General features: G+C 38.0%; 1 long non-coding RNA gene across 1 annotated transcript; it reads left to right on the forward strand.

Annotated features, from left to right (window-relative positions):
- The first annotated feature begins 48,912 nt into the window (after window positions 1-48,912).
- On the forward strand, window positions 48,913-52,838 carry LOC114256056 (uncharacterized). Its single transcript, XR_014334703.1, has 4 exons — window positions 48,913-49,118; window positions 51,466-51,503; window positions 51,600-51,667; window positions 52,667-52,838. It is a non-coding gene; the product is annotated as an uncharacterized LOC114256056 (long non-coding RNA).
- Window positions 52,839-72,089: the final 19,251 nt, after the last annotated feature.

Below are 72,089 nucleotides of genomic sequence, written 5' to 3' on the forward strand. Positions count from 1 at the left end.
TATAGGGAGACCGATAAAATATCAGTAGAACAGTTGTGGTGGAGATATGAAAATACATTAGAGATGTATATTGGACCAATTGGAGTAGTAGGTATTGAGTTAGAAATCGATTACCCTCACTATCTAATTGCGCCTCTACCTTTGTGGAAAAAAAGAGGGAAAGCTTTTCCTAGTGATAACCTTCGAACTAGTACCCCTTGCCCTAAGAACATTATGAATTTCAAAGTTATAGGTTTTGGTAATGATATGGCGCAAGGTACCGGTGCGAATAAAAGAATGTCAGGTGTGGAGGCATAACACAGGTGTTCCAATATATAGGGACAAGCTGGTATGGGAATTCTATGGGATTTAATAGAGTAGTTGGGAATTTGAGTTCTATATGCAGATGTATTTCTCTGACTTGTTCAACTTGTAATAGATAGATTAGGGACTAACTACGTGTAACCTTTAACTTTTAGATGTGAGTAATGTACCAACGCATATATGAATAAATAAAATTGATGTTTTGTGAATTATGTGTGTAATGATAAGAAATTATTGGATACAAATAGAAATTGTGAATTGTTTTCATTTGAAACTTTTATTCCATAGTTATGGCTAATGATGGGAATGGTATCGGATCATCAGCAAGCGAAGTTAATCCAATAGAAAAAGTTTTTTCTAGTTTCTTGCAAGCTCTACAAACTAACGTAACTAATGGAATATCAGAACTCCGAGAAAGACCAATCACAGTTAAGCAATTCCAAGATTTAAAACCTTCCACATTCATAGGTGATTCAAACCCATTAATAGCAAACGCTTGCGTCAGGAAAATGGAGAAGATTTTTCACACTACCTTGTACAGAAGATGTCATTTGCCACCTTCACTCTTAAAGAAGATGCACAGGAATGATGGCTTCCTACCATGGAGAAGGAAAAGATTGTGACTTGGGCGAGATTTCTAGAAGTCTTCTATGAAAAGTCATTTTCAAACTCACTACGAGAGAAAAGGTATTAGAGCTTATAAACTTGAAGCAAGAGAGGATGTCGATAGTAGAGTACGAAAGTAAGTTCACATGATTAGCTCAATTTGCGACGTACATTGTTCGAAAACCTAGGAAGCTTAAGGGAGGTTTAGCAGATAAGATCAAAGGCAAGATTGAAGTTCTAAAATTACCTACATATGCAGAAGTGGTGGACCGAGCGTACCTAGCTGAGAAAGGAACTAAGACCTCACATTCTCGGTGGGTAGGTCAAAAGAAATGATTTTTGAGAGAACCAGGAGGAGGATCTAGCTCTGCACCACTAAAGAAAATGAATGCAGGGCCCATTAGTTCGATCAGTTCGGCCAACCAGAATTCTACTATCTCTAGAGATAGCACCATTCCTAATTGTCCAACCTATGGGAAAGCTCGTCGGGGATACTACTATCGAGCAATGGAAGCATACTATAGATGTGGTCAAATTGATCATTTGGTGAAAGATTGTCTACAATTTACTAATCCTGAATCGGTTCAGAAACCAGGAATGCCTATAGGAGTCAAGAAACAACAAAAACGTCAATGAAGAGCTTTTGCTTTGGTGCTTGGAAGCTCCAGTGTTACCGAAAAAGTGGTGTCAAGCACACTTTGTATATGTGGTCATTCAACTCATATTCTCATAGATTTTGGATCAACACATTCTTTAGAGACTCCTCTGCTTCTGTTTTGTATTTTTACTTTATTTATAGTGCATTCTCATTTCTCCTCCCATGGACGTAGGCATTGGCCGAACCACGTAAATATTTGTGTCTTGTTTGTGTGTGTGATTGTTTGTTGATAATTTTATGGTTATGTTTAATCTGAACAAGTGGTATCAGAGTTAAGGTGAGCGAGTTTCAAAAAAACAGAGTGTTTTTCTTCAAAATTGAAATTTCGAGTTGCTCGAAATCACGCTTTGAGTACACCAGAAGGACTGTCTTGATGATAGCATTCCTGACCCAGAAAAATCAATCCAAGAAGATTATCCATGCGACCTCATGCGTGTTGCCGAAGACTTATAGGAGGATCGCCAGAAAGTTCAGTCCGTCAAAGAAGTAGAAGTTGAAGACGACCTTTTTGTTTTCATGTAATAAATATTTATTTGTGAAAATATAGTACACAAGTCTTATGTTGGCAGAGTGGTAAAGCCCAGGTGTTGGAAGTCAAGAGTTCAAAACTCTTTGGTAACAAAATCTTCTCTATTTTTTTTTTTCCTTCAGAAAATCCACTAGAGCTGAACCGAAATTGAGTTGCCTAAGCTGCTGATGTCAACCGATCTGGAGTAATTATCTGGTGTTTCGCAGGTGCTCCAGATTCCGCCGATCTGAACTGTTAAACTATTTTGGCTAGATCTAAGCCATTTGAAGACTGTTTTTGACGATCCAGTAGTTCTTTCCAACTATTTGGAATATTCCGGACATATCTGTATAGTCAAATTTTGCAAATCAGATTTTAAAATTTTCAGTTTTTATTTTGGCAATTTGAAGTGCTTTTCGGCTAATTTGACCAATCTGGACTCAACAACGAAGTTTGATTTTTTAGACAAAGATCATTTTCTATAGAGACAATTATTGATGGAGGAATCAACATCAACTTTAGGATCCATGATCAAGCTTAATGCTCCTAACTATGCAATTTGGAAGCTTAGAATGGAGGATGTCTTGCACTGTCGAGATTTGTTTGACTCCATTGAGCTTAATGGAGTTAAACCAGCTGCGGAGAAGCATGGAGATTGGAAGCGAAAGAACCGAAAGACCATTGGTTAGATCAGACAATGGATCGATCATAGCGTCTTCTACCATGTCGCCTAAGAGACTGATGCCTATGGTCTTTAGACAAAATTAGAAGGCATGTACCAATCAAAGACTGCTCGAAATAAAGCCCTCCTAATGAGAAGGCTTGTAAATTTGAAGCTGAAAGATTGCATCTCTGTTACAGAACACACTAGTGAGTTCCAAAATTTGGTGAACCAACTAGAAATTGTCAAATGGAGCTGGATGAGGAGATGCAGGCCCTATCATTGCTCAGCTCCTTGCTAGATAGTTGGGAGACGTTGCTGGTGTCCCTCAGCAACTCTGCACCTGAAGAAAAGCTGACCATGAACATGGTCACGGATGCTTTATTTAGTAAAGAGGAAAGAAAGAAAGACATGGGTGGAGATCAATCCCATGCAATCGTCATAGAAAATAAAGGTAGATGCAGAGACAAGGGAAGAAGCAAAAGTAGAAGATGCAGTAGAGGAAGATCTCAAGACAGAGGGAAGTCCAGAGAAGACACAAGCCGGCCAAGGTTCAAGTGTTACCATTGTGGCCAGAAGGGTGACATAAAGAAATATTGCTATGCCTTGAATGGAGAACAAAAACAAGGCAATAGATAACCAAATACCGAAGATGGGAACACTGCAGTTACTATCTTAGAGGATGTTGCATTATTCTCTGTTGGAGAAGAAGAATGCCTCCATATGTCAAAAAAAGACACCGAGTGGGTGGTAGATACAACAACTTTTTACCACGCCGCACCCTAGAAAGAGTTCTTCAGTATGTACCAAGTTGAAGATTTTGGTACAATGAAGATAGGTAACTCCATTTTTTTGAAGATTGTGGGAATTAGTGATATTCACATCCAAACCAAAGTTGGGTGCACGATGGTGTTGAAAGATGTCAGGCATATTCTCGATTTATGCCTGAATTTTATTTTAGAGATAGCCTTAGATCGACAAGGCCATGAGAAATACTTCGGCGAAGGCATGTGGAAATTGAAGAAGGGATTTCTGGTGATAGCTGGAGGACAAGCAATTGGTACATTGTACAAGACTCATGTGAATATGATTGCAGATAGCCTCAACGCAACAGAAGATGAAACATCACCAATTTGTGGCACAAAAAGCTAAGTCACATAAGTGAGAAAGGGTTGTAGATTCTAAAAAAGAAGTCTCTTATTTCCTTTGCCAAAGATGAAAAATTGAATCCTTGTGACAACTGCTTATTTGGGAAGCATCATAGAGTCGTTTTCCATTCATCATCCAGAAGACAATCAGAGTTGTTGAGCAGAGTATACTATGATGTATGTGGTCCCATAGAAGTGGAATCTTTGGGTGGCAGAAAATACTTCCTAACGTTTATTGATGATGCATCATGGAAGGTATGGATTTATGTCCTACAGACCAAAGCTTAGGTGTTCCATCATTTACAGACATTCTATGCTATGGTGGAAAGGGAGACCGAAAAGAAGCTGAAGTGTCTCTGAACAAACAATGGAGGCGAGTACACATCAAAGGAGTTTGAAGCCTATTGTGCTACTCACGGCATCCGGCATGAGAAGACTGTTCCTGGAACTTCACAACACAATGCTGTAGCTGTGAGAATGAACCGGACCATTGTGAAGAAGGTCAGATGTATGCTCAAAATGGCAAAGCTACCAAAGTCATTTTGGGGAGAAGCTGTTCGTGTTACTTGCTATTGGATCAACAGATCACCACCAAATCCATTGAATTTTGAGATTCCAAAAAATGTATGGTCTGGAAGGGAGATTTCTTACTCTCACTTGAGAGTGTTCGGGCGCAAAGCATTTGCACATGTATCCAAGGAGCACATGTAGAAGCTGGATGATAAAGTTGCTCCATGCATTTTTATTGGCTATAGAGATAAAGAATTTGGACACAAATAGTGGGATTCGAAAAACAAGAAGGTCATTCGAAGTCGAGATGTGGTGTTTCAAGAAGGCCAGACCTTGGAAGACTTTAGGCAACCAGTCAAACCCAAAGTTGATGATGTTTCAGAAATTGTTCTGAATCAGGTACTATCACAGCATACCACTGATGAAGAAAAGCTATGACCCCTTCTGCTAATGATGTAGAGTTGTATGATGGATATCCAAAAGAAGAATATCCAGAATAAAAGGGTGTTGAGCAGGGGGAGCCACAATCCCCTCCGCCAGAGACTGTTGGTCCACAGTTATAAAGATCAACAAGAGAGCCTAAGCCATTGTCAAAATACCCTGCTTTTCAGTTTATTTTGCTTGCTGATGAGGGAGAGCTAGAAAGTTTTCAAGAAGATCATAATCATAAGGAGAAGACTAGCTGGCAGCAAGCTATGCAAGAAGAGATGAAGTCCTTGTAGAAAAATCAGACTTATGATTTGGTAAAACTTCACCAAGGTTGAAAAGCACTGAAGAACAAATGGGTATTCAAGTTGAAGAAAGATGGCAGCGGAAAGCTAGTCAAGTATAAGGCTCGATTGGTTGTCAAAGGTTTTGGGTAGAAGAAAGGTATTGATTTTCACGAAATCGTCTCGCCAATTGCGAAAATGACATCCATTCAAGTAGTTTTGGGACTAGCGGCCAGTTTGAATTTGGAACTTGAACAAATGGAGGTGAAGACGACATTTCCCCTTGATAATTTGGAGGAAGAAATTTACATGGTGCAACCAGAAGGTTTTGAAGTAAAAGGGAAAGAGAACTTAGTCGGTAGATTGAAGAAGAGTCTCTACGGCCTCAAACAAGCATTGAGATAGTGGTACAAGAAGTTTGACTCATTCATGGTAGGTCAAGAGTACAAGAGAACTGTTGCAGACCAGTGTGTATATGTTAGGAAATTTCCTAGTGGAAACTTCATCATACTCTTGTTCTATGTTGATAACATGCTGATTGTTGGACAAGATGCCACAGTAACTAGATCACTAAAGAAGGAGCTATCACAGTCCTTTGACATGAAGAACCTAGGCCCTGCACAATAAATTTTGGGCATTAAAATTACGTGTGACAAGAAAGCCAAGAAGTTATGGTTGTCACAAGAGAAGTATGTTGAACGAGTGATTAAGAAGTTCAACATGAAATATGCCAAGCTAGTTAGTACTCCACTGGCTAATCATTTCAAGATGAGCAAGAGTTCTTATCCCTCTTCTACAAAATAAAGAGAAGAGATGGAGGCAATTCTCTACTCATCCGCCGTACGGAGTTTGATGTAGGCAATTGTGTCCACCTGACCAAATATTGCTCATGTTGTTGGAGTTGTGACAGATTTCTTTCTAATCCAGGGAAAGAGCATTGGGAAGCAGTCCAGTGGATTTTGAGGTACCTTAAGGGTACATCTAAAATGTGTTTGTGCCTTGGAGGAGCAAAACCAGTCTTGGAAGGCTACACCGATTCAGATATGGCAAGCGATCTTGATGGTAGGAAATCTACATCAGGATTTATGTTCACTTTCACAGTAGGTGCTGTGTCTTGGTTGTCCAAGCTGGAGAAGTGTGTTGCTTTATCAACAACTGAGGCAAAGTATATTGCCACAATGAAAACTGGAAAAGAGATGTTGTAGTTGAAGCGGTTTCTCCAAGAACTTGGACTAGAGCAGGAAAAGTTCACGGTACATTGTGATAACCAGAGTGCCATTGACCTAAGCAAGAATTCTATATATCATTCTCATACGAAGCACATTGATGTTCGGTATCATTGGATAGGCAATGTGATGGAGAAGTAGTTATTGAAACTGATCAAGATCCATACGGATAAGAATCCAGCCATCATGCTTACAAAGGTAGTCTCGAGAGACAAACTCAAAGTATACAGAGACATTGTTGGGATGGATTTCCAGTAAGGATCTTACTTCCCATAGGTGTGGAGGGGGAGAATTGTTTGTATCCACACCATGTGAACTTGGCTATGGAAGTCAAGAATGGAGACTACAAACTTGGATTATCCTCTTATAGGGTGGTTGTGTTAATAGCTTACCATTTATTTTGGTGGTTGGTTGTTGGCAAGCAAGTGTAGATTTTTTGACTCTCCCATTTTTATATAAATGGGGAGGGTTGTGAGCTAAGTTGATATATCAAATTGTGAAGAAAAGAGAGAGTTGTGAGAAGTGTATGAGAGTTGTGAGTTGAGTAGAGAAAGTGAGAGTCCCCTCCTCTTCAGTTTTGTATTTTTACTCTATTTATAGTGCATTCTCATTTCTCCTCCCGTGGATGTAGGCATTGGGCCAAACCACGTAAATATTTGTGTCTCATTTGTGTGTGCGATTTTTTGTTGATCATTTTATGGTAGTATTTAATCCCAACAACAAGATTAGGTGAAACTAACTTTTTGTTTTTTTCATTATGATGTTGCATTGAAGAACTAATTTTATATCTTTTATTTTGTTTTTGCTGGGTCTTTGTAATTATTTATTCATTTTTTGGTTTGAAAAATACAGGTGAGTAGATTGGTACTTCATGAATGTGTTCTACCTAAGATCCTAAATCTGACTAGTTCTGGTACTACAGAATACTATCTAGAGTGGGTGTTGTCTTGTCGAGTTCTTTGCGTCGTGAAGGCTGATGCTTAGTCCTATCAACCAGGATAAAACAATCTTCTTGCTGAGGTCTAGGTACGAGAATTGTGGAATGATCAAAGGGGCACTTTTTGGCAAGAAAGCTTGTTTAGCTACAAGGATCTAGATTTGAAAGCCTATTCGGGTGCAAGGTTTTTGCTCAAGGAAGGAATGAAACCTCACGAGCTTGTTTTGCTTTTCCTACCTCTTATACATGTGTGTAGGGGGTTTGATGTAAGCTATGATTAGAAAAGTGATTAGAGAGGCAAAACTATGTCAATGGTCCAACAATGATAGAATGGCTGGAGAATGAGTCAACAAAACTCTGGGAAAGTTGTAGAATGAGCAACTAAGTAAAGGCGGAGCAAGTGGCTCAAGAAGAAGAGAATGGCAATGCACAAAATGGGCAGCATCTCTCCAAGTTTCCTAAAAATCCTCTTTTTTTGGACCTTAGGAAATAGGTCCTATTTCTAGGCTTTTCCTTGGTCCCAAAGGATATCAAGTGACCAAATAAAGTAAGGACATATGTCCTTAAGAATCACATGGAATATTCTGCCTTGGGCCACCAGGCTGAAGGTGCCACGTGTCTCTCTACACGTATTGTGTACTATTTGTTTGGCACAGATGCCTCAGCAAGTGCACTTGCGGCGGGAGTGCTTGCCGTTGCAACTTGCCTCCTCAGCTTGAACCTCAACAGGTGCACTTGCGGCCATAATGTTTGCCGCTGCACTTGCCTTCTCAGTTCAGTTTAGTCAAAACATGCATTCTCATGATTTCATAGCCTGTTATTAGCCATGTTTTTGCGTGTCACCTCAGTGAAGCCTCCACCCTTAGCCACCTAACCACAAACTCCTCAGCTTCCTAAGGCGAAGGCCACAACCAAGCCTACTATCAGCCATGTTGTGCCTTAGTACCAAGGCCAAGGGGGTTTCTTTGGTATTGCCTATGCAACCAAGGCAGGTCCATGACCTAGGTAAATGGAAAGGAAGTCCCTTGCGCTCGGGTTACCTTGCTCCCATCTTCGTGGGGTTATCGCGGTATACTAGTATCTCTAGGCCTGCTATCAACTCCAACCAATAAGCCTTGGGCCTACTATCAACGCCAAGCTAGTGAGCTTTGGGGCCTACTATCAATGCCGAACTAAAAATGACTTTAGGGGACCTGCTATCAGCTCTAGTCTAGTAATGCCTTGGGGCCTGTTATCAACGCCAAGCACTAGCCTCTAGTTGTGGAGGGAAGGCTTCTCCCAAAGGCTACTATCACCTTGGCGAGGTGTTCCCTCCATAAGTTAGTTACGACGGCTGTAGTTGCTACGGTGTCTATTTCCCGTGGTAAGTTCAAATGGCGGCGCAGACAATACTAAAGATGGCAGCGCCGACAAAGTACCTCCACAACTTGGTCGTTGCAAGTGTTGCCCTTGTAACTTAGTTGCTCTGATTTTCTCTTTACCTCAGGCAACTTCAAGTGGTGGCATCAGCAATACTAGGAATGGCGGCGCTGAGGCAAAGTGCCTCAAAAGCTTCTCTCAAAGGTTGCTATCCCCTTGGCAGGTGTTCCCTCTGCAAGTTAGTTGCGACGACTATAGTTGTTGCAGTGGCTATTTCCTGTAGCAAGTTCAAATGGCGGCGTAGACAATACTAGAGATGGCAGTGCCGACAAAGTACCTCTGCAACTTAGTTGCTGCAAGTGTTGCCTCTGTAACTTGGTCGTTGCAAGTGTTGTCTCTGTAACTTAGTTGCTCTGGTTTCCTTTTTACCTCAGCAATTTCGAGTGGCGGCATCGGTAATACTAAAAATGGCGGCGCTGAGACAAAGTGCCTGAGCAACTTGATCACTGCAAGTGTTGCCTCCGCAACTTGACTTAGCCATTTTTCTTCATGGAGTTTATTTGGACCTTTGGCGGGTCAGATCTGCTCCGGCCCATTATTGACCAACTTCCCTTGGGCTTTAGCCTATGCTCCTTTAATAATTCTTAGTCACCTAACAGGGATGACCTCCACACTTAGGAACATACTCAATTTTGACTTTAATTTCTAACCCTCTACATTTTCCCCTTGTGCGCGTGGAGAACATGTGATTTTCTGCGCATTCATAATGTTTGGCTTCAAGTGAACCTCACCAGTAATGTTTCTTCACTTAGTACTCCTTTAACTTTAGTTGCATAAGTGTGTTTTTCTTTATCTAGGGTCTGTTCATCTCAGAGAGGGACAAAGTCTTTGCTATTACTCCCTTAGGTTCAGGTGGCCCATCTAGTATTGTGGGGCTTTCTTCAGACTTCGATGATGGTGATGATGTACCCATTGGCTTGCTACTTCATCGGTCCAAAACTCAAAGTACAATGACTTCTAGCACCAAAAGGGTAATAATAGTGGTTGTAAGGAGCTTCCCTGATGTAGATGTAGAGGTAGTAGAAGGTGGTAGTGGAGACTTCATCTTTAAGACCCCTAGAGTTTATTATAGGGTGAACATATCTCTTAGGCTGGAATCGCTCAATTTGGAGGTTACTTATGGGGTTCTTCTCCTGTCCAATCTCCACTAGTTCCACATGCTGACGTTGTTGGAACCCAGATTGCTGCGAAAGTTGAAAACCATCATGGCTGAGTTTAGTATTGCCAATCTAGGCTTGGCTCGCTTGGTGGAGTTAGCTATGAACTTAGAGCTATTGTTGCTATCGTTGAAACTTCTGATCCGATTGCCTCTGCAACTTCTGAACAAGTTGTTGACTTGTACCTTACTAACATCCCTGAGTTATCCTTTTAACTTGTGTCTTAAGACCTTTTGGTTGGTTTGAATGTGGATGATCTTGCATGGCACTAGAAGGAGCTTGGTGATAGGCTTCTTTATTTCAAAAGTGGGCAATGTCTCTGCCATTCTTTCTTAAAGCTCAAGTGGCCCATCGATAATTGTTGGGCTTCTTCAAATTGCAAGGATTATGATGACCTTATTACCTCACTGATCCCTCGGCCAAAGACTTGCAGGCTAATACTTTTAGACATTGAGGATGAACTAGTTGGCTAGGTCCAAGTCATGGAGGGAGACCGTGGCAACTTCCCCGTTAAAGGTGATGGTAATGAGGAGCGCCAAGTTATAGTTAATGCCCAAGTCGTGGGTGATGAGATAGCTGCTGAGGGTTTTCCAAACCCAGAGGTTCCAGACCCTATTAGCTCTACCGTTATTATAGATCTTTCTGTACACTCTGACCTTTGTTGACAATGATGACTTTGTTCCTGAGACTCCTAAAGATGGCCATGGGGTGAATATATCACTTGGCCTTAAGAACATCGATCTCAAATGGAGGTTGTCTCTAGGGGTTCATCTTATTCTGTTGAATCCCCATTGGTCGCACAGACTGGAGTTGCTCAGGGCTGATGACATGGTAGTTGGCCTCAGATAGTTGGGTGTTCTACAAGTCTACCCCTTGTGACTCAGACTGGTGGTACTCTGGTAGAATCTTCTATGCCTTCTAGGAGGGTCCCTTTCTTAAACTAGTGAGTATTTGCTGAGGCTGCCCCCATACTTGTCCATATTCAGGCACTGCACCTGCAGACTTTTACTACTTTTAATGTTCCAAGTTCAATGGTGTAAACGGCATCACTAGAGTCTTTCGCTAGTTTTGTTTATGATCTTGTCACCAAGAGAGTTCTGACGACTTCAGGCAAGTTTATGGAAGGTGCTGAGGCAAACCTCAGTGGGCTTGAGAGAAATGGCCTGAACTTGTCCTGGATTAAGGCAAGGCTCCAGGTGGTTGATTGGCTCCTTGAGCACGCTAGCCATGAATGCTTCTTTGGAGGAGACCATCAGAGATTGCGAGGGCGCCTTGGAGCAACATCACCAAAACTTGGCTCGGTTTAGGGAGAAGGATTCTGCTCTTATTGCTTAGTTGCCTCAGGATATTGGTTTGACAAACTCCTTGATGAAGGGTTTGATGTGATGCAGTTCTCTTTTCACCTTTTCTTTTCTTTGTCACAACTTCTTTTCAAACATTGTAATCATGTTCTGGAAGTTTGACTTTTATGAAAAGCAAGGATGTATGGTAGTACTTTTGAGTTTCATTTGATCGTTTTCTTTACATTGCTTATACATAGCTTCTAAAGATAAGCAAAACTCTTGCCATGAACAAAACTTCATCGTGACGTCTTTACCTGGATAAAATTTCACTAAGTATGGAAAACTTTCTTCACACTAAGTGTTGGGAAATATTAATAAAGACTTGAAACTATTTCCTATCAAAACTAAGGAAAATATTCCTTTACATACTTGGCATTTACATGACCAGTTCTGAATCCATCATTTATCCTCACCAACATGTAGTACCCACTGCTACTTGCCTCAGCAACTTTGTAAAGGCCTTCCTATCTTGGTGAGAACTTGGGGATTGGTTGCCCCTGCATAATCGCATCCACTGTCTTCCACACTAAGTCCCCCTCTTTAAACTCCCCGTGTTGGACAAACTGATTGTAGGCGCGAACTATGGACTAATGGTACTAAGGTTTCTAGCCGCTTCAATCAAGACTAAAAAGGAGGATAGATCATGGTTCACCAAGAAAAGTTTGTAGTCGCATATGGCACCTTCCTCACATATGCTAACTAAATAAGCCTCTTCCATTGGTTCGTGGCAGTCAATGGCTTTGTCCTGGAACCGTTTGACATAAGCCTGTATATATTTTCCTTCTTTCTGGACATCTCGCTCAAGTGTGAGGGTAGTGACTTTTTCTTGGACTTGGAAGAACTTCGTATGAAACTTGTTCACCATCTACTTCCAACTCTTGATCAAGTTGGGGGCCAAGTTCACATACCAGCTGTAAGACCTTTTAGTGAGTGATTTGGAAAACTCCCGAAGGCACAGAGGGTGATCACTACCATAGACACCGAGGGTTTCAATGAATCTCACCACATGTTCTCTAGCATTGCCTTGCTTCCAATTAAACTTCACAAACTTGGGTACCGTATACCCAGTTGGATATGGCATGGCTAGGATCTCCTGAGGATATGGGGGCTGCATATCTGGGTCTGGGAGAGATGGCAGTTGCTTCCTACTATGCTCTTGCTCGAGCATAGCTTGGGCATCGGCTATAGTAATGAAGTGAGTAGGTTGGTAAGGGCCAGTCTACCCTTGTGTAGCTAAACCAGTGGCAGAGCCATGCACCTAAGGTACTGTCGGAGGCACTTAGATCGGAGCTCAATCCTTGGGGAGTGGGTTAGGCACTGGGTTTGGGATTGCTACAGGTAGAGGAACTTGTGTTGGAACTAGCCTGGACGTTATGGCCATAATAGCTTCAGTGAGATTTGTAAAGCTGTCAGGATTTCCATCTGTGTATCCTGAAGTGACTGGATTGCTTCGACTACAATGTTGTGGTCATGGTCTTTAGCATGTGCTGCTCTGCCATTAGAAGAACCTTGTTGCCATCGGTGTTATTGAACTTTGTTCTGCAATCTTTTCCGGTGAAGTATGAAAGCCACTGCGGGTATGGACCATCAACAAAGTAGCCTCCCTGGTGGAGTCAGCAGAAATGTAAGGGGTTCGATGTAAGCTATGATTAGGAAAGTGATTTGAGAGGCAAAACTATGTCAATGGTCCAACAATGATGGTATGGCTGGAGAATGAGTCAACAAACCTCTAGGAAAGTTGGAGAATGTGCAACTAGGAAAATGCGAAGCAAGTGGCTCAAGAAGAAGAGAATGATAGTTCACAAAATGGGCAGCATCTCCCTAAGTTTCCTAAAAATCCTCCTTTTTTGGACCTTGGGAAATAGGTCCTATTTATAGGCTTTTCCTTGGTCCCAAATGATACCAAGTGGCCAAACAAAAAAAGGACATGTGTCCCTAAGAATCACATGGAATATTTTGCCTCGAGCCACCAGGTTGAAGGTATCATGTGTCTCTCTGCATGTAAAGTGTACTATTTGTTTGGCACAGATGCCTCAACAAGTGCATTTGCGGCGGGACTGTTTGCTACTATAACTTGCCTCTTCAACTTAAACCTCAGCAAGTGCACTTGCAGGAGTAATGTTTGCCGCTACACTTGTCTTTTTAGCTCAGTTTAGTCAAGACATGCATTCTCATGCATTCTCAGGACTTCATAGTCTGCTATTAGCCATGTTTTCATGTTCAGCTCAGTGAAGCCTCCACCCTTAGTCACCTAACCACAAACTCCCCAGCTTCTTAGGGCGAAGGTCACAACCAAGCCTGCTATCAGCCATGCTGTGCCTTAGTACCAAGCCCAAGGGAGCTTCCTTGGTCTTGCCTGTGCCATCAAGGCAGGTCCATGACCTGGGTAAATGGAAAGGGAGTTTTTTGCACTCGGGCTGTCCTGTTCCTATCTTCGTGGGGTTATCGCGGTATACTGGTATCTCTGGGCCTATTATCAGCTCCAACCAGCAAGCCTTGGGGCCTGTTATCAGCGCTACGCTAAAAATGACTTTTGGGGGCCTGCTATCAGCCCTAGGCTAGTAATGCCTTGGGGCCTGCTATTAGCGCCAAGCATTAGCCTCTACTTGTGGACGGGAAGCTTCTCCCAAAGGCTACTATCACCTTGGCGGGGTGTTCCCTTCGCAAGTTAGTTGCGGCGGCTATAGTTGCTGCGGTGGCTATTTTTCGTGGCAAGTTCAAATGGCGGCACAGACAATATTAGAGATGGCGACAAAGTACCTCCGCAACTTGGTCGTTGCAAGTGTTGCCTCTGTAACTTAGTTGCTTCGGTTTTCTGTTTACCTCAACAACTTCAAGTGGCGGCATCAACAATCCTAGGAATGGCGGCGTTGAGGCAAAGTTCCTCAAAAGCTTCTCCCAAAGGTTGCTATCACCTTGGCGGGGTGTTCCCTCCACAAGTTAGTTGCAACGGTTGTAGTTGTTGCGGTGGATATTTTCTGTGGCAAGTTCAAATGGCGACGCAGACAATATTAGAGATGGCGGTGCTGACAAAGTACCTTCGCAACTTGGTCGCTGCAAATGTTGCCTCTGCAGCTTAGTTGCTCCGATTTTCTCTTTACCTCAACAACTTCAAGTGGCGGCATCAGCAATACTAGAAATGGCGGTGCTAAGGCAAAGTGCCTCAGAAACTTGACCACTACATGAGTTGTCTCCACAATTTGACTTAGACATTTTTTTTCATGGAGTTTGTTCGGACCTTTGGCGAGTTAGACCTGCTTCGACCCACTGTTGACCCACTTTCCTTGGGCTTTGGCCCATGCTCCTTTAATCATTCCTAGTCAATTTTAAAAAAGTAATCATTTTGCATCTTTGACCCTTTCGCCAAACCTATATCAAATAAAGGATACTCGATTTTCCATCAATTTGAGCCACAACCAAATCCTTTATTGGAGAGTGCTATATCTAATCAATTTTAAATCATAAAAATATTGCAAATCCATTGTATAACAATATATGTATCAAAAAGAAAATGATATAGACAATTGGTAAAAATTTTGATAAGATTTTTGGGGTCTCTAACATTACTTGTATCATAGTTATGACAAGCAAAATGAAATCATTCTTCTTTCCAAACAAGGATTGGCTAGTTAGGTGTGAAATTGGTCCAACTTGGTCAGTTAATTGGCCAAAATTCACGCCGAACTGAATTGATCAGTTTTGTATAACCGATTGAATTAGTTACATATCAGGCTAGTTTGGTTACTTCAGTTCAGTCGGTTTTTCTTCTATTGTTTCTTGATGGTGTTGACATGAGGTAAGTGATCGATTTGGAAGGTCTTTGGCCAAAAATGGACGACTTCTTGCTCTGCTGTAGTCGCCAGACACCATGGAAAAGTTACAGTCAAGCTCTCTACTCATGCTCTGTTTTCTCATCCACAGGTAATATCGGAAATTAAATTTGAGCAATGCATGATGTAATGATTGGCAAAGGTGGACCCAATCATGAACAGAAAATACCATGGTAGAAGTACATGGTTGTCTGCCAAAATCATAGAAACAGCCATCGTCCTAATAAAAATGTGCACAAAAAGATTTTAATACTCTTTTTTAATAAGCATTTTTACAAACAGTTGGTGAACGAATCCAATAAGGATACGAATAGGACTGTAAATTAGTAGAGATGTTCGTGAATAGATTCGAACTCGGCTCAGTAAAAATTTGTTCAAATCCGGTTCGTTATTTTTTTTTTTTTGGCATTTGAGTTCGAGTTCGTTAAATTTTTAATAAACAAGTCCAAACATTTTAAAGTTCGGTTCGTAAACTCGGTTCGTTTAATGCTTATTATTTATATATTAAATAATGTAAAAATATATACAAAAAATAAGATAAATATGTTATTTATATATTTAAAAAAATATAAATATAAATAATAATTAACTGTAGATAGTATATTTATATAATAGTGGTAACAGATATTATTATTTTGGTAAAATATTAACTTGTTTTTATCAAGTTTATATATATGATATATATAATTGTATAATCATATTTTTAATTGTAAGTTTAGTCTCATACGCAAATATAAATTTGTAAATTTTTTGGCTCGTTAAGACTAGCGAACAGACTCGAGAGAGAGAAGAGGGAAGATGAAGATATTATTGATTTGTTGAAGCTGTAAGACCTATATTATTTTATTCAGTTGCTATCACTCAATCATTTTGTTTGTGTGCGTCTATCTATATATTGTTTGAAAATAATAATAATAATAATAAGTGTGGCCATTATTTATTTGGCTTGATTAAAACATATATATATATATATATATATTTAGTCTTTTATTTATTCTCTTACTTTTGTCATTGTTTATCTTATATATAATAGTTGGTGATTGATTTTTTGTATAATATAAAATCATTAATTATTAAAATAAAATGTAAAAAGCTTAGTTTATAGTGATTTAAAAATATGAAATATATTGGATCATACTTAAAAATTTACAAAAATCGATCAATATTTATTTTAAAACCTAATAAATATGATCATCGAAAAAAAATGTGCATATCGGTAAAAAAATTTCAAATTATGCGAAAAATAAAAAAATTCACAGTTTCAATTACTGCAACCGTTACACTACGGCCTTTACATCCGCAACTGCAACTGCGCTACCGCCACTATTACAGCAACTGCAACCGCTTTTCAGAATCTTGATCACTTTAAAAACTAAAAATTCAAAAGTTTCAAATCTTAAGGGCGGCAATATGAAACATTGAAAAGTTATTTCTTTGTCTTAACATTAACAGAAGTTAAACATCATTTAAGGGTGAGAGAGGGTTTCTAACGTGGCAAGCTTTCTGATATCATGCTTAAATGGCACATTCTAATTGGTTTGGAGTACCAAATAGGACAGATGATATGGAATTTCGGGAAATACTAAATAATTCCCCGGTTGTGCGAGGGCACACCAGCACAACAATTACGTTTGTGCCTTGAATGAGATCCACTTCGGATTACTTTTATAATATGAATCATTTACTTTTTACGGTCCGTCGAGTAATATATTTTATAAAAAAATTAATTTAATTAGACATTAATATTAAAATATATTTGTATATAAAAAATAAATACTTGGATGTGATTTTGAATATTAATTGTAATATAAATATAAAATCTAGGGAAATTTACCAATAAATCCCATTTCACAAACTATTAAACCAATTAGTCCCAACTTTATTCTTTTGTTCGGATAAGTCCTATCAGTGGGGAAGTTTATTTCTTGTTAATCCTATTTTTCATATTTAGTGTACCTGTGTGGACAATTTTACCCATTATTGTTTTGTTTCCATATACTGTTGGGGCCATCAATGTGATCCCTCACTTCACCATCACTTCACCATCTTCCTCCCTTCTGTCTCTTCCTTCCTTCTGTCTGCAAGCTCACCCGTGCTTCCCTCTCTCTGAAATTTCGTTCCCTCCAAACCCTTCCACACAACAAAAAAGAGTAAAATCGAACTCCTTCCGACTCACCATCAACAGCGACAAAGCAACGAACACGAACGCGAAGTTCCACAACAGATCCAGAATCACGATCGGCTTCGAGTACGCCCAATCGCTCTGCTTCTCTTTGATCTGCTCCGCCGTCGCCTCTCTTACCCTCAACTTCGGCTTGCGCATCATTCTCCGACTACCGCGGAAGCTCGGCGGGCGGCGCACGAACCGGCGGCTCAGGAAGATCTGATGGGTCAGCAATGGCGTCGCATCGATTAGCTATTGTGTGTGTGTGTGTCTGCCTCTCGTAATGTATGTATGTATCTATGTGTGTGTGTATCTCTGTGTGTGTGTGTATGTATCTATGTGTGTGTATCTCTGTGTGTGTGTGTGTGTATCTCTGTGTGTGTGTGTATGTATCTGTGTGTGTGTGTGTATGTATCTGTGTGTGTGTATCTGGTGTGTGTGTGTGTATCTGTGTGTGTGTGTGTATCTGTGTATTTGTGAGCAACGGTTAGATGAGGGTAATTACGTCCCTCACAATTAAATGGGACTAAACAGTTTACTAGAATAAAAATGGGACCAATTGGTTCATAAGTTTACATTTTGGGATTTATTGGTAAATCTCCCTATAATCTAATCAAAGACTATTAATACTTAATTAATTTAATTTTTTATATAAATATATTATTTAATAAATTATAAAAAATAAATAATTTAAATTATCGAAATAAATGCAAAATGAATCCCTCTAAGAAAACAATAATAATTGTTGTAGAGCAGCCGCCACATTCTCTGTATAACACAAGAAGAAATAATACAAAAGGAAAACACATCATTTTAAACCATAATTGCAAAAGAAAAAAATATCTAAAAGAAAAAGTCATCGAGGGACCCAACTATTGAATGAAATTTAGCAGGAGATTTTGAAATGTGGACGCCTAGAATTTTGTTTTTTATTGTTTTTAAATTTGTTTTTTATACAAATTTTGAATGTGAATTGAATATATTTTAGTCTTAAGTTGATTTTTATTTTTATCTTTTATACAACTACTTTTTTTTTTTGAAGTTACGTTTTTTTGCTTTTGGTTTGATAAATTGATTTGTTCAATTATAATTTTTTGGGAAAATTACCATGTAGTCCTATGTAGGGGATCTATTTCCTTTCTAATTCCAATTTATTTTTAATAGATCAATAGGTCTACAGTTTTTTAAGTTTTATACCCAGAAGTCCCGTTTTTTATTTTCGTATTTTTAAATGACTGTATTACCCTTTGTTTTGAGATCTATATATGCGTGAAAAATCGAATTTTTGTTCCGTTTAAAAAAAGGAAATCAAATCTTCGTCTCCGCGATCTCGATTTCTCTTCGTTGTGGCGATCTCATTGTGCTGTGTGGTCGATCTCATTGTGCTGTGAGGTGGATCTGGTTGTGCGATTTGAATCTCTGTGTACAGGCGATATCTGCGTACGTTGTCTCTCTCTCTCTCTCTCTCTCTCTCTCTCTCTCTCTCTGGTGATAGATATATGTATGTGTATGTATGTATCTGTCGATACATAGATATACATATATATGTATATATATATATATATATATGTCTGTGTGTGTATGTGGTTTGTATTTGTCGATATATATGTATGTATATATAGATAAGCAAATTTGCGTGATATGTGGTTTGTGTTTGGCGAATTTTGTTTGTTTGATTTTGATTTTGTTGATTTTGTTTGTCGTATAGTGTAATGTGTTTTGAAGTTGTATTTTGGAATTGTGAATTCTAGTGTTTTGATACTGATATGTTGTAAGTGTATAATTTTGCAATTTGGAATTGTAAATTGTGCACTGTTGGTATTGATATGTTGTAACTGTATAATTTTACAGTTTGGAATCTGTGAACAATTGTTTGTTGGTTTGTGATTTTGTAGTATGGAGCGGTGTTTCATGTTAATGTGCAAATACAGTAATTGTTGTGCTGCTATTAAGATTAGTGAGGGATGTAGTTATGATGAAATTGTTGAGAAAATATGTGCGAAGTTCAAGGAGTTGAGTGTTGGTAATTTTTGTTTGTTTTTCTCTGTTCCTGGATATTCTAATTGTATTGTTGAATGTGATGATGATTTGGGGAATATGCTGTCAATGGTAGGTGGTAGTGGTTGTCATGTTGTTGATGTTATTGTGGGGGATAAGAGAGTTGTGGAGGTTGATGATAATAATTCTTGTAGGATTGATTCTGTAACTTGTGAGAGTTCTTTTGTGAATGATTGTGATGATGTTGGTGGTTTGTTGCGTAGTTTTTATCCAGAACCAAAGAGAGTTTTGTTGTCTGCTAGTTGGAAGGGGATTATACATAGTGTTGGTCAAGAATTTGAAGGTGGAGTGCCGGGGTTCCGCATTGCATTGGCTAAGTATGCAGTTGAGTGTGGTTTTGTAGTGAATTATTTGAAGAACGATGCAACAAGAGTAACCGCTGAATGTATGATGAAGTCGTCTACGGGTTGTAAATGGTTTGTGCATGGAAGGGTGTTGATGGATTCTGGTGTTTTTTTATAATGAAGTTGGATAATGTGTATACTTGTGGGGTTGTTGCTCGTAGATCTTGTAGCAAAATGGTTGGTTCTAGACTTGTGTCTGATATTGTGCAAAATGATATTAGTGATAATCCGTTGACTCGTCCTATTGAAGTTAAAAAAAAGTTGAAGAAGCAATATGGTATAGATGTTTCTTATCGGGTTGCATGGTTAGGAGTTGATAAGGCAAGAGGTGGGTTGTTTGGTGATTTTGCAACTTCTTTTGACCAGTTTCGATGGTACCTTGAGACGGCTATGAGAACGAATCCGGGAAGTGTGTTTGAATTAGATGTGGATGAAAGTAGTGGGTGTTTTCGGAGGTTGTTTGTGGCATTTCATGGATGTTTGTATGGCTTTCAATTTTGTCGTCCGTTGTTGTTTGTTGATGGTACATTTTTGAAGGGGCGTTACAAGGGGCATTTGCTTGCAGCAACATCAAAAGATGGTAATCAAGATATGTATTTATTTGCAGTTAGTATTGGTTTAGTTTGTCAGTGTGTTATTGTATTGTGAGTCTGTTAATTTTTACAGTTTCATGTGGTTTTGTTTGCAGGTTTGTTTCCTTTGGCTTCTGCGATTGTTGACGCTGAAAATCAAGATAATTAGATGTGGTTCTTAAGTCAGTTGTTGAAGGCTGTTGGTTCAGGCCGGAGATTGACTTTTGTGTCGGACCGTCAACATGGATTGCTAGACGCTCTTTCAGTGGTTTTCCCCAATGCACATCATGCTTATTGCTTGAATCATTTGAAGAGAAATTTGATTGACAAATTGGTGGGACTTCGTACTAACTATAAGCTGTGTTTGATGAAAATATTAGTTAAATGTGCTTATGCGCCAACGGTTGCTTCTTTCCAACATTATATGGAGAAATTGAGGCGTATTGCTGGGAATGGTAGAGTTGATAGTATGTTGGATGGTTTGCAAAATGATAAGTGGGCCAATGCATTTTTTAGAAGGAAACGATATGGTGAGATGTCATCTAATGCTGCCGAGTCTTACAATAATTAGATTGGTGGGGCCCGTGAGTTGCCTATTACTTGTATGGTTGATATGATTAGGGTTCAAATCATGACTCAATTGTTGGATAGAAGAGCTGAATCTAGAAGATGGACTACGAAATTATGTCCAGTTATGGAAAAGAAGTTGGTGGACTCTTTGGAGCTAGCTAAGTCTTGGGATGTGATTGTTGCTAGTGATACTGTGCTTGAGGTTCATTCTTCTATTTCTTTTTATGTTGATATTGGTAGACAGACTTGTTCTTGCCATGAATGGCAATTGAATGGTTTTCCTTGTTGTCATGTTGTGCATGCTTTGCGTAGTAGTGGTAGAGATGTATATGGTTTCATTGATCCTTTTTTTCATGTAGATTGTTTTAGAGAGTCATACAAGGAATCTGTTTATCCAGTGCCTTCAAGTGAGAGATTGACTTTGATGGTGCCAGTAGTTCGGTTATCAAACCTCCTATAACGAAAAAGCAGCCCGGGCGGAACAAGAAGAAGAGGATACCTTCTAGGGGTGAGAATGTGAAGCAAATCAAGTATGGGAGGTGCTTGAAATATGGGAATCACAATAAGAAGACGTGCAAGGCTGCTATTTGAGGCCACAATCTATTCTTTTGGATTTGTATTTGAATTTGAGGAATTATGATAATAAAAAATATGATACTTGGTATTATGGAAGTAATGAATAAAGTTGGTTAAATTGTTTTTTGTTTGTTGATGTGTTCTTTACTTATTGTAGTTGTTTTGTAACAGTCTGGTTTTGTTTTTTATTTTTATGGAATGCAGAGAAGGTTGTTGAAAATTTCTTATTGAAACAGTATAATATGGAAATGCAGTTCATATTTCATAGCGAGAAAACTGTATAATTTTACAGTTTTAAGAATTATTAGAAACAACCTGATGAAACCGCATAATTTTACAGTTTTAAAAATTATTAGAAACAAGCTGATGAAACTGCAAAATTTTACAGTTTGAAGAATTATTACAAAAAACCTTTACTGTATGAAAATATATGCAACCACAAACAAGTAGACAAACAATCAGAAGAAGAACCACAATAATAATAACAAGAAGAAGAGCAACAACAACATCAATCATTTTCACCATAACCATAATAACCAGAAAAAGATCATTCCCAAAAGTATATAAAGTACTTGTCACATCTTAAAAAAGAAAAAAAAAAAAAAAGGTACAAATATATGTTCCCTTGAATATTTGTATTGTCAAGAAGTTTGTTCATTGTTTCTATGGTTTGGTATGTTTTGTCAACATTTGGTAGTGCTCGAGTTTCCAGGATCGGTTCTCATCATTGAGGAATTGATTGATGATTTGTGCTCGAAATTTGACCCACTCAGTTGAACGAAGTTTTTTCTGCACAGGTTGCCAGTTGAGATATTAGTTGATAACATTGCAGACAGCGATTGCACAATCATTCCTGCAGTGTTTGAGATGAAGTTAATTAGTTAGGTGAAACTGCAAAATTTAGCATATTGGAAGATTAATTTATGGATTTTGTATCTTACGAGTGTGGGGTTTGTTGTGGGCATTCCTCAATTGATGCAATTTCTGTCTCGCACTCTTGAGATGATAACATGTTTCCTTGTTTGCTGAGTAATGCTTTATTCCATCTCAGTTGATGTTGTTGCTACAAAATAGTTAGTGGTTGTTTTTGTTAGTTATAGTGATGAGTTGAGATGTTTGTAAAGGAATGGAACTAAGTATGAAATTTTATTTTAACTTACAATTTGCTTTGCAATTTCAAAGTGCTTGTTGTGGCAATCTTTTGCTGGTCTCAGAGAGTCATAGTGTTTCCATATTCCATCAGCATTGTCAAAGACCACAATTGTCCAATGGTTGTCGTGGTTGATTGGGAAATGGATATATCTGTTTTTCATTGCTTCTGGAAAATGGTTGTCCATCAGTTTTTCTCTCAGTGCTTGATCTTGGTTTTGTAGTGGAGTCTGTAAGTTATATATATGTTTGAAATATGTTATAAAACTATGTAGTAATACATGTTGAGAAAGTAAAAAATTTTGCAGTTATAAGGTATGTTAAGTTTTGCTTACATTGATGAGTGTTGAGAAAACGTAAGATCTTCCTGCATATGGATTGCTTGCAAAGACTAGATCGTTTTTCTCAAATTCTTCGATGGTTGGTTGGAGTGCCAATTGCTTTTCTGAGAAGGCATCAATGACCTGAAACATGTTATATATGAGAATGTGTTAGGTTTGTGGAATAGGTTATTGAATATGTACAGAAACTGTAAAATTGTGCAGTTGGAGACCTACATTCCCATATAAGGGTTCCCTGTTGGTCAATCTGCATATATCTGAAAAGTATACACAGTTTTCATCTTCGCTGCCAGACCAGACACAAGCACTTGATTGTGTGTTGTTGATAAGTTGAATTTGGTCTTGGTCTTTTTTGGATAGGCTATGCCAAACCTTGTTTGTTTTGCGGCATGAAATGGCGAGTGGCTTGTTTGGGATTGATTTTTCCTAGAAATCATCATCACTTTCCAATACTTGAAGTTTTGTCTTCTTTTGATTGGCATGCTCTTTTGGGTTTGTTTCAGCAGTAACTGCTTTCTCTTGGCCAATATGTTCTTGCATCTTTTCTTTCTGCTGTTGTTTTGCTTCATGAGCACCCTCTTTTGTGTTGTCATTCTTCTTCTCTTTTTCTTCATCGGTACCCTGTGTTGGTTTGGGTACATCAGCAGCAGTTTGTGTCTTGTTTCTTGCATCTTCTTTGGGTTTGGTCATTGGTTGGTATTCAAAATCTGGGTCATGTGCTTGTTTTCTTGATTTTTGTTTGATTCTCTTGACCATGGATCTTTGTTGGGGACTGCCAGTTTTTTTGGTGGACATTTCCTTCAATTGATCTTCTTTTTTACGCAATTCAGCCATGAATTTTTGTTCCATTTCTTGCATTTGTGCTCTCATGGCTGATATGAGCTTGTCCTTGTCGTCCTCTTTGGTTGGTGTTTGTGGTTGGTCATGACCTATAAAAATGTTGGATTGTGTTTTGGTTAGTTTAATGAAATTTTGCAGTATGCTTTAGTATTAGACAATGGTTTACCTTGTGCATGAAATATGGTAGATTTCTCTTGCAGTTCTTCTTATTGGTTTGTCAGTTCTTGTTGATTGACTTCTTCTTGTTGGTTTGTTTGTTGTTCTTCTTGTTCTTGTTGTTGGTCTTCTTCTTCATCAAGGTCTTCTTGTTGATCACCTTTTGTTTATTTTCTTTCTTCTGCTTTGTCATTGTCTTGTTGTTCATCAGGTTCTTCTTCTTTTTCTTGTTGTTGTTGTTGTTTTTCTTCTTCTTCTTCAATTTCTTCTTCAGTTTCAGTTTCTTCTTCTTCTTCAGTTTCTTCTTCATCATTTTTTTCTTCATCAGTCACTTGATTTTTTTCATCATCACTCTTTTCTTCTTGTTCATCACTTTCTGGTTCTTCTTGTGGTTTTTGCTTTCTTTTTTTTTTTTTTTTTTGTTGTTCTTCTTGTTCTGATTGTGATTCTGATTCTGAATGATGTTCTTCTTCGAGAAAGTCATCCTTATCACTGTCTAGAAGTCTTCTTTTTTTTGTTGCTTTTGTTTTCTTTTTTTGCTTATTGTCCTTTTTGTGGTCTTGTTTCTTTGCTGAAGAGTCTGTTGATGTGCTTTGATTGATATGCAATAACTGTATTTCTTGTTCAGTTGGGGTTAAAGCACTTTGGTTAACCTGCATTGGAACAATGTGGCATATATCAGTAATACTGTAAATTTGGTCAGTTTCATAAGATGAGTTGTACTGTGAGTAATGCGGGTTAAGTGTCGAAATATGTTTTTTGAAACTGAAAAATGTTACAGTTTCATAACATTAGTGATGTTAAAGAAGTGTGTGCTTTGAAACTGAAAATTTTCACAGTTTCATAATATGATTTGTACTACAATGAATATGAAAGGAGTGTTGAATAGATTTGTGCTATGATAGTATAGAAGAGTTTGAATACCTTTTCAAAGTGAGCAAGGCTGATGGGTTTCCACTTGGAGTACATTCTGCCAAGGTTCCATTTCATAAACCTTGGGAAGCCTTCTTTGTTAGATGGTCGGAGGAGTTTACTGTGCTCACAGTACCAGTATTGTAAAAAAAAAAAAAAAGTTGAAATATGTTAGATAGTTAGAAATAGGTGGATGTCTGATATTTTTGTGGGAAGTAGTTGAGTAATGTGTTTACCAAGAGTAACATGACGCATCCAGTGACATGCCTTGGGTTGTTGTTTGCATTTGCCATTGAATTCATGAGTGTGTCTTTTATTGCCTCAACCCAATTGTACTTCTTGATGTTGTTGAGATTGTCAACATAGTTGAGGAAACTCCAACTGAGTGTATGGCCTGTTGTGGGCATGAGAAGTTTCAAGCACAAGTAAAGTGTGATTACCCTTGCAAGATCTTGATGATCATTGGTTGATTTTCCTTTTTTTGTTTGTTGAAACATTTTGGTCAAAGACTTGCCATCCAATCTCTTGACTGATTTGCATCTTCGTTTGTAAAATGGAAGCTCAAAATCCTTTGGTCTTGCATAGGATTTGGTGGTGATGCTGTCTTCTCCACAGTCGATAACAAAAATGAGCTTGACATCACTGCTTCTGAGTTTCATTTCCTTTTTGCCAAGTACAAATGATCTTTTTCTTTTATTGTAGAGTGTTGTCATTTCTGCTACAATGGAATTGTAGCATCTGCACCAAGAGGCCTTCAGTTGTGTTGAGGAGAGAGCATTTATAAGGGGCCAAAAAGGGGTTTTTTGCAGCTCTGTCTGTTGGGCTTTTGTGAATTTGACCCCCTTCAACAGTTTGATTACCGTTCCAATGTTGGAACGATAATTAAATTGTTGGACTCTCTTTGCAGGGACTGCTGTTTTTTTTTTCTTTTGATGCCTTGGTTTTTGTTTTGGGAGTTGATTGGCTTTGTTGGAGCTTTCTTTTTTTGGTTGAAGGAGCTTCTTGGGTTTTTGTTGGCTTTCTTTTGTTTGTTTTTGTTGTGGTTGGAGGTGTGGTTGGTGTTTGTTGGGTGAGTGGGGTCTGTGGTGTAGTTCTTGGGCTTTTTCTTGTAGGTGGTGTGGTTGTTTTGTGGGTTTTTTAGTGGGGCCTGTTGGGTTTGGTTGTTTTTGGGTGTGGTGGTTTGGTTTTTTTTTGATAGGGAGATGGTGGTGGCATTTTAGTGGATACAGGAGATGGACTTTTAAAAGGAGAGATGGTTAAATCCCTGATTGGATTTGTGGGCATATGGGTTTGTTTCTTCCAATATCTTCCAACAGCTATTTCTGAAAAAATGAAAGTGACAGCAGGGTATGAGTAATATAGTAACAAAACTGTATAATTTTGAATTTTTATATGCAGTTTAATATGAAGTTATGTGTATTTTTTTGGTAACAGTTACGAAACTGTATAATTTGACAGTTTGATTTGCACTTTATAATAAGCTAGCTATTTGTTTTGAGTAGTGGTTAAACTGTGTAATTTTGCAGTTTCATTTGCAGTTTGAATAAATTTAGATATGTTACTTGTATAGTGATGAAATGAAACACTATGATGTTGTAGTTTTTATAAGGAAACAGTATGAACAATAGGAACAGCCCATTGTATTTTGTAAAAAGCAACAATAACAACAAGAAGATTAAAAATTCAAAAATAAGAATAAGAGAAGCCAATATTGAACAACAAGAATAAGAATAAGGTGTTGAATGTGTAAAAACAGGGATTTATGTGTAAAAACAGTGTTTAGAATGTTGAAAAACAAGGGACTATATATAAAAGAGGGTTTATACATTTGGAAGTATGTAAAATGTGTATATATGAAATATGAAAGAATGATGTACAAATGTGAATGTAAAATAATGAATAGGTGAAGAGAGATGTTACTTTTTTTCCCCATTTTTGTGAATCGGAAGTCAGGAACTATGAAATCTCTTCAGAGTGGTGATGGTTCTTCGTGTTGTTGAGAGTCGCCGATTGGAGAATATGAACGGCTTGGTGTTGTGTTGAAGATGAACGGTTTGGTTTTGTGGTTAGGGTAGGGTTTCAGAGGGAATGGAGTCGAACGGAGGAGAGATGGAGGATTGAGAATGCGATTTCGAGCGGCGGAGATGTAACAGTGTACTGATCAGACTGAGATGATTGTGGGTGATGAAGATGAACGGTTACGTTTTCTGGTTAGGGTTAGGGTTTCAGAGGGGATGGAGTTGAACGGAAGAGAGATGGAGGACTGAGGAGTCGATTTCAAGCGGCGGAGACGTGACAGTATAGTGATCGGACTGAGATGATGGGGACGTGGGAGATGGTTGCGCGCGTGTAAATTGGATGATATATTGTGGGTATTTTCGTCTTATTGTTAATTTCAGGACTTAATGGAGTATTAAATTTGTTTTGGGTCTAAATGGGGTATGATATGTTGGGCTTGGACCTTTGGGTCAGACACCCTAATTTTTTTCCCTTTTAATTTTACTTTTGATGCATTTAAGCGAGTTTTGAAGCAGTCAAAATATGTATGGTTTGTTTGATTTTAATTTCAAAATTAATCTTTTATAAAAAATACAATTTAGTTTGATAAATTAATTTGTTTGATGAATTATTCTATTTGTATTTAAAAAATACAAAATTTTCATTCGTGCGTAGCACAGATTTTTTGCTAATATAAACCAATAAAAAACAAAATAGATTACAAACTCTACATCACCTCAGGTGTCTTTAACATAACACTTAATACCTAGTTGATACCCCTTCACCCAACAAGAATTAATGTAACCCTCACCAAAAAAACAAAAAAAAAAAAAAAAAAAAAAGAAAAAGAAAAACGGTGCCGCTTCATCCCACGACAGGCACGGCGGAGAGACAAGGACCGCAGAATGAAGGTAACACAACCTGTCCTCCATATAATTGGGAGCAATTTGGATTTATTCATGGGAAATGAGACAGGTAGAAAATATATACAATACATAATACAAAAGTCTACAATTATTGTTAGGGCAAATTGTAAATAGGTAGAATGACAGATGATAATCATTTTTAGTATAATTTTGATACATAAAAAAAAATTATACCAAATACCTGAATCGATTTACACTATACACACAATACTCATACCATTATAAAAATAAAATTATTTCCCTTCTGATCTACTAAAATATAACTTACCCTTATTGTTATGGGCACCATCCCCATCCATAATCACAAAAGCAAGGAGGACTTTGAAGGTGTCCTCACACTTGAATGGAATCTTCTATTTTTGAATTTTTTTCATCTCAATATACTTTTATGAACAAAATTTCCCTCCAATTTATATCGAATTGGAAGGGATTGTTGAGTCTATGTGGGCCTACCAAAGAACGTGTATCAATAATCCAAATCGTTCAATATGTAAAATTCGTCGAGTACTTTATTTGTGTAAAAATTACGTTAATTGAATATCGATAAACATTTGATCAAATCACATTTATGTCAACGGTAACTCTAATTTTAAAAATAAATTAATGATATAAATGTACTTTGATCAAGTTACTATCAATATCCGATCAACGTGATTTTTTACAAGAATAAAATACTCAATGAGGCCTACATATTGAATAATTCAGATTATTGATGTGAGTTTCATGGTAGACTCACGAAAGCCCAACAGTACTATCCAGTTGGAAAGCCCAAAAGGAGAAAATCCTCTCCCTCAACTTTTATATGTGAAAAAACCTGAAATATTGTATTATGAGATTTTTGTATATTAAAATTTAAAGGTGGATCTCGTGGGCAATATTTGGGCATGTAAAGTTTATGAGTATCGTTTTGCTATTTGGAATAATTCATTTTGTTGTGTATTTCGTATATATTATTTATATATAAAATTATATTGATTCGATAATCATAATATATTCAATTCATTAAATTAGTTTCTAAAAAAATAAATGATTTATTTTTTAAAATAGAATAGTCATCTATTTTTTTATATATAACAAGCGCAATAAATTAAATAAATTACGATTATTGAATCGATCTAATTTTTTTATTTTCATATAGATGATATACACGAAATACTCGACAAATAAACGATTCGAATCATTAACATAGAATCTGTGATGAGCCCTATAGATCCAAACAATACCTTTCAATTTAGATTATGAACTAGAGGGAATCCAAATCTTCAAATTTTTATTACATTGTTATGTTAGGAGGACATTTAGACATGATCTGAAATTTCCTTTGAAATAACTTTTTTAGTATGATTTTTTAACTTTTTGGCTATTTTAGCTTGGTTAAAAAAGTTTTGTTTGGAATGAACTTTTGACTTTTAAATAGTTTTGTGAGAGAAAAAATAAAACAATTATAATTTGATGTGACATTTTATCTTATTAATTTTTTAGTTTATTTTATCTTTTAATGAGTTAAATTAGTCCCAACCATCTTATCAAATGAAGGTTGAGTTTCAAACTTCAAAACTTCCCCTTAATTTTTTTTTTTTTTAAATTGTAATTTTACCTCTAAATGAAAAATATTTTCCAATTTACTTTTTTAAAGTTTTAAGAATGCCACCTAAACATCGAAATTTCTTATTTCTTATTTCTTTTCAATAAAATTGCAGTAACTTGTCCATTTAAATATTTAATTTTCCTAAAATTTTCTTCTATAAAATTTATTTTGCTTCTTTCTGTACCACACTCTTTCTTTTTTGTATCTATAACTTGGTGTAATTTTCATGTAGACATGTGATTGTATTTAAAATTATGATGATTATCATATTCAAAAATTAAATAAAAAATCAAATGAATAATAAAAACAAAAAAATATATTATCAATTAACTCGTGCTCGAAACACAATAATTGTATGCTATTGTATTGTGTAAAACAGAAACAAAATTGAAACAGATAAACTAGAAACATTACTAAACCAAAACAGAAATAACACTGTATGTACATAACATAATTGAAAATAGAAAAAACACATACATATATTCCATGAAATAGAAACAAAAAAATGTAACATACAGTAAAGATGAATTTTACAGAACTCAGAAGGGATCAGGGTAGTGTTTAACACTGCATTCGATTGCAATCCATGGTAAATAGACATGAGATGCATTTCTTTGAAGGAAAGGGATTCACTATAACAAATTGCACTTTTGGCGATCAAATTTGGCGACAAAAAAAAATTTAGTCCCCAAAAGTTGTGGAATTAGCTATCAAAAGTTATATTAGCTAGCAGAAGTATAATATTTAGCTACTAATTTTTTTAGTTGGGGTATATTGATTATTGACGACTAAAAAAAGATTTTGTCGCTAAAAATGCCACAATTGGGTACTAAAATTTTTTTTAGTTGTTGTATAGTTAGTTTTGGCTACTAAAATTATTTAACTACTGAATTAAAAACAAAAATTCACTTTTTATCTTTGGGGACCAAAAGTTTGGTCGCCAAAAAGTTATTTTCAGCGTCTAAAAAATATTTTCATTGCTGTATAGTTAGTTTTGACCACTAAAAGTATTTAGTTACCGAATGAAAAATAAAAATTTACTTTTTACCTTTGGCGAACAAAAGTTTGGTCACTAAATATTTATTTTCAACGACTAAAAAATATTGTAGTCGTTGTATAGATAATTTTGCCTACTAAAATTATTTAGTCACCGAATGAAAAACAAAAATTTAGTTTTTATTTTGGTCGCCAAAAATTTATTTTCAGTGACTAAACTATATTTTAGTCGCTATATAGTTACTTTTGGCTACTAAAATTCTTTAGTTGCCGAACGAAAAATAGAAATTTACTTTTTATCTTTGTTGGTCGCCAAAAATTTATTTTTAGCGACTACAAAATTTGATAGTCCTCGAATGACAAACAAAAAATTATTTTTTATCTTTGGACCAAAAGTTTGGTCACCAAAAAAGTTATTTTCAGCGACTAAAAAAAATTTTTAGTCGCCGATTAACTAAAATATTTTTAGGGAGACATTTCAAATTTTGGATAGATTTATAAAATTAATTGGCGACAAAAATGTTTTGTCGCGAATTGTGTAAAATGACCACATATATGTTTTCAAACCAATCCCTAAACAAACCAGCTCCTCTCTCTCTCTCTTCAGCGTCTCTCTCTCTCTCTCTCTCTCTCTCTCTCTCTTTAGTGTCTCTCTCCCTCTTCCTCTCAGGGCCAAAATGAACACAATAGTGAGAACTAAACTGTGTCTAGAGATATACTGTGTGAGTTCTATTGTCTTGGTTTATACAAACGGCTGAAAAGTTCAAGACATCATGTTCACTGGTTAGCTATTGTTGGAAAATCTTCACTGTATTTAAAAGATTAAATTCTGTTGTGTACTAAACAACAACAAGAATATAAAGAAATAAAGGAAATGAGAGAATTTGTTTGATTATAAAAATCAAACTAGAAATAAATAAATATATAAATAAAAACAGATTTTATTTTGTTACAAAAACAAAATTAAAATCTGATTTAATAAACAAATAAAATGGAATAATAAATTAAACAACTTACTTGATTAATTTCTTCTAATAAATATCTGATCAAGTCCAGTGTTTGACACTGTGTCCTTAAGACAGATTCGTCCTCTCCATGGTGCTTTCAGAATGTGGACGTCTATCTCCCAAGATGAAATGATCAACTACAAACAATAATAGCATTACAAATTGTTTGCCTAACGAACACACTAAGTGTTTACACTCTTTCTTTCAGAAATTAAATGCAGCAAAATGCAGAGATTTATAGCAGAAGATGGAGTACGAAAATTGGTGTTGTAATCCAAATAGGGGGCTAGTCTATTTATAGGCAAAAATTGTGGCTGTTAGTTTTGAATTAAACAAGTGCAAAACCTATTCAATTTAAACAAATAGGCACTGTTTGGATATGTTGAAAACTGTTCGGTTTTGAATTTAAACAGATTTAAATCTGTTGGGTTCAAAAAACAGAAGGAACCTGTTTGGGTATATATATAAAAAAAATCGGACCAGTTTATTTCCGGTTTAATTTTACCAAAAAATAAAATTAAATTCAAATGTCTTTGGCCCAAAAAGATTAGTATTGGGCCGAAAAAGCCTAACCCAACCATACACCATGCACCCGCGCCCAAGCCCAGCCCAGCCCGCCAGACCAGACGGACGGTGGCGGCGCGCGCGTGTGGTGATTTTTAGGTCTAATGGGTCTAGCCCATTTTGCCCATAACCTCCCTCTCTAAAAACTTTGGGTACCCCTTGGGGCACACCCCAAGTACCAAACCCATGCCTTATAAACCCATTCAAAACTTCCCATCAAATCAATGTGGGACAAGCCTTATTCAATCCTTTAAGGATTTTCCACCAAAACTCCATTTCCATGGAGCATACTCTGGCTTCAATTTCCCATTCACTCGGTAATGGTTTTGAGCAACCAAATATACCACGTGAATCACAACGCGGCATAGAACACGTTACCACTTTGACCCGCGAAAATCGACGCATGGGGCCCACCTAAAACATAGACCAAACTTAGGAAAAAATTCTAGTTTTACCTAGAATTTTCCAACCATTTCCAACAATCCCCCACATAAATGGAATTTGATGACAACGAAAATGCAACAATATGCAGACTTTATCGAAAGAGTATAAGTCGAAAATATCTTGCATCAGGATAGGTAGCTTTCGGCCTTGAACCTTCCCTAGTGATAACCTATCGGACTTACTAGCTAACCAATGGATGTGATGCCTTGAATTGTTCAGCCGTTTGTATAAGCCAAGACAATAGATTTCACACAAAATATCTTCTAACACATCGTGGTTCTCACTGTTGTGTTCATTTTGGCCTTGAATGCTCCTGGTTTTCATAAGTGTTTCTAGAGAATTTAGCCTCTTATATTCTCATAGAATCGGCCCCAGTTCGACACTCATATAGGTGATTCTTATTGTAAGTATCTCTTTATACTTGTCTTGATTTTTATACCTAAATCAAGATATAAGTAATCATTAAAAGCAAAGCTTATCCTTATATCCCTACATATAACATATGTTGCAGATATCACTCTCACCGTAGGAATGGGTAGGGAATTTAAATCCCTTAGTGATTTCTGGCGAGCCATACATAACTTAGTTGTCCCTTTGAACTTAGTTTTTGAGATCTCCAGTCATATAAGTAGGGTTACCATTATGACGACTCTTATGTAATAGGCTTTAATCCCATCCCTTTCGATGAACTATGCACTAGCTCTTTTGTCAAACCTTTTGTTAACAGATCTGCAATATTCTCTTTAGATTTTATATAATCTATTGAAATTATTCCATTTGACAACAATTGCCTTGCGGTATTATGTCGACAGCGAATATGTCGTGACTTACCGTTATACATATGATTCCGTGCCCTGCCTATTGTAGATTGACTATCACAATGAATGCAAATAGCTGGCACAGGTTTTGGCCACATTGGAATGTCCTCTATGAAGTGATGAAGCCATTCTGTTTCTTCTCCTACTTTGTCTAAAGCAATGAACTCGGATTCCATTGTGGATCGTGCGATGCAGGTTTGTTTCGTGGATTTCCAAGAAACAGTAGCACCTCCCAGAGTAAAGACATATCCACTAGTGGATTTTGAATCTTTAGTATCCAATATCCAATTGGCATCACAATAACCTTCAAGTACTGCTAGATATCGAGTAAAGTTCAAACCATGATCACGGGTGAATCATAGTTATCTAAGAACCCGAATGATTGCCTTCCAATGGTCTTCTCTGGGGTTACTAGTGTACCTACTCAATTTACTGATAGCATAAGCTATATCAGGACGAGTACAATTCATTAGGTACATTAGGCTTCTAATGATTTGGGAGCATATTAACTGAGACACTGCATCACTTTTATTTTTTGATAAATAAAGATTGACGCCTACAGGTGTTCTAGCTAAATTCATATCATCCTTGATAAATTTACCAAGAATTTTCTCAATATAATGAGACTAAGATAACGCATATCCGTCAGATGTTTTAGTAATTTTCATTCCTAATATAACATCTGCGACCCCCATATCTTTCATATCAAATCTTTTGTTAAGCATTTGCTTAGTTGATTTGATCATGTTTTGACTGCTGCCAATGATAAGCATGTCATCCACATAAAAACAAACTATGACATATCCTTGGTCAGTGTTTTTAACATAGACGCATTTATCACATTCGTTTATCTTAAACCCATTAGTAAGCATTGCATGATCAAACTTTTCATGCCATTGCTTAGGTGCGTGTTTTAATCCATAAAGAGACTTTACAACCCGACAAACTTTCTTTTCTTGCCCCGACACTACAAACCCTTCGAGTTGCTCCATATAGATCTCTTCATTTAGATCACCGTTTAAGAAAGCTGTCTTAACATCCATTTGATGTATTTCTAAATTAAACAACGCTGCTATAGAAATAAGCATGCGAATGGATGTTATTCTTGTCATAGAGGAATATGTGTCAAAATAGTCCAGACCTTCTTTTTGTCTGTAACGTTTTACTACAAGTCTTGCTTTATACTTGTCAATTGAACCATCTGCTTTCATTTTTCTCTTGAATATCCATTTATATCCAAGAGGTTTAGAACCTGGTGGAAGATCCACCAATTTCCAAGTATGATTTTGCATAATGGATTCAATTTCATTATTAATAGCCTCTTTCCACAAAGGTGCTTCAGGACCTGTCATTACTGCCTTAAAGCTTTGAGGTTCATTTTCTAACAGGTATGTCAGAAGATCTAGACCAAAGGATTTTGATGTTCTTGCTCTCTTACTTCTTCTTGGTTCATCATCAGTTAAATCCTGTTGGTCGAGACCATTACTAGTCTCTTATGTTTCATTGTCATTAGTCTCTTGAGTTTGTGTACAATCATAAGTTCTTTTCTGTGAACTTAATTCCTGTCCTTTCTTGTAAGGAAAGACATGTTCAAAAAACACAACATTCCTTGACTCTATAATAGTGTTCACATTTATATCAGGTATTTCTGATTTATAAGTCAAAAACCGATATGCACTACTATTCTGAGCATAACCAATAAACACACAATCTACTGTTTTTGGTCCTATCTTAGTCTTCTTAGGAACAGGAACTTCAACTTTTGCCAAACACCCCCACACTTTTAAGTATTTGTAGGAAGACGGTCGACCTTTCCACAATTCATAAGGAGTGTTGTTAGTTTTCTTGTGGGGTATTCTGTTAAGAACATAATTAGCAGACAATATTGCTTCCCCCCAAAAGTTCTGTGGTAAGCCTGAACTTAGTAACAAGGCATTCATCATTTCTTTTAGGGTTCTATTCTTTCTTTCAGCAATTCCATTTTGCTGAGGAGAATAGGGTGCTGTAGTTTGGTGAATAATGCCATGTTGTGCACAAAATTTATTTAATGGTGCATCATATTCACCTCCCCTATCACTTCTAACCATTTTAATGGTTTTACCAAGTTGATTTTCAACTTCTCTTTTGTAGAGTTTAAACATTTCTAAGGCTTCATCTTTACTTCTAAGTAAATAAACATAACAATATCTTGTACAATCATCGAAAATGTTATGAAATACTTTTTGCCTCCTCTAGTTTGAACAAATTTTAGATCACATACATCAGTATGAATTAAATCTAGAGGTTCGGTTTTCCTTTCAACCGATTTAAATGGAGCCTTAGTTAGTTTCGCTTCTACACAAACTTCACATTTATGATTAGGATTAATTTCAAGCTTTGGTATATAATCCAAACCAATTAATCTACGCAAAGCATCATAATTTACATGTCCTAATTTACCATGCCATAAATTCGACTCAAGAATATAAACAAAAGATGTGTTATTCTTATTCATAGCAACTTTCGGTACAACTATCATTACATTCAACTTAAAGAGACCATCACTCATGTATCCCTTAGCAACATACATACCACTTTTTGTTAATACAAATTTATCAGACTCAAAGACAAGCCTAAAACCATTTTTACTTAACAAAGAACCAGAAACTAAATTCTTCCGGATGTTAGGTACATGCAGTACGTTGTTGAGGGTCAGTTCTTTCCCTGATGTCATCTTCAAGATCACTTTCCCTTGTCCAGCCACAGTAGAAGTAGAAGAATTTCCCATGAAAAGTTGTTCACCATTTGCAGCCTCATTGTAGGTAGTGAACATCTTATTGTCCTCACAAATATGACGAGTTGCCCCAGTGTCAACCCACCATTCCTTGGGATTTCCAACCAAATTAGCCTCAGACACCACAGCAGAGAGGTTGATGTCATTCACTCCATCAGAGATGTAATCTAGTTCAGTTACATTGGCCTGATTGGTAGTCTTTTTGCTTGTACTTCCATGATCCTTCTTAGGGCGGCGGCAGTCAGAAGCTCGATGTCCAGTCTTGCCACAGTTATAGCATTTTCCTTTGAAATTCTTGGTGCTATCGCCTTGTTTAGGACCATCTCCAGTAAGCTTCCTCTTTTTGTTATGTGGTTTATGAACTTGTTCAACTACATTAGCCTTGGACTCAATGGGATTTTTCCCATTCCTCTTTTCAGCCTTTCGGTTATCTTCCTCAATTCTCAGTCTTACAATAAGTTCATCCATGGTCATCTCTTTGCATTTATGTTTTAAATAATTTTTGAAATCTTTCCAAGCCGGTGGTAACTTTTCCACTAAAGCAGCGACTTGGAAAGACTCGCTTAGAGACATACCCTCAGAATGAATATCATGTAAAATTAATTGAAAACTTTGAACTTGAGAAATTACCGTTTGGGAGTCTACCATGTAACGCCCTCAAAATAATACATAAAACCCATCATTTTAGACATGCAATGATGTACGAGAAATAAATATCTTTCTATTAATCAGAGTAGCCCTTACAGAAATACTACATGCAACTAACAAACAAATGCCCTTCGGACTTACAGCTTTCCAAGTTAACACATGGTTACAAAAAGAGAAGAGTACTAACTCAATACATTTTAAGTCCTTGGCTTGAATTTACATATAATACATCAAAGAAAGCAAGACAACAAAAGCAGTCTGTCTGCCTCTAGCCTCCTAAACTACGTTCTTGGAGGTGGCATGCTTCCTGTACCTGAAAATGGTGTCCCATATAGGGTGAGCCACAGCCCAGTAGAAATACACTAAACCAACTATAAACAATGACTAAGATAATAGCGTTCATTGGGTGGTTCACACTTATATTTCAATTTGTACCGTGTTACAGTTTCACGACAATCATGTCCATGTTATATTCACTTTCCGTTTCTTATCCAATTCTCAATTCATAACTATGACTCATAACCTGGTCAAACAACCTATATGAGACAAACACTCATATTAAGCATTTACATTTCGCAATAGATAAGCATACTAGCTATATCAATACATCAACAGATAACCATACAAGTTGTATCAATACATCAACAAATAAGCATATTAGTTGTATCTGCACTTCAATAGATAAGCATATGAGCTGTATCTGCACTTCAATAGATAAGCATATGAGCTGTATCTGCATAACACAATTTCCGGTTTAGTGGTCCAGCCCCTTTCTTCCAATAAACCTTCCGGTTTAGAGGTACAGCCCCTTTCTTCCAATAAACCGTGGAGTACAGCCCCTTTCTCCTCCCATACAAACAATGTATATAAACAGTTATCTTATACAATCCATCAATACATAAAGTTAATGTATTATTCCAATCGCTATATTCAATAGTGCACTTAATCGATTAGTTTTAGTTTGCCCAATCATCATGCATTGTCTACAACAATCAAGACTATCCTCCACTGATAGCCCAAGCAGTTATTTCTAAATAGGAAATAAATGCACCAATTTGATATATTATCAACAGTTTAACTAGGTGAGCGATAAGTGAGTCCAACTACACCCTTTAACCCCATACATTCCCAATTTCAACATTTTCAATTCCATTTCTCATTTCTCACATTTATTTCACAAATTAATTTAACAATGCAATTAGGGCATTTCCCATAATTAACAAAACAAACCTAAGGTTTCATTTCTATCAACAATCCGACATTCATCTCATTTCTCTATGCCAAACATGCATATAGGTAATAATAAATAAAACCCCAACCTTTGTAAAATTACACAAAGACCCAAACTTTCTCAAAATTATCCAACGACCCCCAAACATATCAAAATGCCAAAATTCAAAGGCAAAGCTCATAAGATGGAGTAGGATATCCCTACCTCGAAGTTAGAGCTCAAACGGGGAAGATGACGAAACCCAAAGTGCTCCAAAACTCAATATGCTCGGATCAAAACGTAGCCCTCGATGATCAACACAACTTTTGTAAAGGCCAAGGGTGAGGAAATCACTCCTACTAGATTAATACTTAGAGAGAAGTTGAGTTTTAGTGAGAGAAGCTCTCAAATGGATTTTTCGAAAAAGTAAGAGAGAGAAAGGATGTTGAAATGTGATTCAAAAATGCACAGCTGCCAACTGATATACGCATGATCCGCTCGAGCGGAGAATAGAACGCTCGAGCGTCAAGCACAAAAACTGGACCCGTTTGAGCGCAACTAGGCCCGCTCTAGCACCAGGTCACAAGAACAAAATACATCCGCTCGAGCGCAAAAACCAGTTCGCTCGAGCGTAGATTACCCCCTCTCAGAACTTTCGCAAACAATGAACACCCCGCTCGAGCGCCAACAGACCCGCTCGAGTGTGACCCGCTCGAGCATAAGGAAACCCGTTCGAGAGTGAAAAACACATCTGCAGAAGTTTTGCAGAGGCACAGATACTGGAAGTGTGAAAACTCCGCTCGAGCGTGATATGGTCTGCTCGAGCGTACAACTAAAAATCCAACTCTGCTCGAGCGTTCCACCAAAACTCTAGGCAACAAGGAAAGGGACTAAGGCTCAACCAGCCTGTTCGAAACACGCCCAACGCATCTTAGAACTCAGACATACGGAATCTAAAAGATGACAACAAGACATACAACCACCAACTCCATGGAACCTATGACCGGAGCACTGTACATAAACGGGACAAACCCGGGATCGCTATAACCTCCCCCCCTTAAAGAATTTCGTCCCCGAAATTAAGAAAATAACACAATTACAAGGTCAACTGACCAAAAAGCACTCAACCCCCGAGCATTTAGGGAAGAAACTATTCTCTCGACAAATTTGTAGTTAACTCTCACAAAAGAAAGGACTAACTAAGGGAACACGTTCCAATGACAACACTCAGGCACAAAAGACCTCAACAAAACCAAACTCTTCCTGAGATAGATCACCAAAACACCCGACTAGCGCTCCCAACTATGTCACTTCTCAACAATTATAGTTTCAAATAAAACAACCAACGCAAACCCTTTGTATAAATATAAGGGAAATCATTCTCTTGCTCATGAGGCATATCTCAAAGAAAATCAAATTTTCAACGTTGGCATTCCAAAACAAACTTTGCATTTTCCATGCGAAACTTTAAAGTTTTGTAAACATTTTTCATAAACACGGCGTCATTCATAACACATGACCATCCACAATTCACTTGCCAAATTCCTCTCATTGAAATGTTTCATAACGTTTAAGTTAAATCAATTTCTCAACAATATCACAATTTGATATTTAACAACTTGACCCATTACTGGTCACTTCACCCCTATTCAAGGGGCCATTTACAATATATGCTACAACATGCATTCCTTTAAATCTAACAATTTCCAATATACATGGTTCACAATTTCATACATATCATAGTCAGTGTTCATGATATATTTCCAGTTCTGCAATACATTCAACATACGCAATGTTACACAACTTCAGACATGTTCAATGCTCTTAAATTTTAATAACACAACAAAGATACAACAAGTGCTCACAATCAGAGATAGATCCGGATTTTTCTCACGGACCTGAAATTCACTCACCCAAGTGGTTTCCTCAACGCCCATTTCGTTTTCATAATACCTTACGAATGGAAAAGTCCGGCCTAGTAAGACTCGATAACAATGATAATAGTAAGACACATTCAATCACCACAGTGTTCTGAGACATCCACCACGTCTCGACTACTCACAACACTCAAACCAGTATTTGGTACTAAATATCCCAACAAAGGAAGCACGGAAACTTTTGTACACAGGGCTTCCAGTCAACTCTCACCAAACACGTATGTAAGACGAAGCACGGGTAGGGAACAACATTACGGCACATTATTACCTCACTACTTCAAGGTCTCACCAAAATCACACAGCATATAACTAGCGACTCAGGCTAGGTCGAGTCTAACTTCCCGTAAAATATTCAAGTTTGTAAGGCTACCACTAAACACGTCATTTACATCTGGCCACAGCCGAACTCAAAGATTTCTCTCAAATTGTTTTCCCGAAAATAAGGGTAGCAAAACTCACATTTCGATTCAAAAATCATTTTAGTTTACGAAGAGTACTCAATGACCCCTGAGTGAATCTCAACACAGCCAACCCACAAAACCCGCCATACTCACAGTGATGACGCAATACCCAAAAACAGAACTTTCAAGAAGGGATTCCTAAACATTTGAAGTTCCCAACAACGCAACGACCTAAAGGATAACATTGCACACCCTCGTGCCTTACAACGCATGAACAAGGCCCTAACGAATAAAAATGATTCTAGCAGAGTGCCTCACTCACTCTTCATAACCTTACCACCTCGCTTGTGTTACTACTATCCAAACTGGACGACGGACACTTATGTCGAAGTGACCTGACTTAACCAAACATCCAACCTCTCGACTTCAATAAGAAACCACACCATTGCCTTATCAAGGTATTCACCTGGGATTTTCTAGGACTGATCCCCTTCTACACATCATCTAATAACAACCCACGAACCACACACTAACACGTACCGCACTTAGGCAAAACCTCCTTATTTTGCAAGCTATCTGACTCCCATACTGAGTCCCTCCATGACCCATAGGGTCCACTCGTTACCCCGCATCTTAGTTGTCACTCACCCCGAGAGTACCATCAAGAGGCCCAGCCTCCATGCCAAACCACCAGCCAATGCTACCGCTAGACAACCACCATGAACCAAACCCTAACATCGTCGCCTGTCGTTGACAAGGCTTTCACAGATTCACCATTCTAGATTTCTGGAGGAGTAAAAGTCCTCAAGCTTCTCATTATCATCCCAAACCTTTTTTTGCAAAGACCAAACCACAGTGACTCTACTCACGGTTCACACCCAAACCATGGGTTATACACCCAACCAATCCCATCATCAGCATCACTTGACCTACCCGGTATTAAGGTACAAACCTATCGTATTCTACCATCAGAAAGGAGTCTGGGAACTTAAGAAACACCCATTACACCACCGCTCGGGATATAACACCAGCTGCTTACCACACACCACTCCCGATGCCAATAACCACTATCTTATATAGGGTCTCACACTCTCTCTAATCAAACTACCTGTCGGTACAGATGCAAATTTGGCGAAATTACCTATCATGAAGGGATAAGTCTAGTCCTAACGAAATTATGCACTATGACTCCGCAAAGCATCATGTTAAATATATACTATACCTAGTATTAATCACACACTTCACATCCTCTCGAGGAGTTCTTCCGACAAGAGACCGAAATTTCTTACCAAACACATGAGATTAAATGAGTAGCGCCAAGAAGTTCCGTACACCCAATAAGTATAACTACTCTAGCCCTATAACAGTCCTGATTAGGATACACATCCCTCAAAATTCTCCCAAATTTGAATGCATGGCTTCTCAGCCCTCATTTTTCCAAACCAAGTCACATGCATATGACTACATTATTACCAAGAATTTTATGGTCACACAACAACTTATTACATTAATAAGACTCTAGTGCTACAACAAGCTCCAATCTACCCAATCCATGGAAGTTAACAAACAAAGCATATTTATATATATAAATAAACATATAGTTCAGATGTTTCAACATTCCCAAAACACATTGGTTACACAACAGAACCCAATGATTACAAAACAATAAACTACCGATTACAAAACGGATTAGTCGAAACAAAATCAACCCATCGGTACTACCTCTACTGTCGTCCCTCGCTGGACCGTCAAAGTTGATCATCCCCAAACATAAGATAACCTACGAGCTTACAAGCCACGGACAAGAACTACTGTTGTGCCCCAACTGGCCACACCTGGAACAACTGCGGATTTCCCCAAGTGGGACTTGGGAACTCGACTCTCCTGAGGCCCTCGAGGTCTGGCCTGTTTGTCCACCAAAACGGTATTGCCCCTGTCCAGTCAAATAAGGCTGGACCCGACTAGGTTGTAAAACCCTCAAAGAAGCCCCTCACTGAGAACAGAAATGACTGATATGACCTGGCTGATTACACACCCAACAAGTAAACGGCTCCTTAGCACAAGACTGGTTCAAAGTCTGAGCTGATGAAGACCCCAACGACTGCTTCCCTACCAAACATTCGATCGGCTCAAAACCTGGCTGATTAGATGATTCTGATGGTACAACTACTGGTCGGACTGCCAACCTTGCTCTCTTTTTCTGTGGGCAAGCTAGGGACTTGTGGCCAAGCTAACCACATTCGAAACAAGTGACAACCTTACGTTCAACCTTTCCCAAACCTAGACTCGGCACTGGAAAAGTAGAGCCGGGCTGAGCTCTTTGAAATTGTTGTGGATTAAAACCCTTCTGCCTCTTAAAAGGCCTACCAACACTCTGAATCACAGGAGTCGTCAAAGTAGCCTCCTCTCTAACCCGACCAACACTCAAAACCGTGGCCTCTCCCCTATTTTGCCCCATAGCTAGCACCGCTGCCTCCACATGAGTTGCAGCCCGGACAAGCACACTATAACTCCTATGCCATGACCCCGTAATCCTTTCACGGATGTCGTCACACAGCCTACTCTCAAATTCCGAACAACGCAATTCCTCCGTCTCCACCAATTCTGGGGCAAACCTTAACAGATTAGCAAACCATGCCTTAAACTGCACCAAAGGAGTAGTACCTTGGCGTAACTCCACAAATTGTTTCCGCAACTCTTCCTGTGCGGAAGGAGGAAAATCGCAACTTCCTCATCTAGGCATCCTAGTGGAAGTAACAAAGGTATTAGTACAACAACAAAGGTGCCGAAACTATTTCACTAGCGTCCTAACACGATGGACAGCTGTATTTCATTCCACGTAAGCACATAAAAACTTAAGCACTTACGAATTTCATTTCCGGATAATGATAGTCCCAAGGCGTTACTAGAATTCCGGTTAGAAACAGCATTGATCAGGTGCCTTTCCAACAGGACTCCCAGAAACCCAAGGATCCAATCAACATCCAAGAAACTACATTCCATACCCACATAGTCACATAAACATGTTATCACATAAGCACATAACATTACATCTAAGTCTCTAACAAGCGAGACAAACCCATTGTGATACTAATCACTTCCCACGTACCCAAAGTATTCGAACCCGGTACGCTCTGATACCAAGTTGTAACGCCCTCAAAATAATACATAAAACCCATCATTTTAGACATGCAATGATGTACGAGAAATAAATATCTTTCTATTAATCAGAGTAGCCCTTACAGAAATATTACATGCTACTAACAAACAAATGCCCTACGGGCTTACAGCTTTCCAAGTTAACACTTGGTTACAAAAAGAGAAGAGTACTAACTCAATACATTTTAAGCCCTTGGCTTGAATTTACATATAATACATCAAAGAAAGCAAAACAACAAAAGCAGTCTGTCTGCCTCTAGCCTCCCAAACTACGTCCTTGGAGGTGGCATGCTTCCTGTACCTGAAAATGGTGTCCCATATAGGGTGAGCCACAGCCCAGTAGAAATACACTAAACCAACTATAAACAATGACTAAGATAATAGCGTTCATTGGGTGGTTCACACTTATATTCCAATTTGTACCGTGTTACAGTTTCACGACAATCATGTTCATGTTATATTCACTTTCCGTTTCTTATCCAATTCTCAATTCATAACTATGACTCATAACCTGGTCAAACAACCTATATGAGACAGACACTCATATTAAGCATTTACATTTCGCAATAGATAAGCATACTAGCTATATCAATACATCAACAGATAACCATACAAGTTGTATCAACACATCAACAAATAAGCATATTAGTTGTATCTGCACTTCAATAGATAAGCATATGAGCTGTATCTGCACTTCAATAGATAAGCATATGAGCTGTATCTGCATAACACAATTTCCAGTTTAGTGGTCCAGCCCCTTTCTTCCAATAAACCTTCCGGTTTAGAGGTACAGCCCCTTTCTTCCAATAAACCGTGGAGTACAGCCCCTTTCTCCTCCCATACAAACAATGTATATAAACAGTTATCTTATACAATCCATCAATACATAAAGTTAATGTATTATTCCAATCGCTATATTCAATAGTGCACTTAATCGATTAGTTTTAGTTTGCCCAATCATCATGCATTGTCTACAACAATCAAGACTATCCTCCACCGATAGCCCAAGCAGTTATTTCTAAATAGGAAATAAATGCACCAATTTGATATATTATCAACAGTTTAACTAGGTAAGCGATAAGTGAGTCCAAATACACCCTTTAACCCCATACATTCCCAATTCCAATATTTTCAATTCCATTTCTCATTTCTCACATTTATTTCACAAATTAATTTAACAATGCAATTAGGGCATTTCCCATAATTAACAAAACAACCCTAAGGTTTCATTTCTATCAACAATCCGACATTCATCTCATTTCTCTATGCCAAACATGCATATAGGTAATAATAAATAAAACCCCAACCTTTGTAAAATTACACAAAGACCCAAACTTTCTCAAAATTACCCAACGACCCCCAAACATATCAAAATGCCAAAATTCAAAGACAAAGCTCATAAGATGGAGTAGGATATCCCTACCTCGAAGTTAGAGCTCAAACGGGGAAGATGACGATATCCCTACCTCGCAGATGTTATATTAGAAATGAAAACTACTAAAACATCTGACGGATATGCGTTATCTCAAGCTCATTATATTGAGAAAATTCTTGGTAAATTTATCAAGGATGATACAAATTTAGCAAGAACACCTGTAGACATCAGTCTTTATTTATCGAAAAATAAAGGTGATGCAGTGTCTCAGTTAAAATACTCCCAAATCATTAGAAGCCTAATGTACCTAAGGAATTGTACGCGTCCTGATATAGCTTATGCTATCAGTAAATTGAGTACGTACACTAGTAACCCCGGAGAAGACCATTGGAAAGCGATCATTCGGGTTCTTAGATATCTAAGATTTACTCGTGATCATGGTTTGAACTTTACTCGATATCCAGCAGTACTTGAAGGTTATTGTGATGCCAATTGGATATTGGATATTGGATACTAATGATTCAAAATCCACTAGTGGATATGTCTTTACTCTGGAAGGCGATGTTGTTTCTCGGAAGTCCATGAAACAAACTTGCATCACACGATCCATAATGGAATCCGAGTTCATTGCTTTAGACAAAGTAGGAGAAGAAGCAGAATGGCTTCGTCATTTCTTAGAAGATATTCCAATGTGGTCAAAACTTGTGCTAGCTATTTGCATTCATTGTGATAGTCAATCTGTAATAGGCAGGGCACAAAATCATATGTATAACGGTAAGTCACGACATATTCGCCGTCGACATAATACCGTAAGGCAATTGTTGTCAAATGGAATAATCTCAATAGATTATATAAAATCTAAAGAGAATATTGCGGATCCGTTAACAAAAAGTTTGACAAAAGAGCCAGTGTATAGTTCATCAAAGGGGATGGGATTAAAGCCTATTACATAAGAGTCGTCATAATGGTAACCCTACTTATATGACTGGAGATCCCAAGAACTAAGTTCAAAGGGACATCTAAGTTATGCATGGCTCGCCAAAAATCATCAAGGGATTAAAATTCCTTACCCATTCCTATGGTGAGAGTGATATCTGCAACATATATTGTATGCAGGGGTATAAGGATAAACTTTGCTTTTAATGATTACTTATATCTTGATTTAGGTATAAAAATCAAGACAAGTATAAAGAGATACTTACAATAAGAATCACCTATATGAGTGTCGAGCGGGGACCGGTTCTATGAGAATGAAAGAGGCTAAATTCTCTAGAAACACTCATGAAAACCAAGAGCGTTCAAGGCCAAAAATGAACACAACAGTGAAAACCACGATGTGTTAGAAGATATTTTGTGTGAAATCTATTGTCTTGGCTTACACAAACGGCTGAACAATTCAAGGCATCGCATCCATTGGTTAGCCAGTAAGTCCGATAGGTTATCACTAGGGAAGGTTCAAGGCCGAAAGGTACCTATCCTGATGCAAGATATTTTTGACTTATACTCTTTTGATAAAGTCTGCATATTGTTGCATTTCCGTTGTCATCAAATTCCATTCATGTGGGGGATTGTTGGAAATGGTTATAAAATTCTGGGTAAAACCAGAATTTTTTCCTAAGTTTGGTCTATGTTTTAGGTGGGCCCCGTGCATCGATTGTCGCGGGTCAAAGTGGTAACGCGTTCTATGCCGCGTTGTGATTCACGTGGTATATTTGGTTGCTAAAAACCATTATCGAGTGAATGGGAAATTGAAGCCAAAGTATGCTCCATGGAAATGGAGTTTTGGAGGAAAATCCTTAAAGGTTTGAATAAGGCTTGTCCCACATTGATTTGGTGGGAAGTTTTGAATGGGTTTATAAGGCATGGGTTTGGTACTTGGGGTGTGCCCCAAGGGATACCCAAGTGGTTTAGAGAGGGAGGTTATGAGCAAAATGGGCTAGACCCATTGGACCCAAAAATCACCACAAACGCGCACGCGCGCCGCCGTCCGTCCGGTCAGGCGAGCTGGGCTGGGCTTGGGCGCGGGTGCGTGGTGTGTGGTTGGGTTGGGCTTGTTCGGCCCAATACCTATCTTTTTGGGCCAAAAACATTTGAATTAAATTTTAAAAAATCCAGAATTCAAATTAATTCCGGAATTAAACTAGTCCGGCTTTTTCCTGACAACCAAACAAGGCCCTTCCCGTTTTTATATGTTCAAATTCAAATCCACCTGAATTTCAAACAATGCAGTGCCTTAAACAGATTTGTATCTATTTAATTCAAAATTAATAGGTACTGTACCTGTTTAATTCAAAATGGAAAGCCATCAATCCATCTATAAATAGATCAGCCCTTCATTTGATTTTGAGATTCAGATTTTTTGTACTTAAGAGCTCTGCAAATTTATTCTTCATTTTGTTGCACTAGTTTTTTGTAAGAAAGAGTGTAAACACATAGTTTGTTCGTAAAGCAAACAATTTGTAGTACTGCTATTGTTTGTAGTAGATCATTTCATCCTGGGAAATAGACGTCCATATTCTGAAAGCACCGTAGAGAGGACGAATTTGTCTTAAGGACACAGTGTTAAACACTGGACTTGATCAGATATTTATTAGAACAAATTAATCAAGTAAGTTGTTTAATTTATTATTCTGTTGTATTTGTTTATTAAATCATATTTTAATTTTGTTTTTGTAATAAAATAAAATCTGTTTTTTATTTATTTAATTTTATTTCTAGTTTGATTTTTGTAATCAAACAAATTCTCTCATTTCCTTTGTTTCTTTATATTCTTGTTGTTGTTTAGTACACAACAGAATTTAATCTATTTAAATACAGTGAAAATTATCCAACAATTTCTTATTCAGTTTTTAATAGTTTTGAGCAAATAAAAATTTATTGTTCATCTACAGTAGAAGTGAACATATTAAAATGGGCCTACCTAAAAGAATGTATAGGTTCCACTTGTATGTTTGGTTCAAAGATGACAAAAATTCGAGCCTAATACTTTGATATCATGTTAATCTTTTGGCATCATTTCACAAAATAAAATTCAAATTTAGTAGGATTATGATAAATTTTACTTAGGATTTAACTCAATATTTTTCCCACAAACCAAAACTATAAACAAAAGTTTTGTTCTAAAGCGTAACCTATATAATTGCCCTTATTTAAATAAGTGTACTTAATTGGGTCACATCACCTCTCTACTTTTTCGTACATCTTTTTATAAAAAAATTTAAAAGTATACTTATTTAAATCATTTCAAATACCTCTCAAGAATATTTTATATGGAGATTTTGATAATATATTTTACATTGTAATATATATATATATATATATATATTAAGGACAAAGAAGTCTTGGACGTGGTACATAGCCCTCTATTAGGTCCTTATCTAGCATTTTCATTCAAAGCTGGCAATCCGTAAAACTCGCTTTCTTACTCCAAAATGCAACGGGCAAGAGCAAATGTGCTGTAATGACTTCTAGCAATCAACAACTCCAGCTTGACATTTCCTCTAATACTACAAATGTTTTCACCATCTACATGCACTTTTGGGGATACTAGCAATTCCTCCGTTGAGTTGAGTTCGCCATCTTATATTTATTTTTCGAATGCTATATATAGGAACGCAAAATTATTATATAGTGCTGAGATATATTATGTGGCGTTATTTACATAATATTTTTATAGTACTTGGATCTCTTGGATTGGAGGGCATTGTTTAGGCTTGTGGGGTTTGTTACGGGTCTCGTTTTTTATGATTCGTATAATTCGTTTTGTTAGACCTTTCGCGTATATAATTAACAAAAAATAAATAAATAAATTGATTCAATAATTGTAACATTTTCAATTTATCACAAACCACACCTTCCAGATTATGATCTGGAATGAAAAGAAAAAAAAAAAAAAAAAAAGTCCTTTGATAGGTGAGAAATTCTAACTCATCTCTAATTCTCTGGTCTCTAACTATCTAACACCTTGTAAATTTTCTTATTACACCATTAGTTTGGACCACACTGAATCCAACAAATCAATAATCACTACAACAAAAACAACTTACGGCAACGTTTTTTTTATGGCATTTTTATTAAAACGCCATCATTGATCAATTAAAAATTAAAAACTATAGTGTTGTGTTAATTAAATTTCAAAACAGTGCTGTTGTGGGTGCATATCTGACGCCGTTACATATCCTAACTCACTCTCTCCCTCCCTCTCACTCTTGCTCGAATTCACTCTCACTCTCACCCTCGCTCGAAGTCTCTCTCAGTCTCAGCCTCACTTTCGCTCTCGCTCAAATTCTCTCTCACTCTCAGTCTCATTCTCACTCTCTGTACTCATCTCTTCATCAGAGCTATGAAGTTTGTCAAAGATTTGAAGGTTGATTCTTGAAGATTTGAAGGTTGATTCTCCAGATTTGCAGTTGTCTCTCACTCTCGCTCTCATTCTCTCTGTCTTAGTCTCACTGTCGCTCTTGCTCGAATTCTCTCTCTCTCAGTCTCACTCTCACTCTCACTCTCTGTACTCATCTCATCATCAGATCTATGAAGTTTGTCAAAGATTTGAAGGTTGATTCTTGAAGATTCGAAGGTTGATTCTCTAGATTTTATAGCGATCCCGGTTGTCCCTTTACTGTTCTGTTGTATTTCGGACTCAGTTCCGTGGAGTTGACTGTTGTATCTATCTTGTTGTCATCCTTTAATTCCGTTTGTTTGAGTTATAGGATGTGTTGGGCTTGTTTCGAACAGGTGGGTTGAACCTTGGTCTGAAATCTTGTTGCCAGGTTTTTGGTCTTCCCGCTCGAGCGGGTCTTGTTGCGCTCGAGCGGATATTGCACACTCCCGATTTTTCGTGTCCCTGCAAAACTTCTGCAGGTGTGATTTTTACGCTCGAGCGGGTTTGTTTACGCTCGAGCGGTGGCGCTCGAGCGGGTACTCTGGCACTCAAGCGGATAGTACCTTTTCAGTGTAAGTTCTGGGAGGGGGAAATCTACACTCGAGCGGACTGGTTTTCGCGCTCAAGCGGATGTGCTTTATTCTTGTGTCTTGGCGCTCGAGCGGGCCTTCTTGCGCTCAAGCGTGTCCAGATTTTTGTTCTTGATGCTCGAGCGTTGTGTTCTCCGCTCGAGCGGGAATGTCGTATATCAGTTGGCAACTGGGCGTTTTAAATTCACTTTTTACATTCTCTCTCTCTCTCTTACTTTCTAAAAAGTCATTTGAGAGCTTCTTTCTCTAGAACCTTGCCTTCTCTCTAGGTATTGATCTAGTAAGAGTTGTTTACTCACCTTTGGCCTTTACAAAAAAGTTGTTGATCATCGAGGGCTATCTTTTGATCTGAGAAACTCGTGGTTTGGAGCAACTTCGTTTTCACCATCTTCTTCATTGGGTGTCATCTTTTGAGGTAGGGATTCCTACTCACTCTTATAGGTTTTAACATAGATTTTGAGCTTATTGTTTAAATGGTTGATTTTGGGACTTAGGGTTTCAAAATGTGTTAAAGAGGGTTTTGTGATTTTGGGCTCATAATATGTATTTTGGGTTTCAAAATGATGATATAGTTGTTGGTTGGTGATATTGGAACCTTTGGGTTGATATTGAGAGTTAGGGGTAAAAGCCCTAATTTGTTAAATAAATTAATTGGTATAATTAATTTGGGGAAAATTGTGGACTTATGGAATTGAGTTGAAAATAATGAAATTGGCTCATTATGTTGTGAAATGATGGAGTTGGATTTATAAATCGCTCACTTTTGAAAACATTGATATTTTATTTGTTGGAGCTCTTATTATCTATTTAGAAATAATTCCTTGGGCTACCGGTGGATGGTAGTTTTGATTGTTGTAGACAATGCATGATGATTAGGCAAACTAAAACTAATCAATTGGATATGTCATAGAGTATGACAGTTGATAGAATACATTAACGTTATGTATTGATTGATTGTGTATATGACCTATGTGTATATACATTGTGTGTGTGGGAGGCGATAGGGGATGTACTCCGCGGTTTAGGGGAAGATATGGGATGGACCTCTAAACCGGATGTTGTTTGGGAGGAGATAGGGGATGGACTCCACTGATACAGCTCATATGCTTGTCAGATAATGTGTTGATATAGCTCATATGCTTATCTTTGGAAGTGTTGATACAGCTCATATGCTTGTCATTGGAAGTGTTGATATAGCTAATATGCATATCTGTTGAAATGTGGCTATAGCTTGTATGCTTATCTATTGAGATGTTGATACAACTAGTATGTTTATCTATTGTAAAAATGGGAAATGTTCAATATGAGTCATTGTCTCATATAAGTGGTTGGCCAGGTTCTGAGCCGTTGATGTAAATTGTGAAATTGATAAGAAATGGAAACTGAAGTGAAATGGAAATGGGTTATGAATTGGTTTATGGAAACTGAACATTTATCAATTACTAATATCTTAGTCATTGCTCATACTGTGTTTAGCATATCTCTACTGGGCGTTGGCTCATCCTTTATGGGACATTATTTTCAGGTACAGGTAGTATGCCACCTCCAAGGACATAGCTTGGATGATGATGAGAGTTGAAGACTCTTTTTGTTTATTTTGATGTATTACATGTAAATTCAAGCCAAGGGTTTAATATGTATTGAGTTAGTACTCTTCTTTTTATAACCAAGTGTTAACTTGGAAAGCTGTAAGCCCTTAGGGCATTTGCGTTTGTTGTTAACATGTAATACAGTTGTAAGAATTACTCTGATGAATAGAAATGGTTGATTTCTTTTGTATCAATGCATGTCTAAAATGTTGGGTTTTATGTATTTTTTTGAGGGCGTTACAGATTTGCAGTTTCTCTCACTCTCGCTCTCGCTCGAATTCTCTCTGTCGCAGTCTCACTCTCGCTCTTGCTCGAATTCTCTCACTCTCACTCTCTGTACTCATCTCTTCATCAGATTCGAAGGTTGATTCTCCAGATTTGCAGTTGTCTCTTTCGATTTTGTGAGTTTCAATTTGTTTAGGTTTTTTATTTTTAATAGATTTTTTACATTCTAACTCAGATATGGCTTCTCACTTCTGATTTTCTGTTTTTATTAGATCTCATCGTTCATCAATTGGTCGATTAATCTACATGAAACCTGTTTGAGATTTGGCTTCTCAAATCTGTAAGTTTTTATTAGATCTCTCTCTCTCTCTCTCTCTCTCTCTCTCTTCTTTTGTGTATACAGCTATATATATATGATGTTAGAATTGCAATATTACTTGGGATTTGCTCTTTATTTTCAATCATAAAGAGAAGGGAGCTACTTGAATCTGTATTGTAAAAACCAATGGCAGAGTGGAAAATTTGAGACCTTAGTTTAGAATTTAATTTTGAATATAGATTTGAGAATTTCTTGATTTGGTAAATATTGGAGTAAAATTCAATTTGGTGTAAATTTATGTCAAGGAGTTTAGGGTGTTTTGAGTGGGGTTTTTTTTAAAAAAAAAAAAAAAATTCAAATTATTATTCAAGTTTATTTTATTTTAGTTTATTCTTTTATGTTTGGTTTCAAAGGAATCGGAAGTGATTGAAGTTTTTCTAATTGGAATGGTGTTGGGTTCATCATTGATTTGAAATATATGAATAATATGCTCTGGCTTCATCAATTATGCCACAATCTTTGATACTTTAATTCTGAATAATTTGAGTGCTATCTTGCTCTTTATTCTCCATATGGGAGTTCTTTTTAGTGGGGAGAATTGGTGAAGATCGATAAGGCAGCAATAATTGGGAGTTTGAGTTATTTAGGAGTTTAAATCTGTTCATGAGTTATTTTGAGTATATCTATTTATTTTTATTCGTTAGCCTTATATATACATAGTGTTGGTGTATGAATTTTATTAGATTGTGGCATAATTGAAGTTATTAAGAATTTTTGTACCTCTCTTCCTCTCTCTCTCTCTCTCTCTCTCTCTCTCTCCCCATTAGACACTCTCACCATCTCGTCTTGTCTCTACTTCTATCTCCTATTTGATTCTCATTCTTCTTCTCCCCTTTCTATGCTGCTTCTTTCTCTATCTCTACTTGTACTACATCACATATCTCTGTCGGTTGTTATCTAAATGCTGAAATTATTTTTGTGCTTGAAACATTCACAATGCATTGTGATTTATGCATGTAGGTTCAAAAGAGGCTCTTAGAATTCATACTTGCTGCATTCCATCGATCTCCTGATTTTGTTGCACTTCTGAAGGTATTCTCTTGACCAAATTATGCCTAAACTTTTCGGTTGCAAGTCAATTATGTTGGAGCTTTATTGATTACTTACCTTAGTATCATTGTTACCTGCTATGTTGAATGTAATTCTAGATCTGGAAAATGGAAAGTATGAGTGCATATAACACACATTGTAGTCAATTATGTGATTCAGCCATCCCAATGCTCAGTTAACACACATTGTAGTCAAGTATGTAATATGAATCGTAGTTTATAATCTTTATTTATATACTTATTAACATCTTCTTTTATTGTTCTTTGTCAAAGGTTGTCAATCTAAATATTGGTGCTGATCGGCATACACTTGCAAATTCTGAACACCTTGGAGACAAGCCGACAACTCAGGTGGAAGTTTGGGTTGATGTGACCAGTTGTGAGAAGCAGCTTTTGGAACTGCTTGATGTAGTGAATTGCTATTAGAGTATTGTGTATTGTTGTTAGATTAGCTACTAGTTGTTAATTTGTATTGATGCTTAAAGCTGTTAAGTTGTATTGGTACTTTGGATTGAATAGTATGTCATCATTGCTTCATTGGTATGTGTTGTTGCAAAAGCAACTGATGGGAATTGAGTTGGTCTATTTTTTCAGTTTTATATGGTAACACACACCCAAAAAAAATAAAAAAATATAAAAAAATGGCGTTTTTGGTAAAAACGCCACTAAATGACGTCATGTGTTAGCAACGGAAGTTCCCACATGTCAAAGATTTTGCGGCGTTCTAAAAAATGCCGTCTAATATTTTTAGCGACATTTTTCAAACGTTGCAAAGCTATTGCAGTGGCCGTATCAGCGACGAAAATATTAAACGTTGCTGTAACATTTGGCGGCTTTTTTTAGGATTTTGGCGGCGTTTTTGAAACGCCGCTAAAACTCTAATTTCCTGTAGTGAATGAAAATGAATTACTAGATTGTGAATCATGTCTTGATCATAAATAGCGTGGGTGCATGCACTACTACATTATTCTTCTAATTAGTAGGGATCTAAAAATAAAAACCCCATAAAATAATATATTTTATGAAATATTTTTATTAATAGATGTATTATATGCAATATAAAACTTTAGAAAATGAAATAAGAAAACACAAAACTAATTTTGGACAAAATATCCTCATAGTTACAATTACTTTTACAATTTTTATACGCTTCCAAAACTTTAAAATTTCGTAACTTTTAATTTATAACTCCATTTTTTGTAAAATTTGCATTTTTAGAATTCTCTCATTAAAATCTATCAAACAATATGAAATTAAAACAAAATATTCATTAAATTTTATGTGCTTGTTGTACATTACAGTGAAATTTCACTGTCCAAAGACACTGAAAATTTCTATTTAAGTACTCAAAAATGTAAAATGGAAGATCAATTGAAAATTAGATCCCTAATTTTAAATTTAAGAACAATAAATTCAAATTGAAAGTTAAAAAAATAATAAAATTTAAAGTTTTTTGTTTTAAAATAGTGAAATTTAATTGTCGCTAACTTGGACAATGAAAACTATGCCAAAACTTTGAAATTTCTTTGTGACAGTAATTAACAAAATTTTCAATTAATTTTACAGATTTTGATTTTTCTATCAACCAACTAGAGAGAAAGAAACAAAAGAGATAAATAAATAAATAAATAATATAGAAATTTATGGAAATTATATTTTGCTACAGAGAAAATTGTATAATCTTTATTTTATCAACAACAAATAAATATTTTCACTGCATAGAAAATAAAGATTTCACTGTCGATAAAATCGGACATATGTCCAATTGGATCAATGCCAGTGAATCTCGACAAGAATGAGATAACAATGAAGATGAGATGAGGTCATCGTAGTGGTATGGCACTGGGCATGCAGAGATCTTTATCAATAGTAGAGAGAGTTGTCGATGACTTATGTCGGACCAACTCCGACGAATCTCAATGAGGACAAAGATGATGATGAAGACAAGGTCGGCACAGTGGTGCATCACTTAGAAAAAAAAAGTCTGTGTCGGTAAGATAGAGAGAGATGGAGTGTGTGTACAAACTAAAAGGTGAAAAAATTCAAGGGTATTTAGGGTTAAAAGGATATTCTTGACCATTTATATTAAAATTTATCTTTATCCTTCTAAAATTTTATATTTTGGGGTATTCTTCATTACTATGCAAATTTCAATATCCTAAAACTCTAACTAAAGGGAATTACCCTTCTCCATATCACTATCCTCCATACTTTTCCATATTTCATTTTCTAGCCTCATTCTAGGCTTACAATAATGATCCAAACCGTTAATTTCATGGTGAAGATCTTCTATGCAAAAAAATTAGCTTTATCGATTATAAATCAATAGATGAACAAATCACATTTTATTTTATAAAAATTAATGATTTTTAAGTTTAAATTCATAGTTACCATCCATTTTAAAAAAATAAAATGTAATTCATTTATGTGTCTATTGATGTTCGGTGAAATTAATTTTTTGCACAAGTCATTTTTCATGATGTGCCTACGAGATGAACAATTTGGATCATCATTCTGGCCTGGAGATGGAACTCACATAATAGAGTATGTGATGCTATTTTTCATAACCCTCCATATTTTATTTTGAGATCTGCCGGTGAGATAGTTAAGAGAAGATAGAAAGTAACAAATGTGGCATAGGAAACAAAAAAAATAAAATAAAGTATTTAATTTCATAAATATTAATATGTGATTGAAAATCTCAAAGGGTTGGATGTGATTACTCAAACGTGAAGGATAATTTATAATTTTAATAAATCTCAAATAATGTATTCATAATTTATCAAAAAATAATAATAAAGGAAAAATGGAAAAAAATAAATAAATAATAAGAGAGAATATAGAGACAAATTTATTAAACATTAATATGAAGTAGTAAGGATAACAATTGCACCTACCCCACTTTTTCGTTTTTCTTTTTTTTTTTTGGTTGTTTGATCGAAAAAACACCATTCATATATAATTAAAAGAAAGATGCCCAAGAGTTGAAGAAGGGCAAGAAACCCAATCGAAAAATAAGGGCCTCGTTTGGTGTAACTGTTAAAACAGATTATAGATTATAGTTTAACAGATTATAAATTATGACTTTAATCAGAATCTGTTAATCTATTTGGTGTAACTGTTAGATTATAGATTTAAGTTGCTGAGTAGTATTTGCTAAATAAGTTGTGAAGTAGTTTTTTCAATTAAATTTTATTTTTTGTTATTCACTACTTTTCTACATTTCTCATAAAAAATAATAATAATAATCTATAGTCCATTTGGGTCTTTTTTTTATTTTTTAAAAAAATTAAAATAAAAAAAATCAAGAGTATAACTGTAAATTAACATGTCCACAGCAGAAGCTGATAATTAGAAGCAAGGGGTGAACAACTTCACAAAATCATCTTTTTTGAGTTAAAATAAATTGTTAGAATCAGAAGCTGTTTGAACTAAGTTTAACCAAACAGTCCAAAATAACTTTTCCAAAGCTACAAGCTATAAGTTGGCTCAAAAAAGCCCAAACAAACAGCCCCATTATCAGTTTTACATTAAACGTGACACAAACATAGATATTACTTTGAAAACATAACAAAAAAATTTCTTCGTTTCCGTTATTGCAAATTTGCATGTCAAAAACATAGTCATACCTTGAACCACAGAAAAAACCTCCTATCATTTAAAATTTTTGCCGATGTTTTGACTTGGTTCCGTGGTTCGATAACCATTGTTGCAAGCTTGCATAGTGCACACATTATGATTTTGATGTGCCAACAAATAGTTTTAGTGGAGTGTTGAAATCTGTTGGTCAGTAGCCTATACCGGTCATTTTGTGCACATGTATATAAAAAAAAAATGCCAAGCAATTCCTCCACACTGATATGCATTTTTTCCATATTCACAAAGCCATTGTGAACTAAGGTGTCTTTCAATAAAATGAAGGTTAGAGCATCCATTCGCATCATGTCCATCATTGTTTCTGGATGGCCATTTAATAAACCGAAGATATAATCATCACCTTTGAATGGACAAGTTCATTGTGGTCGTCTTGTGGTTGGCACATTCATATGTTCATTCATAAAAGCAATCATCAAGAAGTCCATAAAATCTTCCATAACCTCATCCTCCTCTGATTAGCTTACCATTGCATTGTTTTTTTTTTTTCTTTCTTTTTTTTGTATCAAATGACATATTTTTTCAGCTACATAACAATAAAAGCACAACTATTTCGACTATTAAAAAAGGGTATAACTGTTATCATTATTCATGAACATGAAATCAGCCTCTATAATAAATTGGATGGCCATAGTTAGTTATTGAAGTAAGAACAAATATATATATATACATTGCATACAAGTTAATATTTATTCATTTTGTTTGACATGATGACCCATAAGAAATTTATATGCAGTGAACATCATGAAAATTGAATCATTAAAAACCAATGGGACTGTCACAAGAGGATCACAAAAATGGAAAACATAAACATACAAAGAAGAAAAAAAAAATACAACAAGACATGAATCAAAGAAAAAAAAAATTAACTCCAAGAAACATGTTTCACAATCATTGAAATGACCACAAACTCCACCAAAGACACAGCTTCATAGATGACTACAAAGCTAGGACCATTGACAGGAGCATATGCGTAGGAGTGAGCATAAAAAACCTCCGCCAATCCTTATCTTTGAATAGTGTCAATGCCTTAACATACTGTGCCGGTGGTATGTCCCCTAGCTGTAACAACTCAAAAATTGGGTAGGGTATATCTATTTATGCAACAAAATCCACCTGATAGACAAACAAATATATATAGCTAACTATTCCATACATCCATTTCCATTAAATCCCAAATGCCAAATACATACTGTTCACATCTCAATCAGCTGGTTCCAATCCCAAGCATGCATTTTTACAACAAGTACGAAATGGAAGCCAAACAGATAATAAATGCCCTACAAGCTTACAAATTTATCCAAGAACATTCTTGGTTACACAAAATGGAGTTTCAACTCAACGCAAATACAGCCCTGGGCTTACATTCAACAAATAACAATAAAACAAAAATGAAGCCTCAGCTCCGAGTCCTCCCAAGTCAATGCCTTAGCAGAGGTATATCACCTGTACCTGAAATGGTTTCCCTTATAGGGTGAGCCACAACCCAGTAGAGATATACTACACAACATATGAACCATGACAACACTAAAGAGGAGTATGCTCATGCCATGCTCATGATAAAACAGTTTATGTCTCTTTTTATAAAGCATCCAATGCTAAGATGCAGCAATAGATACAAAGCCATTTCCATTTTAAACCATATATGTTACATGAATACAGACTCTGTGAATCTCTAAGTGAGTGTCTGCAAGCAGGCCCTAATGCACTACCACTGTCATTTTTACCAGTAAACTGAAAGGCTCGACACCTAACCACGCGGTTCTACACCCCCTACCCAGATTCACTAAGTATTCATCTTTTCGAAAACAGATACATTTCCAAAACATTTCTCAAAAACAGATACATTTCTAATGAAATAAATATAATACAATGTCCAATGCAACAAATGAGGAAATGTGGTTCAATTTACCTAAGTCTTATGCATTTCTACAGCAATCATGGCTATCCTCCACCGATAGCCCAAAATAGACATTTCTAAATAGATATTTAAACAATTAAATTCTAAAAATTCCGATAAATACAATCTATTCCACATCTCATCAACTATGAATAACTACACTATTTTTCATATCACAATCACATCCAGTAACCTCTCAAGGTCCATTTTTAACCGTGTCAGTTTTATTCCAATAGATACATTAAGAAAAATAATACCGTTAATGCCCAAGAAAACATCATTTTCTTTCCAAACTCATTCTCTGAGCATTATTCAACTATGACATCCTATTTTGATCAAAAGCCCCAAAAGTTCAACATAATTCCTTTGTTTTCTTTAAAAATACTCTTTTGGTCGCAAACCGGTAAAAATTTCAAAACCGATCGAGTTGAAGTCCGTTTTTGTTCAAATTTAAAAAATAGCTCTTTTATAACCTTACAAACATATTCCAAGTTTACACTTTCGCAATTTGGGCATCAACTCTTTATTTTTCTCAAAATTTCTCTTTTAAGCAAATAAATCACAAATTTTCCAAAAATTCTAATTAAATTATATACAACTCTAAGCTCCATATAATCAAGTAAAAGTGCATAAAGAAGTGTAGGAAAAATCCCTACCTCGAGCCAAGAAGCTTTCAAATTTTTCAGCAACAGAAATTAATTTTTTGTGGAGCCAAACGACGCCCTTTCCACCCTCTACGTTTTGATCCAAAGCACTAGTGGTCAAAAATAACTTACACTAGATCAAACCCATGAAAAACCAACATTGGAACCCTTTCTCTTTTCTTTCTCACGGCAAGAACTCCAAGAACTCTCAAAAGTTGAATAAAAAAATCCTTTTGGTTACTTTTATAGATATTTCCTAAACAAAAATCTAATTAAACAAATATCTAACTATATATATACACCTATATATCTATATATGTATATAAATTTAAAAATACATTTCAACATCTTTAATGACAAAAGTGAATATAATATTTTCTCACCACAAAATATATTTCGTTTGATGGTACACACCATAAATATTCACAACTCTTTTATGGTAATTAAATAATAATTATAAAACCATAATAATATTATATGGTTACTAACGGGTCACAATTCAATCAATTAAGTCCAAATGAATGGAGTTTAATAATTTAAAATAAATCCCTAACTGAGATTAAAGTATAAATTCAATTTGATTCAACTCGTTACACCACCTGAAGCAGGGCATCTTGATATGCGTTAACAGAATAGTCATCACCACCTGCACTTATAGCCTCCGTGTCTATTGATCGTGCACGTGACTGTTCCGTCTTTGCCTATGCGTAGGAAGTGAAAGTTGCACAAACATCATAAAGCCACTTGACCTTCACCTTTTGGAGCGACCACTATCACTCTGGTTATGGCCACTCCTGTGACTTTTGCCCTTAGACATTTCCATGTAGTCATCTCCAAATGCGTCAATAGGAATGGCATCCGCCGCATTATTGCCTCCAGCTCTAGGAGACCAAAATTTGTTAAGCATATCGTCTTTTTCATCGAAGTCAGGGGCGCCTTGTGTTGATGCACGAGCCAAGGCCCCTGTGGCACAACAATGTTCTACAATTTCGGCCATTTTGTCAAAATACTCAAACCCTTTACTCCTGAACTTCTTTATATTTTTTGATGCCTATTAACATAAGTCTATGGTACTGTAGACACCCCATTTTTGACCGCCCTTAAGACTTGGGCGTTACTGATGGTTTACTTGGTGGTAAAAGGTGTGCAGGGCAAAAGTTCAAATTCGTCAGCAATGAGAGAGTCAAATCCCAACTTCATACCCCTTTTGGACCAAAACAATCTTGATCAAAATATTTTAGATCTTAAAATCCTCTCTTTCAAAATGTTTTGAAAATAAAATTCCTACGATGTTCCGACGCTCACATTTCAGTAAATGTTGCGCTTTTCGGTAAACCGAGCAAGGACAAGTTGGAGATAAATGAAAGAGAGATGAATCTTTGAAAAAAACTCTTTCAAAACATTTTGTTTAGGGGTTTGGAGTTGAAGAAAAGAGGAAAAGAGAGGAGAAAACTGGTTTGGGAGAAGTTCGGCATGAATCCGGGGAAGAGAGAGTTGAGCAGCCCTCGCTGAATCGGGCTTATTCATTTGAATACTTGGATTTTAGCTATGAGGCCACCACCGTTGGAAAGCTTACTTCCGGGGCTTCATTTTTCACTCAAGAATCTCCTAGAGCCAAGTCTGGGTGCGGGAGATATGATTGGTTGAAGTTGGGTATCATCTCGGTTGGATCGAATCTGCGCGGCTTCACCAAAATGGGCATAACTTTTTACACAGGAGGAATTTTAATGCAAGGTTTGCGGCATTGGAAAGATAACTTCCGGGGCTTCAATTTGGACACCCACTGGCCATTTTTTGACCGTGGCAGCATCTATCGGAAATCTATTTAGCCGACCGGCAATTTATTGTGCCGACCGGCCATTTATTTTGGCCGACGACCTCCTTTTCTGGCCGGTTTGACCTTTTTGCACCTTCCAGGCATGGTGCATGCCAGCTGTGCCAGCTGGGATGCACAAACCCATCCCCCCATACACATAGGTGGTTGTTTTGAGCCATTGACCCCTTTTTTTGCACCCTTTGCTCAAGGCTTCTTGAGGAAGCCTTGACCCTTTATCTTGGCTTCCTCAAGAAGCTTGGCCTGCTGTCTTAGCTTCCTCTAGAAGCCTTGACCTCCTTTGCCCCCTTTGCCCCTTTCACTTAGCTTCTTTGAGAAGCTTAAACCATTTCCCTTTGCCTATAAGGACCCCTCTTCTCCCATTGTCAAAGGTTAGTGATTTTGAAAGAAAAACCAGAGCTTATACATATATATATATCTGATATATACACCCTCTCTCTCTATATTTTACTCTCTCCTCCCTTGTGTGTGTTTTGTGGCCTAAAAGTGCATTTTTACCTTAGTTTTGCACTAAGACACACACTACCACACCTTGCTTCGAGTTTGAGAGACATTGAGGGTTGATTCTTAAGGTTTTGGACTAATTTTGGTCAGAAAAGAGTGACTGGACCAACTGTTCTTGAAGTGTTCTTCAAGGGTGAGTTTCTTGCTTTATTTTCCCCAATCTTGCATTGGCTTTTGACCTATCTTGCATATTGATTTGAGCTTTGTGTATAACTGAAAAAAGTCTTGTTTTTAGCTCCTTTTCAAGTTTGTTTAAGAACACTTTTGTGTTTGGGGTTGTCTACCCCCTCTTAGGCCTTGTTTGGCCTCATTTTTATGCATTTTTTGTGAGCTCCGGGACCACCTTGTTTAGGCCTTCTCACCACTGAAATTTTAAGGGATTTCAGTGGTGAGGAGGGTGTCTTAAGGTCCTAAGAAGGAGAGGGCCATCCCCTCTCCTTATTGTCTTCATTACTTGCATTTTTGGCCTTACAAAGGGGCCTATGTTTGCACACTTCTTGAGCTAGGTTCAGGCATTTTTTAGTGGGTTTTAGGACCGTCAGAACTCATTTTCAGAGTTGTTTTGGTCATATTGAGTGTCCCTCTTGCATGTGTATAACAACCCCTTGCATGGCCTTCCAAAGGAGCACCTCATTCTAACATGTGTTGGCTCTATTTCAGTAGGTATTTGGTGTTTATTTAGCATGTTTTACCTCTGTCCCATGTCGGTTTGTTGACCCTTGGCATGCATCATACACTTGCTTTGTATTCCTCTATTTCGCCTAGAAATGCATCTTGTCTTTGGACCACCATGCTTGCATATTTTGGCTTAGCTTTGTGAAGTTTTTGGTCATGTTTTAGCATGCTTAAGGTCTGTCTTGGGTCTTTGGATTCATGTTTTCCATGCTTTGTATAGCTTCTTTGCATTCTAGCTTACTAGCCTTAGGTATGTAGGTCACTAGTATGCTTTGCTTGGCTTGTTCTTATGATTTGGCATCATTGGAGACCACATTTCAGTCCATGTTCCATGCTTGCATACTTGCATTTTCCATCCCTTTCATGCTTTGAAGAGTTGATGGCTTATGCTCCATGTTTAAGGCCTTGTGCATGCATGCTTGTGTGTGTTTTCATGCCTTTGTTGCATCATTTTGGCCACTGTTTGGGACCTAGTAGAGAGCTGTCCAAGTTAGTGTAAGACCATCCTTTGCATGTTGATGCATGCTCACCTTGTGTGTTGTGGCATACTTGTGTGTTGTTGCATGTTTAGGTTGCTTAATATGATGCATACCTTGCACACTTGCATGCTTAGATCACATCTTGTATGCTTGTCACTCCCATTATTATTCCATATCTTGCATGCTTGCTCATTTAGGTTGTGCGCCTAACATGCATTGTGCATTACTTGTTTGCATGCCCATGTTGCATACTTAGTTAACATGCCTAGGTCGCATTTCATGAGCATACATGCCTTGCCTCTTGAATTGAGTATGATAGAGGTTGGGTTTCACTTGTTTGTTTGATGTGCATCTCATTTGAAATCAAAGTGCATACTTGGTTTCTTGGGCCATCACGCATTGAAATGCGTGATTGGTGGTCCGAGAATCGAGGACCATGTCCCTTTGAGTCATACACATGATGAGGGATAGGATTAGTGCATACATTGCTTGAATTGCATTGCCATGCTCTGCCTTGCCCTCTGTTGCTGTCAATTGCAGATTCTGCAGGAACTTTCTGCCGACCGGCAGTGTTTAGTGCCGACCGGCAATCCTTCTTGGGCCGATAGCTTTATGAACAGCCGATGATTACACACCACAGCCGGTGATAATTCTACTCAGTCGGTGGTGTCTCCCGATGTCCAGGGAAGCAATCCTGAGACTTTGGCAGTCTCCAGAGGAGTATAGTAGGGAAAACAGAGGCAGCTTGTGTATGGCAGTGTACTTCCGAGCAGGACCGAGCATGCATTGCATTGGGCTCTCTTCCCGAGGCAGTTTATCTGTTTTCCCTAGATTAGTTAATCTGCTTAGCTAATTAGTGGCCTGTAATATTTAATTAGCTTGTAGGTTAATTATCTGTAATATTTATTCGATCCCTCCGAGCAAGGGCAAATTTGTAATAAGTGTGGGTGAGTGTGTGCATGTCTTCCAACCCCCATTTCTTTCTCCCTTTTACTTACCTGCGTTGATGGTTAGTAATAGGTCATGTTTAATTTAGCATACCTTATGATATGCATGTGTGCATCATTCATCAGTATTGCATGCATCGGGCTCGGCGCATCATGCTAACTGTGTTAGTATTTCAAATCTAACTTGAATACATGCTACTTGTGCATTTTCACATGTCATTCATAGAATAGCCAAGCCTACTCTAGTGACATTCCGTATGCGTTGCATTAGACATTTAAACGTGGACTTGGATCATGCATTGATTGCTAACCAGTTTATTGTTCTGGCACGGAGTACGATGTAAGTATTTATGCTTTAGCATCCTTGCATGCGTATGAGTGTTGCCATGATAGCATGATTACCATGAGGCTAGCTGTTTATGTGATATAACTGCTTAAATGCCTGTGGGTGAAGGTTGGATTGTCTGAGTTGGGATGACTCATTGAAATCCGTGTTTAGCCTACTTGGGAGTAGCAAATTCCAAAACATTTTTCCAAAACAATCAGATATGCAATGCTTATTCCCAAATTAGGCAATCTAGTCTATACTTGTTTGCTGTGCGCATAACATAGTAATTCTAGGCTAATAACCGGAATAAGAACACATAACGTTTTCAAAAACGGATATCATGGTTAGTAGAGGCCGATCTTCGGATCGAGCGAGAGGGGGTGCTCATAGCTGACCTTCCCCAATCATACCCAAGTTCCCGAGCCGAGGCAACTTTGGTGATGATGGACACGTGGCCTTTAGCACCGAGTCAGGGTTTCCTAAATTCCCCCAAAATAAAATATTTAGGTGGCGACTCTGTATCTGGCAAAGCAGTCCATGTTTGGCACTTCTTTCTTTCAAAATCTGTTTTCTCAAAACGATTTGCCAAATTTGGACTCTTTGGTTCAGATTAAGAACCGTGACACGAATTGAGTTCGAACTGTAGTGAGGCTCACGCGGGCGCGTCTACAGTTTCTGGCGACTCTGCTGGGGATTTTAGAGAGCTTGACTCGAACTCGTGATATCCTGTTTTGATTACACTTATGTGTTTCTTTGCATTGCATGTGCATTGGTGCGCCTAGGACACCGTGTTTGCCATCTGCCATTCCTGAACGGTTTGCCGGAGGCTTGTCTTGTCAAGGCATGACCATAAGGCTGACCGGTTGTGGGCTCTAACAGTATGGGAACACAAACTCCGGTTTTACCGGGGCACCCTTTTTGACCATTCGACCTAGTGCATATTGAAATCCATAGTGACCATTCCAAACTAGGACAGGTTGCTCACCCAATGTTAGGTTGTTTGAAACCGCTGTGTGCATAGTGAAACCCTAGTTCCTGACAAAATAGGACAGGAAAACCCTACCCCAACATAGGGGTGTTTTGGCTCTCTCTTACTTGCTATGTGCTTTTAGAGTGTATCTCTACAGGAACGCATATACCAGTTTGCAAGTCTGGGCATCAGGCCTGTGGGCATCAGCATCAGTATTTGGGGAATCAGTTTTACCCGAGGGTATCAGTTTACAGGCAGATATTTGGGAAACAGTGATCAGTATTGAGTACAGTCATCCTAGTATGCTCAAATCCATTCCAGTGAAATTGTGCTGAGATGCTGTCTGTTTTCTCTTTTGATAGGTAGTCCTGGAACTATAGCTTCAGAAGGCTCCGATATCCCCGGGGTACATTGGACTAGTGTTGATAGACTTTGTTAGGTCAGAAATTCAATTCAAGGGCAACCAGTGTTCTTTCACTGAGGCAAGGCAAAGAAAGGCCAGTCAGGGCTCACCGGTTCATCTGATCCGTCAGTCGCCAGTCACATCACCTTTGTTCAGACTCAGCAGACCATGATGGCCTAGGGTTCGGAAGAATTTGTGGCCGTGATAGCAGCGTCAAATCAGGGAACTACCATGCAGGCTGAGACCAGTATTGAAATGCAGCGTCCATCTGGGGCATCTGCCTCACATCCAACTTTGGGACCCCAGCCAAACTTTGACCCACTTCCGCCAGTTGAAGATTTGCAGTGTCCGAATCCTCGAGAAAGGTTGACTCAAGCTCAGGTGCTCAGACCCCTGGTACAGCCTAATGATAGGCTTTATTCCCTTGATGTTAATGAGCTCAATCCGACTGCAGTGAAAATTGCAAACCTTGAAAAGCACTTCAAAAAGGCACAGGGCCTTAATTCCATTCTCGACATTGAGGATGGGCACACTGAGTCTGCCGTACCGCTCCCAGACAGATTCAAAATGCCATATATTGACCGTTTCGACGAGTCTGGAGATCCAATGGTACATATCCGACTTTTCTTGGATGTCCTGAAGCCGATGGGTCTAACTAAGCCACAGAAACTCTCTCTGTATGGAAGAACCTTGTCGGGTGTAGCAGCCACTTGGTACGCTAAGTTGGAAGATAAAGTGAAGCAAGACTGGGAAGAATTGGCTGAGGCCTTTGTCGATCAGTGTTCCTACAATACCCAAGTTGAAATGACCATGCAAGAGCTCGAAACGACCCGCTAGAACCCAACAGAGCCTTTTGTCGAATTTGTTGCGAGGTGGAGGGCAAAGGCAGCACAGATGACAGATCGCCCTTCTGAGAGGGATCAAGTGCAAATGATGGTGCGAAACCTCGAGCATGATATGTTGCAAAAGTTAATAGTCGCTCCACTATTCACTTTCAAAAGTTTGCATGAACTGGGGGTTCAGGTCGAGAATGCGTTCAACAGCGGGATCATTCCCAGAACAAGTGAACCGACAAGGAGGGCGATTGCAGGGAGTACCAATGCTGGTAGTAGCGTCATTCCCAAACCCACCGAGATCAATGTAGTCGCCACAACCAACCCTTTTGCCAATCCAAGCCTACAAACCGCCGGCCCAGCCCGAGCTCAAGGCAGAACTTTTACTCCCCTCTATATGAGCCTGACTAGCGCACTAAAAGCCTTGATGGAAAGAGGGCATCTCAAACCCCTCGATCCTCAACCTCTGCCTGACCCACTTCCAGCTAGACATAATCCCTTCAAGTACTCTATGTACCATCAGCAGCGTGGTCATGGCACCGACCGTTGCTACCGCCTTCGTCATGAGGTCCAAAATCTCATAGACAACCGGACGATAGCTCCACCTTCAGCCCCCGATGACCAAGTGCCTCATCCACATCTCAATCTGATCCACACACTGGCCGTCCCTTACGACCCCAGCGTATACATCACCCCGGCCCATCTACCCAAGCCTGAGGTGTTTATCCTGGAAAGCATGGACTTATGCATGATGGGTGCATCTGAACCCCAATTATCTCAAACCCATGAACCCACTACTTCTGAACTGATGAAGATGATCGAAGATCTTCAGAGAACTGTGGCAGATCTGGCCTTTGGAGTTTTGGCTCCATCATCAACCGCATCACATACCAGGGAGTCCATGTCAAAAGGCTCCTCAGGACGGGCTGCATTGGGAGAAGGCCAATCTTTTAGCAAAGTGGAGGCCAGTGATAAGAACAAGGCAGGGGCAAGCGTTAGTCCCCATGAACACCTTCAGTGGGATATTAAGGCTTTGAAAGCCGAAGGGCTGAACAAACAGCAAGTACTCACAGTTGTTGCAAAAATTGTAGATGACACTTTCGCCACTCAGAATGAGAGCAGTCTGAATCAAGGGGCAATCCGGGAGAAGGGCCGCTGTACCAGGAATGTTCCTTTCAGCTCTAAACCCTTGCTCGGAAGAGATCAGCAAACCCAGTCAGCGCCTACCAATCCCTTTGCTGGTGCATCCAGCAAAACTCCACAAACCTCAAAACACCCACCTTGAGGCCAGAGGGTGTTCGCACCACTGCACATGTCTTTATCAGCGGCCTTGAGGGTCCTGATTAGAGAGGGGGATCTGAAACCCCTGGAGTCGCGACCCCTGCCAGATAGACTTCCTTCCTCCCATGATCCGACCAAGTACTGTGCCTTTCATCAGCAAGTCGGCCATGTCACTGATAGTTGTTTCCGTCTTCGCCACAAAATACAAGATCTGATTGACAATAAGGTCATCGCCGCACCAACTCAACAAAGTCTATCGTCATTGGATCAGTGAACCTGGGGGATAATGTGGTGCGATCGGGGGATGAACCACCTGCGGGCGGCGCTCAGTTTACTTCAGATGTGGCGTTTGGCACGCACAGTTTTGAGCAATGTGCGAACACTAGTTTTTCTACTTTTTGACTTGGGTATTGGGTCAGTTTTGTTGTTTTGTATATGGTCAGTCTTTTTGTACTAAGTCGGTCAGGTCTGTCTTGTTGTATCGAGTCAGTCCTGTTTTGTTAGAGTCAGGTGATTCCGGGGGTGTTACCTCGGGCATCACTATTTTGTTTTGTGTTTGTCTTTTCGCTTTCTTTTGAGTCTGTTTCTGCCATGGAGCTAGTTACACCAATAGTTATGAATGAAACAGCTGTGGTTTTCATGCTTTTGTGCTTGCTTCTGCCTTGTGCCAGTTGTGCCAGAAAGTTTGAATGAAACGGTAGTACTTTTTGCCTACTCTCCTGCACCCCAAAATCATTGCATTGACCTAAGTTTTTCAAAACTTTTTGAACACTGCGGTGAAAACGAAGAGGAAGGAATTCATTGGGTTTTGCAAAATTTGATCATTTGAGAGAAAGAGAGGCATGCTAAGCCTTTAATGATTGAGATCATGCTTGTTAATGTGAGTACTGAGAAGGATCCTGGCTTGATCCAGATTGGTCTCACACTGTCTTCAGCACGAGCAACTAGTCGCTTTCTTAAAAGATTTCAAAAAAAAAATGTTTTGCGCGATCCTGCGAAGACCTGTGTGGAATCGCTCTTGAGATTGTGCAGCCTAGGATCGCTCTCAGCCTCGAGACTTGACCCCTCATTTTCAAACCTTGGACTTAAATTCAGAATGGTCAATGGTCAACCATCAAAGGAGGCCTGTGTGGCCATATTTAAAGCAGCCCTCAAACTAGGGGCAAGAAAAGTCAGATCAAGGGGATCAGATGTCGCCAAAAGAAGCTTGTAAAGCTAGATCAGAAGTATCCCTGGAACTAGGGGCAAAAGATGCCAGATTGTGCTCGAAGAGCCGAAGATGGATCATTCCACAAATCAATAAAGATCGGCAAGAATGCCAAATCCCAGAGGGAGGAAAGAATAAAGTATTGCTGAAGAAAAACTGAGTTCCGATCCACGACACTAGGGGCAAATTCAGCCTCCATTGGATGGACTCCTGCATCGTCAGCGAACAACAGCCGTCCTCCTGGATTCAGATGACTTCAGGATCTCAAAACTATTGGACATGGACAAAGCTACACTTTTACCCTTGAGAGGCTCGCTGGGCCGAAAACCCGGAAGGGGGACCCAGGCAAAAAGAAAAAAAAAAGAAAAAGAACAAAAAAAAAAAGAAAGTGCAAAGAATGAAAAAAAAAAAAAAGAAGAAGAAAAATGAAGAAAAAAAGAAAGAAAAGAAAAGATGAAAAAAAAAATGAAAAAATGAAAAGAAAAAATGAAAAAAAAAATGAAAAAATGAAAAGAATTGAAAAGAAAAGGAAAACAGAGCTCGCAAGGTTGAAAACCCGGAAGGGCGGCCTTGGCAAAAGTGAGAGTGCAAAAGGAGAGGTTAAATACCCGAGTGTACCTTAACCCCGAACTACGTAAGGCTTGATTCCCATCTTTGGGATACGTAGGTGTAGCGCGCCTGAATGCCCCGGGAGGGTGAGTCCCGTTCTGTTCATTTGTGGGGTCACTACAGCTCGGACTCTCAAATTTGTCACGGTTCTTAATCTGAACCAAAGAGTCCAAATCCGGCAAATCGTTTTGAGAAACAGATTTTTGAAAAGAAGTGCCAAACATGGACTGCTTTGCCAGATACAGAGTCGCCACCTAAATATTTTTTATGGGGGAATTTAGGAAACCCTGACTCGGTGCCGAAGGCCACATGTCCGTCATCACCAAAGTTGCCTCGGCTCGGGAACTTGGGTACGATCGGGGAAGGTCAGCTATGAGCACCCCCTCTCGCCCGATCCGAAGATCGGCCTCTACTAACCGTGATATCCGTTTTTGAAAACGTTATGTGTTCTTATTCTGGTTATTAGCCTAGAATTACTATGTTGTGCGCACAGCAAATAAGTATAGACCAAATCGCCTAAATTGGAACAAAACATTTCATGCTTTTTTTGAAAATGGTTTACTACTCGCAAGTAGGCTAAAATGTAGGTTTTGCCACCCTCGAGTGGGCTTTCAGAAAAGATGGCTTTGCCACTATCTAGTGGGCTTAAAACTCATAGTTTTGATGAATTATCCCAATTTAAGCAATTCGACCTTCATCCACAGGCATTCAAACAGTTTATCACGTAAGCATCTAGCCACATGGTAAGCATGCTGTCATGATAGCATTCACACGCATGCGGGATGCTAAAACATAAATACTTACATCGTACTCCGTGCCAAAACAAAGAACTCGTTAGCAATCAATGCATGATCCAAGTCCATGTTTAAATGCTTAATGCATCACATGCAAAAATGCAATCTAGACAGGCTCGGCTAACCTAAACATGGCATGTGAAAATGCACAACCAATATGTATTCAGTTTAGAATTTGAAATACAGATGCAGTTAGCATGATGCGCCGAGCCCGGTGCATGTAAAACAAATGGATGAATGCACGCATGCATTACATGAGGTATGCTAATTTAAACGTGCCCTAATCTACCATCATAAGCAGGTAAATAAAAGGGAAGAAAGACGTGAGGTTGGAAGACATACACACACTCACGCACACTTATTACACAATTGCCCTCACTCGGAGGGTCCGAATAAATATTACAGTACGAATAATAAACAAATAAATTATTACAGAATTTCTAATTAATTATCAGAATAAATGCAAGAGGAGAAATGGCCACGGCCCCTGCCTCGGGATGCGCGAATGATGCATGCTTGACCCATATCGCCCGGAAACTCGTTGCCATAGCACTACTGCCTCTGTTTTCACTGCCTTTTCTTCTCTGAAAACTTGTCAAAGTCCCAGAGAACCTTCTATGAGCATTGCAGAACATCATCGGCTGGGAGGGATGGCCACCGGCCGTGTACAATATCCATCGGCTGGAGATAAAGCTATCGGCACTGAATAAATGGCCGGTCGGCACTGAATGTTGCCGGTCAGCAGAAACTTCCTGCAGAAGACAGTTTTGACAGCAACAAAGGACAGACAGTGTATGGCATGAAATTCCAAGCAAATGTGTGCACCAACACATCCTTTATCATGCTTTTGACTCAAAGGGGGATGTTCCTTGATTCTCGGACCACCAATTGCGCATTTCGATGCGTGATGGTCCAAGAAACCAAGTATGCGCTTTGATTTCAAATGTCATGCAAACCAAACAAACACATAAAGCCCAACCTCTATCACATGATCAAGAGGCAAGGCATGCATGCCAATGCAATGCAACCTAGGTATGCAAACAAGAATACAAGCATGCTATGCAACTACATGGCATACACAATGCTAACAACATAACATGCGCAACGCTTTGAAACATGGCATACACAATGCAAGATGGGCTTACACCAATATAAGTGGACCTCAGCCACACTCACATAGGAGGCCATAAGATGAAAATGAAGTGCTTCGAAATGCGTGCACACGGGCACGCAAACCGAGGCAATGGCATATGCAATGCAATGGTTAAAATGGCATATAGAATGCAACATGGACTTATACTAACATGAGAGAGCCTCAGCCACACTCACATAAGAGGCCGGTGGATGAAAATGAAGTGCCTCGAAATGCGTGCACACGGGCACGCAAACCGAGGCAATGGCATATGCAATGCAATGGCATGGAAAATGATATGCAAACATGCTAATGGGATTTCAGCACTGAAATGTGATGGAAAACAGCCCCGAAATGAGGCGAAAGTACACCCGATGCATGGAATAGTCCCGAAACATGAATTTTGGCACCCGAAATGGCCTATAGCTATACCAAACATGCACAATATGGACATGAAATGAATAGACAGTAGCAAGGAAGCCCCAAAATAAGCATTTTTCCAGTTCAAAGCATGGCCAAGCAGCAAACATAAATAGGGCAAAACTAGTATGCAAAAATGGCCCTAAATATGAGATTATGAAGCAACTCACAGCTGCTGACTCCAAACAGGTTAGGGCCCTTGAACAACATTTAACAGGGGCCCAAAATATGCACATTTACAGAACTGTAAAAACCCCAAAAACAAACATAGGTATGGCTAAGCTCTTATGCAAGAAATGGGCCAAAAGGTGGCCAAAGAAGCAAGTATACAAAAAATTCATCAAACAGCCAAAGACCCTTAATGAAACATGACAAGGGGGTCAAAATATGGCTGTTTTTAGTTCGGACCAAAGTCCAAAAACAGCAACATCAGGGGCTGCCAAGGCATGCAAAAATGGGACCCAAAAGAGAATATAAAGGCAAGTATAGCTTGGAGGTCCCAAACAGTGTTGAGCCCTTCTTCAATGTTGAAGAGGGGCTCAAAATAAGCCTATTTATAGTTTACATCATGCTCCAAAACAGATCATGTATAGGCCAAGAATAACATACAAGATAATGGCATTTAAGAGGGGTAATGAAGCAAGTGCAAGCTACTGTCCTCAAACAGCAAGAGGTCCTCAATCAAACATGAAGAGGACCTCAAAATATGATGATTTACAG

The sequence above is a fragment of the Camellia sinensis genome, chromosome 7 (assembly GCF_055761805.1).
Source record: "Camellia sinensis isolate YWXY chromosome 7, ASM5576180v1, whole genome shotgun sequence".
NCBI lineage: Eukaryota > Viridiplantae > Streptophyta > Magnoliopsida > Ericales > Theaceae > Camellia > Camellia sinensis.